Source organism: Oncorhynchus kisutch, linkage group LG14 (assembly GCF_002021735.2).
Source record: "Oncorhynchus kisutch isolate 150728-3 linkage group LG14, Okis_V2, whole genome shotgun sequence".
In the NCBI taxonomy this organism is placed as follows: Eukaryota; Metazoa; Chordata; class Actinopteri; order Salmoniformes; family Salmonidae; genus Oncorhynchus; species Oncorhynchus kisutch.
In genome coordinates, this window is record NC_034187.2 from 61,441,676 (window position 1) to 61,513,764 (window position 72,089).

Here is a 72,089-nt window from a genome sequence, read left to right on the forward strand (position 1 = left end):
ACCTCAGACTGGGGCGAAGGTTCACCTTCCAACAGGACAACAACCCTAAGCACACAACCAACACAACGCAAGAGTGACTTCGGGGACAATTCTTTGAATGTCCTTGAGTGGCCCAGATGGAGCCCGGACTTGAACCCAATCGAACATCTCTGGAGAGACCTGAAAATAGCTGTGCAGCGACACTCCCCATCCAACCTGACATAGCTTGAGAGGATCTGTAGAGAGGAATGGGAGAAACTCCCCAAATACTGGTGTGCCAAGCTTGTAGAGTCATACCCAAGAAGACTCAAGGCTGTAATTGCTGCCAAAGGTGCTTCAACAAAGTACTGAGTAAAGGGTCTGAATACTTATGTAAATGTGATTTGTATTTCATTTTTAATAAACTTGCAAAAATGTCTAAACCTGTTTTTGCTTTGTCATTATGGGGTATTGTGTGTAAATTGATGAACAAAACAAACTATTTAATCAATTTTAGAATATGCCTAATGTGGAAAAAACGGTCTGATACATTCCGAATGCACTAACTGAAAATGTAGCATTGTTTTAAATACTTTTAAAAGTTTTAAAAGTACACATTTAAAATGTTTCCATGATCCTGTGGTTGAATTGTATTTTCCACATTGGGCCAGTAACTGAAAGGTTGCTAGATCGAATCCCAGAGCTGACAAGGTAAAAATCTGTCGTTCTGCCCCTGAACAAACATCAAAATCATGTTGAAACAACGTTGATTCAACCAGCTTGAGCCCAGTGGGAATGTATTGCTTTTTAATTCTTGAGGTCTGTGTTTCTTAACTGAACCCTGTCTACTTGTTGTGAACATATGTGTCCATTGTCCTGAACTTGTCCACATTCAGATTCTGCCCACATTTTTAGACGGGTGTAGACGATTATAACTGATCATCTTCCTGACCACTTCTGGAGGTAGTCGGGGACGAATTGATTGGTTTGATGAAAGTTGTGGGAAAACTTAGTGACAGGTCAGTTTGGAGTTTGCAGGTGAGAGTCAAATAATGGAATGTCTCGAAGGGTGGCAGGTTGGAGGGCATTAAACACAAGGTTGCCAGTTCGAATCACAATGCACCTTTTGATTTCCAACCTTAGCCAACATACTGAAGGGCAGCTGAACTCAACTAACTTCGCTGGTTGAAAACGGCCTGTTGCATCATTATTAGTCAGACATTGATTCTAGTGTAAAAATGTACTAAACTCAGCAAAGAACGAAACGCCCCCTCACTGTCAACTGCATTTATTTTCAGCAAACTTAACATGTGTAAATATTTGTATGAACATAAGATTCAACAACTGAGACAAACTGAACAAGTTACACAGACATGTGACTAATATTAATGGAATAATGTGTCCCTGAACAAACGGGGGGTCAAAATCAAAAGTAACAGTCAGTATCTGGTGTGGCCACCAGCTGCATTAACCTGTTGAATCTAGGGGGCACTATTTGCATTTTTGGAAAAATAACGTTCCCAAAGTAAATGGGCTATTTTGTCAGGACAAGATGCTAGAATATGCATATAATTGACAGCTTAGGATAGAAAACACTCTAAAGTTTCCAAAACTGTAAAAATATTGTCTGTGAGTATAACAGAACTGATATTGCAGGCGAAAGCCTGAGAAAAATCCAATCAGGAAGGGACTCTTTTTTTAGAAAGCTCTGCGTTCCTATGCCTCCCTATTGAGCAGTGAATGAGATATCAACCAGATTCCTTTTTATATGGCTTCCCTAATGTGTCTAGTGTCACAATACATAGTTTCAAGCTTTTATTTTGAAAAATGAGCCTGAACGTCAACATTGCGTCAGTGGTCAGCTGGAGTCTCTCAGAGTGTTTTGTGCGTAAGAGACAAATGCGGCCATTGTTTCTCTCTTTCCTACTAAGAAGCCACCTGTCCCGGTTGGTATATTATTGAATAGATATTTGAAAAACACCTTGAGGATTGATTATAAACAACGTTTGCCATGCTTCTGTCGATATTATGGAGCTACTTTGGAATATTTTTTGGCGAATTCTCAGCCAAACGTGAAAAACTAACGGAGTCATTTCGGGTACAAAAATAATATTTTGGGAAAAAAGGAACATTTGCTATCTAACTGAGAGTCTTGTGAGTGAAAACATCTGAAGCTCATCAAAGGTAAACAATTTAATTTGATTGCTTTTCTGATTTTTGTGACCAGGTTGCCTGCTGCTAGCTAGGCATAATGCTATGCTAGGCTATCGATAAACGTACACAAATGCTTGTCTTGCTTTGGCTGTAAGCATATTTTCAAAATCTGAGATGACAGAGTGATTAACAAAAGGCTAAGCTGTGTTTCAATATATTTAATTTGTGATTTCATGAATATGAATATTTTCTAGTAATATTTATGTCCGTTGCGTTATCCTAATTAGTGTCAGTTGATGACAACGCTCCCGGATCCGGGATGGGAGTTACAAGATTAAATACTGCAGTGCATCTCCTCCTCATGGACTGCACCAGATTTGCCAAGGCACCAGCAAGCTCCCGGACAATTCTGGGGGGAATGGCCCTAGCCCTCACCCTCCTATCCAACAGGTCCCAGATGTGCTCAATGGGATTGAGATCCAGGCTCTTCGCTGGCCATGGCAGAACACTGACATTCCTGTCTTGCAGGGAATCAAGTACAGAACGAGCAGTATGGCTGGTGGCATTGTCATGCTGGAGGGTCATCTCAGGATGAGCCTGCAGGAAGGGTACCACATGAGGGTGGAGGATGTCTTCCCTGTAACGCACAGCGTTGAGATTGCCTGCAATGACAACAAGGTCAGTCCGATGATGCTGTGACACACCGCCCCAGACCATGACGGATGCTCCACCTCCAAATCGATCCTGGTCCAGAGTACAGGCCTCGGGGTAACGCTCATTCCTTCGATGATAAACGCGAATCCGACCATCACCACAGGTGAGACAAAACCACGACTTGTCAGTGAAGAGCACTCTTTGCCAGTCCTGTTTGGTCCAGCGACGGTGGGTTTGTGCCCATAGGTGAAGTTGTTGCCGGTGATGTCTGGTGAGGACCTGCTACAACAGGCCTAAAGTCCTCAGTCCAGCCTCTCTCAGCCTATTGCGGACAGTCTGAGCACTGATGGAGGGATTGTGCGTTCCTGGTGTAACTCGGGCAGTTGTTGTTGCCATCCTGTACCTGTCCCGCAGGTGTGATGTTCAGATGTACCGATCCTGTGCAGGTGTTGTTACAAGTGGTCTGCCACTGCGAGGACGATCAGCTGTCCGTCCTGTCTCCCTGTAGCGCTGTCTTAGGTGTCTCACAGTACGGACATTGCAATTTATTGCCCTGGCCACATCTGCAGTCCTCATGCCTCCTTGCAGCATGCCTAAGGCACGTTCACGCAGATGAGCAGGGACCCTGGGCATCTTTCTTTTGGTGTTTGTCAGAGTCAGTAGAAAGGCCTCTTTAGTGTGCTAAGTTTTCATAACTGTGACCTTAATTGCCTACCGTCTGTAAGCTGTTAGTGTCTTAACGACCGTTCCACAGGTGCATGTTCATTAATTGTTTATGGTTCATTGAACAAGTTTGGGAAACAGGGTTTAAACCTTTTACAATGAAGATCTGCGAAGTTATCTGGATTTTTATGAATTATCTTTGAAAGACAGGGTCCTAAAAATGGGCCATTTCTTTTTTTGCTGAGTTTATAAAGTGTACATTTTCATAAAGTCAGTATCTTCCAAAACTGAGATTTGAGAGACATGGGGAAGCGGTTACATCCCTACATCCATTGGCTATTTGAGCGTTGGGTTTTGATTTCACATTTGCCCACCAACACAGGATGGTAACGCCTAGCTCTTAAACTCTAGAAGGCATTCTGCCTTCTCCCTACAGTTTCTAGCCATTAGCTTCGCCCACGACTGGCTCATGTGAACTACAATTCCGACACAGTGTTTTAACGTTTAGAAACGTCAATAATCATCGCTTGCGATACAGATTTCAAAACATATGGCCCTGATCTTTCACCAGCGAGCAAAAATATCCATTTACTGTAGCAGTTTTGCACAGATCCATACAGCTATGGGTGCCTCCATCCAATGAAACCACTTCCGCTACGCTTCCCAAGTTACGCTTACACACACCAGTGTTTGCCGCATGATAGACAGCTAACAAAACTGCCCTATCCATCCAATGACTCTTGCGTGTAATGTAACCATGCCTGAAAGCAGAACCATTCAGAGGAGATGTGCAACTGGAGGGAAACGTAACAGAATCATGGGCTGAAATTCATTGAATAAAGTTGAGTAGAAACATACATTACATCAGCCGAGGTCATAGTTTCCTTACATTTATTAAAATATGCAGATCCTGAGTCTAGATAGAAGCAAACTAAGCATTCAGAAATCTGTACAATGTGTTTATAGTCAATCTTTCTTATTGCACTTATCTTATTGCAATCCTTCTTATCCTAAATATATACCAACATTATAATATTTTAATCAAAGGTGTTTTTCCACTAAAATAATATCTTTACCATACTGAATATTTGTGAGAGAGAAGCTTTCTCCCCATGCTGTGTTGAAGGGCTATACTCCTGTGTTGTAGGGCTATACTCCTGTGTTGTAGGGCTATACTCCTGTGTTGTAGGGCTATACTCCTGTGTTGTAGGGCTTCTATACTCCTGTGTTGTAGGGCTTCTATACTCCTGTGTTGTAGGGCTATACTCCTGTGTTGTAGGACTATACTCCTGTGTTGTAAGGCTTCTATACTCCTGTGTTGTAGGGCTATTCTCCTGTGTTGTAGGGCTTCTATACTCCTATGTTGTAGGGCTACTCTCCTGTGTTGTAGGGCTATATTCCTGTGTTGTAGGGCTATATTCCTGTGTTGTAGGGCTTCTATACTTCCGTGTTGTAGGGCTTCTATACTCCTGTGTTGTAGGGCTATTCTCCTGTGTTGTAGGGCTATACTCCTGTGTTGTAGGGCTATACTCCTGTGTTGTACGGCTATACTCCTGTGTTGTAGGGCTATTATCCTGTGTTGTAGGGCTATACCCCTGAGTTGTAGGGCTTCTATACTCCTGTGTTGTAGGGCTATACTCCTGTGTTGTAGGGCTATACTCCTGTGTTGTAGGGCTATAATCCTATGTTGTAGGGCTATTCTCCTGTGTTGTAGTGCTACACTCCTGAGTTGTAGGCCTACTCTCCTATGTTGTAGGCCTACTCTCCTATGTTGTAGGCCTACTCTCCTATGTTGTAGGCCTACTCTCCTGTGTTGTAGGGCTACTCTCCTGTGTTGTAGGGCTACTCTCCTGTGTTGTAGGGCTACTCTCCTGTGTTGTAGGGCTACTCTCCTGTGTTGTAGGGCTACTCTCCTGTGTTGTAGGGCTATTCTTCTGTGTTGTAGGGCTATTCTCCTGTGTTGTAGGGCTATTCTCCTGTGTTGTAGGGCTACTCTCCTGTGTTGTGGGGCTATTCTCCTGTGTTGTAGGGCTATTCTCCTCTGTTGTAGGGCTTCTATACTCCTGTGTTGTAGGGCTATACTCCTATGTTGTAGGGCTATACTCCTATGTTGTAGGGCTATACTCCTATGTTGTAGGGCTACACTCCTGTGTTGTAAGGCTATTCTCCTGAGTTGTAGGGCTACTCTCCTGTGTTGTAGGGCTACTCTCCTGTGTTGTAGGGCTACTCTCCTGTGTTGTAGGGCTACTCTCCTGTGTTGTAGGGCTACTCTCCTGTGTTGTAGGGCTACTCTCCTGTGTTGTAGGGCTACTCTCCTGTGTTGTAGGGGTACTCTCCTGTGTTGTAAGGCTATTCTCCTGAGTTGTAGGGCTACTCTCCTGTGTTGTAGGGCTACTCTCCTGTGTTGTAGGGCTACTCTCCTGTGTTGTAGGGCTACTCTCCTGTGTTGTAGGCCTACTCTCCTGTGTTGTAGGGCTACTCTCCTGTGTTGTAGGGCTACTCTCCTGTGTTGTAGGGCTACTCTCCTGTGTTGTAGGGCTACTCTCCTGTGTTGTAGGGCTACTCTCCTGTGTTGTAGGGCTATTCTTCTGTGTTGTAGGGCTATTCTCCTGTGTTGTAGGGCTATTCTCCTGTGTTGTAGGGCTACTCTCCTGTGTTGTGGGGCTATTCTCCTGTGTTGTAGGGCTATTCTCCTCTGTTGTAGGGCTTCTATACTCCTGTGTTGTAGGGCTATACTCCTATGTTGTAGGGCTATACTCCTATGTTGTAGGGCTATACTCCTATGTTGTAGGGCTACACTCCTGTGTTGTAAGGCTATTCTCCTGAGTTGTAGGGCTACTCTCCTGTGTTGTAGGGCTACTCTCCTGTGTTGTAGGGCTACTCTCCTGTGTTGTAGGGCTACTCTCCTGTGTTGTAGGGCTACTCTCCTGTGTTGTAGGGCTACTCTCCTGTGTTGTAGGGCTACTCTCCTGTGTTGTAGGGGTACTCTCCTGTGTTGTAAGGCTATTCTCCTGAGTTGTAGGGCTACTCTCCTGTGTTGTAGGGCTACTCTCCTGTGTTGTAGGGCTACTCTCCTGTGTTGTAGGGCTACTCTCCTGTGTTGTAGGGCTACTCTCCTGTGTTGTAGGGCTACTCTCCTGTGTTGTAGGGCTACTCTCCTGTGTTGTAGTGCTACTCTCCTGTGTTGTAGGGCTACTCTCCTGTGTTGTAGGGCTACTCTCCTGTGTTGTAGGGCTACTCTCCTGTGTTGTAGGTGTACTCTCCTGTGTTGTAGGGGTACTCTCCTGTGTTGTAGGGCTACTCTCCTGTGTTGTAGGGGTACTCTCCTGTGTTGTAGGGGTACTCTCCTGTGTTGTAGGGGTACTCTCCTGTGTTGTAGGGGTACTCTCCTGTGTTGTAGGGGTACTCTCCTGGGTGAAATGTCCTTTGACCACAGAGAACTTGTCTTTTTATCTTCTGGTCAGCTCTTCACCAATAATGTCAGCAAAAATACTTTTGCAGCTGTCTTATAAAATCTTAGAAACTCTATTGAAGTCTGATGGACAGAGCTATGAGGATCACAAACATCAGAGCTCCTTTTCTTCTTAAGCTTGAGAAAAACGTCCAATCCCTGTTTAGTAGTCCTCTAGCTTTAGTAGAGCACTGCACAACCTCAGGCTCTCACATTGCACACACACACACTCAGTCTTGAGACTGCATGGCCCTCCTCTGTGACGCAATGGCGATGGACTTCTTGCGTAATGCGGAGGCGGCGGCCTCAGTGATGCCATGATAACTGTCGGTCTCGGCCGAGTCCTCGCTGTTCTGAGACTTGGTGGAGTCCTGGAAGTCTGGTTTCTGTCTCAGCGTTCTGTTCTGCTCCTCCTTCAGCTCCAGGTAGGACCGAGAGAATGTGTGGAAGATGGAGGTGACGGGGAACGCCATCAGGAGGATCCCACTGAGGATGCTACTGAGTGCCACCACCTGACCCGGGATGCTCCGCGGCACCATATCCCCGTACCCCACCGTTGTCATGGAGATCACCGCCCACCAGTAGGTGCCAGGGATGCTGGTGAAGTCATACTTGGCGCCCATCTCGCTCTCCGCCAGGAACACCAGAGGGGAGAAAAGTGCCATGGCAACACACAGGAAGAGGAGGAGCAGGCCGAACTCACGGGTGCAGCGTCGGACCGTCAGACCTAAGGTCTGCAGCCCCAGGGAGTGGCGCGCCAGACGCATCACGTAGAAGATCCTCAGGGCCCGGAGTACCCGCAGCACCAGGCCCACCTTCTCCAGGTAGTTGTTCCCGCCGCTGGGCTTCTCCCCTCCCTCAGACAGAGAGTCTACGATCAGGGTAATGTAGTAGGGCAGGATGGCCACCACGTCGATGATGTTGAGGGGCGTCTTCAGGAACACACACTTGCTCGGCGTCTGGATGAAGCGCAGCAGGAACTCCAGAGAGAACCAGGCCACACACACCGTCTCCAGGACAAATATATTGTAGCACCTCTGAGAACACTCACCCTGGAAGACAGAGGGAACCGTGTTAAGAAAAACACAGTGGAAGAGAGAGAACAGTGTTAAGGGTTTTAAAAGTGTTGTTGAAAAAGTTAAGGGGTAAAAGTGTGAAAGTGAGCAACAATTATAATGCAAGACATTGTTAGGAAAGGACAATACATTCACTATTATAAAACACTATGGACAACTGTCTCCTAAATCACACAAGTCAGTTGTTCCTATCTGGCTTGAAGGGCCAGTTCAAGAGCCACCAAGTGGTGCCAAACTCCTCTACACCAGCGTGGGGGGGCTGGGGAGAAGAGGAGAGAGAGGGTGCCAGACTCCTCTACACCAGCATGGGGGGGGGGGGTGGAGGGTGCCAGAGCAGTGATTGAGGGAGAGCGTTTTGTACTCTGATGGAGCAGCACACAAAAAAATCTGAATGTTCCTGCTAGTTGATTGGGATCAACAGGAAAAGAGATCCGTTTCTTTGATCAAACAGCCAGAGGGAGATGTCAATTTGTCTTCCTTTGTATTATAAAATAGGCAGGCTGTCTGTCGGCAGTACTTTACATGATTTATAAAGGTAAGAGGAGAGGCTTCATTGAGGTTGAACACTGACTGAGGAAACACTATTCCCTTCCTTTAATTGACAAGACAGTTGGGCTATGCAGTACAGTGTACAACTCTTTTAGACAAACCACCCTGGTAGCAATATCTGGTCATACATACAGAATCTTTGTACCCAAGATATAAATTACTGGTGTCCATCCACACCAGTAATCTCTCTCTCTCCATTAAGTGAAAATGATTTCCTTCCTGGGATCAGCAGGTAGAAAGCTAAAGCCAACTGTGACTACATTATAAATATATTATAAATACATTTACTTCTGACATGCTGAAACATCCTTACTTCCTGTAGGGTAATACATTTTACGTCTGCTCTAAATTGGTCCATAAATATTATAGAACTGTAATTACATGTGATTATGAAAACAGGCCCAGAAGGAGAACTGTGAGGAAGGGGGAGAAGGGGGTGGAGAAGGGGGTGGATGCGTAAAGCCATCTATAATTATTTATTTGTATAAAAGAAATAACCCAAGCTGTTGGTCCACCTTTCATTGCACTCTTACTCTGGGAAACCTAGCTACGCTTCAACATGTTTAAGAACAAGTGAGCATAAAATGTCTTAATTACTTTTGCCAACTTTTTGTGACTTGCCTTCCTTCCGTTTCATTATACATTCTACCCAATTACTCCTTAAATGTTATTAGGGAACATGTGTCTTTGAGCAGCTATTGCGCTCTAACCTGTTAGAGAATCATCCCTTGTGAATAAGAGGTGCTTAAAAACCAATCCAGTGTATCCTTGGAAACATACAACATCGCATAGTGAGGAGGGAGAGTGAGAACAGAGCTGGGGGACAATTTAGATTCTCATTATTGTAGTAAATATAATTTAATCAAAGCAGATCTGTGTATCTGAAAGGCTTAGAAGGCAGAACAGAAATAAACATTTCAGAAAACAACCTTTCTTCCATGTTTACTAATTCAGACAACATGCAACCACGTCACTATGCTTGGTTATTCACAGAGCACAACGATAAACCCACTGGCACAGACGTCTGGTTGAGTTATCAACTAACGTGAATTCAACATGAAGTTAACAAAAGATGCCACCATGACATTGGATTTAGGTTCAAAGTTGGGTAAAAAAAAAAAAGAGGAAATTCCCTTGAATTGATGACTTTTGTAAATCCAATCAGTTTTCCACGTTGATTCAATGTCATGACATAGATTTTTTTGTTTGTTGTTAAAATGACATGGAAACGATGTTGATTCAATCAGGTTTTTTTGTGTGCACCTGTAAAACATATTTACAATTTGGCCAGTTGTTGTTGTAGTAACGTTGTCCTTTGATGGGAATCTTTCTAGTGGAGTAGGCTACATGCACCGCAGGCCCCCTTCCCCCCTTCCCCATGCCATACAGTGCTCTGTGATACACAGACACAGTGGATCAAATTAAAAACACACAATTATCCAATTCAGCAAACATGCTACTCTGACCGTATCAGAGCTCCAGACAGGCGTGTACCAGCCATGAAGTGTGTTAACCAAACTTTCCCCACTCAGGCCCCCCTGCGCACGCCACATCTATTTCTATGGGAACAAGCACTGTTCATGAAACAATCTGTTCACACCCCTCTTGTTGGCGGAGAGAAAATGTTGCAGGTTTAAAGCGGGTTGAGGACAGGACTGTTAACATAGCAGCTATGAACATGGCGAACATTTTTGAATTTCAAGACTTCCTCATCTGAGAACACACATTTCTTGGGTCTAGATTCTCCAACTTCTGTTTTGACCCCTGGGTTGAATTGAAACAATAGCTGTTGATGACTTTGCAAATGCTTTAAAAGGCCTAACTAGTACAATTGATGATAATAATGTATTAAGTATGGTTACATTTAATTTGCTGTGTTAAACCTACCCTTTGGAATGACTTTGATAGCAACAGTGAATGTATCTAGTTTTAAGTGGGGATCTCATTAATTATTCTCATGATAGCACAGTTAGTGACAAAATCATATCTATGCAGGGCTGGGCTTGGTTAAAACCCTGGATGGGAGACCAAAGGTAGATGTAGTTAGATCAATTCTCCAGTAGGTGGTGCTGCCCAGCCTATTGTTATTTTTTCTGATACTGGATATAATATTGAAGATCTGATGTTGTTTTAAAGGTACAAGTGCAACAGAGAAACCTTGTATAAAATATGTTGACATTTCAAAATGGGAAAGCTGTTCTGAATGTGGCAGTGGTATCTAGTGGAAATCGCTCTGTCTTTTCCCTTGTTGCAAAAATGTTACACTGTTCGCTCAATTTCAGACTGGAGACTGACACTTGGTAGTACATGTAGACTGTGGGCTGACACTTGGTAGTACATGTAGACTGTGGACTGACACTTGGTAGTACATGTAGACTGTAGGCTGACACTTGGTAGTACATGTAGACTGTGGGCTGACACTTGGCAGTACATGTAGACTGTGGACTGACACTTGGTAGTACATGTAGACTGTAGGCTGACACTTGGTAGTACATGTAGACTGTAGACTGACACTTGGTAGTACATGTAGACTGTAGGCTGACACTTGGTAGTACATGTAGACTGTAGGCTGACACTTGGTAGTACATGTAGACTGTAGGCTGACACTTGGTAGTACATGTAGACTGTAGGCTGACACTTGGTAGTACATGTACACTGTAGGCTGACACTTGGTAGTACATGTAGACTGTGGGCTGACACTTGGTAGTACATGTAGACTGTAGGCTGACACTTGGTAGTACATGTACACTGTAGGCTGACACTTGGTAGTACATGTAGACTGTGGGCTGACACTTGGTAGTACATGTAGACTGTGGGCTGACACTTGGTAGTACATGTAGACTGTGGGCTGACACTTGGTAGTACATGTACACTGTAGGCTGACACTTGGTAGTACATGTAGACTGTAGGCTGACACTTGGTAGTACATGTAGACTGTGGGCGACACTTGGTAGTACATGTAGACTGTGGGCTGACACTTGGTAGTACATGTAGACTGTGGGCTGACACACCTAGTCGTATACAGTGCCTTCGTATACAGTATTAACATCCCTAGACCTTCCCACACGTGTTACAGCCTGAATTTAAAATGGATTACATTTATATTTTGTCACTGGCCTACACACAATACTCCATGTTTTTTGTTGTCGACATTTTTACAAAATAATAAATGAAAAGCTGAAATGTCTTGAGTCAGTAAGTTGAATGCTCATTTGTTATAGCAAGCATAATTAACTTCACAATTTAAAAGTGCGCTTAACAAGTCACATACCTTGCATGGACTCACTCTGTGTGCAATAATAGGGTTTAACATGATTGAATGACTACTTTGTCTCTGTATCCCACACATACAATACTCTGTAAGGTAAATAATGACTCAACCACAAAGACCAGGGAGGTTTTGCAATGCCTCACAAAGAAGGGCACCTATTGATAAGGTAAACAAACAAAGCAATATTTGGATGGTGTAACAATACACCCAGTCACTACAAAGATACAGGCATCATTCCTAACTCAGTTGTCGGAAAGGAAGGGAACATCTCAGGGATTTCACCACAAGGCCAACGGTGACTTTAAAACAGTTACAGAGTTTAATGGCTGTGGAAAACTGAGGATGGATCAACAACATTGTAGTTACTCCACAATACTAACCTAAATGACAGAGTGAATAGAAGGAAACCTGAATAGAATAAAACTACTCCAAAACATGCATCCTGTTTGCAAAAAGGCACTAAAGTAATACTGCAAAAAATATGGCAAAGCAAATAACTTTTGGTCCTGAATACAAAGTGTTATGTTTGGGGCAAATCCAACACATTACTGAGCACCACTATCCATATTTTCAAGCATAGTGGTGATGGCATCATGTTATGGTTATGCTTGTAATTCGTTAAAGACTGGGGAGTTTTTTAGAATAACAAAGAAAGGGAATGGATGTCACATTCGTCATAATGATGAGACCAAGGCGCAGCGTGAGTAGAGTTCCACATAATTTTAATAAACTGAAACTCACCTAACAAAACAACATGCTACTGCTGTGCACTAAGGAAACTATACATAGATAAGATCCCACAACACAAATGAGGAAAATGGCTACCTAAATATGATCCCCAATCAGAGACAACGATAAACAGCTGTCTCTGATTGGGAACCATATCAGGCCAACATAGACATACAAAAAACCCTAGACATACAAAAACTAGAGTACCCACCCTAGTCACACCCTGACCTAACCAAAATATATAGAAAAAACAGAGATATCTAAGGTCAGGGCGTGACAATGGAGCTCAGCACAGACAAAATCCTAGAGGAAAACCTGGTTCAGTTTGCTCTCCATCAGACACTGGGAGATGAATTCACCTTTCAGCAAGACAATAACCTAAAACACAAGGCAAAATCTACACTGGAGTTGCTTACCAAGATGACAGTGAATGTTGGCAGAGTTACAGTTTTGACTTAAATCTACTTGAAAATCTATGGCAAGACCTGAAATTTGTCATTATGGGGTATTGTGTGTAGATGGGTGAGAAAGAAAAATGTGTTTAATCCATCTTGAATTCAGGCTGTAACAACAAAATGTGGAATAAGTCAAGGGGTATGAATACTTTCTGAAGGCACTGTATGTTAATACTGATTTTAGATTTAAATAGCAGAGAAGACAAACCTGGTAGTATATGTAGACTGTTGGCTGACACACCTGGTAGCATTTGTACTGTGGGCTGACACACCTGGTAGTATTTGTACTGTGGGCTGACACACCTGGTAGTATTTGTACTGTGGGCTGACACACCTGGTAGTATTTGTAGACTGTGGGCTGACACACCTGGTAGTATTTGTAGACTGTGGGCTGGTATAGGGGCAGCTGCCGAAGGAGAAACAACAGGGGCACTCTGAACTCAGGGAGCTGCTGTCTCTCTAACAGAGGATCAAGGTGCTGCCCGCCAGCCATGCTGTGTGCGTGTGTGAGAGTATTTGCTTGAGGCTAGATGGCCTCAGGATCCTGTTGTATGATTAGAGCAGAGAGAGGTAGTAGCCGTCTCACTGCAGCGTTTGGTTTTCGCCAGACATAAATAGGACCCATCTCGTCCAAAAAGTTGACTCAAGTTTGCCAAAAAGCACCTGGATAATCATCAAGACTCTTGGGAGAATGTTCCATGGACAGATGAGTCAAAAGTATAACTTTTTGGATGACATGGGTCCCATTATGCCTGGAGAAAACCAAACACTGCATTCCATAATATGAACCTTATACGAACGGTCAAGCATGGTGGTGGTAGTGTGATGATTTGGGGATGTTTTGCTGCCTCAGGACCTGGACGACTTGCCTTAATAGAAGGAACCATGAATTCTGCTCTGTATCAGAATTCTACAGGAGAATGTCAGGCCATCCGTCTGAGCTGAAGCGCAGCTGGATCATGCAGCAAGACAATGATACAAAACACACAATCAAGTTTACATGAAAATGGCTAAAAAGCAATACATTTGATGTTTTGGAATGGCCTAGTCAAAGTCCAGACCTAATCCCAATTGAGATGTAGAAGGACTTGAAACGAGCAGTTCATGCTTGAAAACCAACCAATGTTGCTGAGTTAAAGCAGTTCTGCATGAAAGTGTGGGCAAAATAATTCCTTCACAGTGAAGTGAGAGACTGATCAACAACTACAGGAAGTGTTTGGTTGGAGTCATTGCAGCTAAAGGTGGCACAACCAGATGAGTGTAAGGGGGGGCAATTACTTTATCACACAGGGGCATTGGGTGTTGCATACCTTTTTTAATGAAATAAGGATGTAATTCTTGTGTCATTTGTTCATGCAGGTTCCTTTTATCTAATATTAGGTTTTGGTTTGAAGATCCGATAACATTTAGTATAAAAAAATATGCATAAATAGAGAATCTGAAAGGGGGCAAATCATTTTTCTTCACGGCACTGTATACTGTATGCAAGAGAGGAGACAGAGTAGCTGAGTGAGGGAACAAGCAAGAATTGTATTCATTCAAGACTAAAGTATCCCAAAGTCTCATGAGGAGGATTCAGAGTAAAGAATATGAGTTATTAGTATTCAGAAAAGCAACAATTCAAGGCAGAACAATTTAAAGATTTAAAGTCATTTCCCCTTGTTCTCTTTCACCTGTAAAAGATGGTATCCTGAAAGCTCAGCTCTCCATTAAATCAGCCAGAGATCTCCCCAGTCATTTATCAGAGAGATCAAAACGGATAAAACAAGTCCTACATTTCCACAGACGTTACAGGGGGAGAAATAAGCCATTTTGACATGGATGAAATTGACATCCCAATTCTACTACTCTGAGGAGATAACTCTGAAGACACATTACATAGAGGACACACAGTTCTTAATCTTCTATTCATCCAGATAGAGACAATAAGCAGACCCATAAAACTGTGTGTGTGTGTGTGTGTTTATGTGCATGCATGCAGCGGTTATGTGGCCCCGAATCGCTCTCAGAGCTATATCAGAACAGACAAGCTAAGTGCTTTAAAATCACCATCATCACATTGGATTTGTCCTCTGACACTTTTACACAAACCACAACATTGTTTCTGTTTTAATGGATCCACACCTGCACACAGGCAAAGGGATGTGAAAGTTAGAGCCTAACTGGAGTCAGGAAGACAAGGGTTGTCAGAACATCTCTGAGCAGGTGAGATAAGCCTGTCCTCTGGACGGAGGAACAAGCTAAATTCCTGAACAGAATGTACGATTTAACATGGTTGAGGACGCCAGCTCTTAGTGTAAGACTACAAATGTACAGTTGAAGTCAAAAGTTCACATACACCGTAACCAAATACATTTAAATTCAGGTTTTCACAACTCCTGACATTTAATCCTAATAAAAATCAGTTAGGATCACCACTTTATTTTAAGAATGTGAAATGTCAGAATAATAGCCGAGAGAATGATTTATTTCAGCTTTTATTTCGTTCATCACATTCTCAGTGGGTCAGAAGTTTACGTACACTCAATTAGTATTTGGTAGCATTGCCTTTAAATTGTTTAACTTGGGATAAACGTTTCGGATAGCCTTCCACAAGCTTCCCACAATAAGTTGGGTAAATTTTGTCCCATTCCTCCTGACAGAGCTGGTGTAACTGAGTCAGGATTATAGGCCTCCTTGCTGCGCACACTTTTTCAGTTCTAACCACAAATTTTCTATACGATTGAGGTCAGGGCTTTGTGATGGCCACTCCAATACCTTGACTTTGTTGTCCTTAAGCCATTTTGCCACAACTTTGGAAGTATGCTTGGGGTCATTGTCCATTTGGCAGACCCATTTGCAACAAAGCTTTAACTTCCTGATTGATGTCTTGAGATGTTGCTTCAATATATCCACATCATTTTCCTTCCTCATGTTGCCATCTATTTTGTGAAGTGCACCAGTCCCTCCTGCAGCAAAGCACTCCCACAACATGATGCTGCCACCCCCGTGCTTCACAGTTGGGATGATGTTCTTTGGCTTGCAAGCCTCCCCATTTTTCCTCCAAACATAACGATGGTAATTATGGCCAAACAGTTCTATTTTTGTTTCATCAGACCAGAGAACATTTCTCCAAAAAGTACGATCTTTGTCCCCATGTGCAGCTGCAAACCGTAGTCTGGATTTTTTTATGGCGGTTTTGGAGCAGTGGCTTCTTCCTTGCCGAGCGGCCTTTCAGGTTATGTTAATATAGGACTCGTTTTACTGTGGATAGAGAGTGGGGAGAACAAGTATTTGATACACTGCCGATTTTGCAAGTTTTCCTACTTACAAAGCATGTAGAGGTCTGTAATTTTTTATCATAGGTACACTTCAACTGTGAGAGACGGAATCGAAAACAAAAATCCAGAAAATCACATTGTATGATTTTTAAGTAATTAATTTGCATTTTATTGCATGACATAAGTATTTGATACATCAGAAAAACAGAACTTAATATTTGGTATTGTTTGCAATTACAGAGATCATACGTTTCCTGTAGTTCTTGACCAGGTTTGCACACACTGCAGCAGGGATTTTGGCCCACTCCTCCATACAGACCTTCTCCAGATCCTTCAGGTTTCGGGGCTGTCGCTGGGCAATACAGACATTCAGCTCCCTCCAAAGATTTTCTATTGGGTTCAGGTCTGGAGACTGGCTAGGCCATTCCAGGACCTTGAGATGCTTCTTACGGAGCCACTCCTTAGTTGCACTGGCTGTGTGTTTCGGGTCGTTGTCATGCTGGAAGACCCAGCCACGACCCATCTTCAATGCTCTTACTGAGGGAAGGAGGTTGTTGGCCAAGATGTCGCGATACATGGCCCCATCCATCCTCCCCTCACTACGGTGCAGTCGTCCTGTCCCCTTTGCAGAAAAGCATCCCCAAAGAATGATGTTTCCACCTCCATGCTTCACGGTTAGGATGGTGTTCTTGGGGTTGTACTCATTCTTCTTCCTCCAAACACGGCGAGTGGAGTTTAGACCAAAAAGCTCTATTTTTGTCTCATCAGAGCACATGACCTTCTCCCATTCCTCCTCTGAATCATCCAGTTGGTCATTGGCAATCTTCAGACGGGCCTGGACATGCGCTGGCTTGAGCAGGGGGACCTTGCGTGCGCTGCAGGATTTTAATCCATCACGGCGTAGTTTGTTACTAATGGTTTTCTTTGAGACTGTGGTCACAGCTCTCTTCAGGTCATTGACCAGGTCCTGCCGTGTAGTTCTGGGCTGATCCCTCACCTTCCTCATGATCATTGATGCCCCACGAGGTGAGATCTTGCATGGAGCCCCAGACCGAGGGTGATTGACCGTCATCTTGAACTTCTACCATTTTCTAATAATTGCGCCAACAGTTGTTGCCTTCTCACCAAGCTGCTTGCCTATTGTCCTGTAGCCCATCCCAGCCGTGTGCAGGTCTACAATTGTATCCCTGATGTCCTTACACCCTCTCTGGTCTTGGCCATTGTGGAGAGGTTGGAGTCTGTTTGATTGAGTGTGGGGACAGGTCTTTTATACAGGTAAAACAGGTGCAGTTAATACAGGTAGTGAGTGGAGAACAGGAGGGCTTCTTAAAGAAAAACTAACAAGTCTGTGAGAACCGGAATTCTTACTGGTTGGTAGGTGATCAAATACTTATGTCATGCAATAAAATGCAAATTAATTACTTAAAAATCATACAATGTGATTTTCTGAATTTTTGTTTTAGATTCCGTCTCTCACAGTTGAAGTGTACCTATGATAAAAATTACAGACCTCTACATGCTTTGTAAGTAGGAAAACCTGCAAAATCGGCAGTGTATGAATAACTTGCTCTCCCCACTGTAGATACTTTTGTACCTGTTTCCTCCAGAATCTTCACAAGGTCCTTTGCTGTTGTTCTGGGATTGATTTGCACTTTTAGCACCAAAGTACGTTCATCTCTAGGAGACAGAACGCGTCTCCTTCCTGAGCGGTGGCTGCATGGTCCCATGGTGTTTATACTTGCGTGCTATTGTTTGTACAGATGAACGTGGTACCTTCAGGCATTTGGAAATCTTGGCTGATTTCTTTAGATTTTCCCATGATGTCAAGCAAAGAGGCACTGAGTTTGAAGGTAGGCCTTGAAATACATCCACAGGTACACCTCCAATTGACTCAAATGATGTCAAGTAGCCTATCAGAAGCTTCTAAAGCCATGACATCATTTTCTGGAATTTTCCAAGCTGTTTAAAAGGCACAGTCAACTTGGCGTATGTAAACTTCTGACCCACTGGAATTGTGATACAGTGAATTATAAGTGAAATAATCTGTCTGTAAACAATTGTTGGAAAAATTATGTGTGTTATGCACAAAGTAGATGTCCTAACCGACTTGCCAAAACGATAGTCTGTTAACAAGAAATTTGTGGAGTGGTTGAAAAAGTAGTTTTAATGACTCCAACCTAAGTGTATGTAAACTTCAGACTTCAACTGTAGTAGATTTTTATCCTGCTGGTCTAGTTGTTCATGCGTTTAGCCTATAGCTGAAACATGATAAACTGATTCTGAATCTACATCTCAATAAAGAAGGCGTTCTGGGGATTTAATTTCATTAGTTTCATTTGCAGCCATAGTGGGAAGATCTGTGCCATCAGAAGCCTCCTGTTAATGGATATTAGCTAAATGGAAGAGGAATGGTGGGTGGACTCCGTTCCAAAAAGGTTATTAGCTCTGGCTAATGAAGCTAGTTGATCTGGATTTCACTGAAGTGTTTAGTCACAATATTGTTCTGCCTAACATTAACACATGAACATACAGCCCACAGCATAACCTACACACCTACAGCATGGGGCTACACAACTCTCCTTGAACCCCCCTTACGAAAAAAGACAGCAGTCAGAGTGCAGTATAACTGCACCGTTGTCTTTTACTGCAGTAATTATGCAGTGTAACTGCAGTTCAACTGCCGTACACTGCAGTTATTATACAATTACTGCGTTCAAAATACCAGTCGACTGCAGTTACTGCACTTTTACAGCAGTTTCAAAACGGCAATACATTTTTTGTAAGGGTCCAAACATTGAGATGGGAATACATAGAAAACATTCCATAATACTGCTCCCTATCACCAAATACAGAGTATTCTTGTTTGTTTGTCAAGTCTCTCTCATTGTAACACAGCAGTATATATCCTTGCCTGACCTCGGTCTCCCTCACTCACTTACAGTATTTACTCTTTTAAAAGCTCATCCAGTAACCTCCCCTCCACTAATAGGAAATGAGCACTCCAAGAGAAGGTCTTGGTTTGGGGAGTTAGCTCGATAACGCTATCCCTCTTTGTACTGTAACTAACCCTCCATGTAGCAACTGCAACTAGGGACTACAGACAATCAGACTACAAAAGGAAAACCAGCCACGTCACCGAGACCGACGTCTTGCTTCCGGACAGGTAAACACATTCTTCGCACGCTTTGAGGATAACACAGTGCCACCGACGCAGCCCGCTACCAAGGACTGTGGGTTCTCCTTCTCTGTGGCCGGCGTGAGTAAAACATTTAAACGTGTTAAAACTCCCAAGGCTGCCGGCCCAGACGGCATCCCTAGCCGCGTCATCAGAGCATGTGCAGACCAGCTGGCTGGTGTGTTTACGGGCATATTCAATCTTTCCCTATCCCAGTCTGTTGTCCCCACATGCTTCAAGATGGTCACCATTGTTCCTGTACCCAAGAATGCAAAGGTAACTGAACTTAATGACTATCGCCTCGTAGCACTCACCTCTGCTATCATGAAGTGCTTTGAGAAACTAGTCAAGGATCATATCACCTCTACCTTACCTGCCACCCTAGACCCACTTAAATTTGCTTACCGCCCCAATAGATCCACAGATGATGCAATCGCCATCACTCTGCCCTATCCCATCTGGACAAGAGGAATACCTATGTAAGAATACTGTTTATCGACTATAGCACAGCATTCAACACCATAGTACCGTACCCTCCAAGCTCATCATTAAGCTCAAGGCCCTGGGTCTGAATCCCACCCTGTGCAACTGGGTCCTGGACTTCCTGACAGGCCGCCCCCAGGTGGTGGGGAACATCACCGTCACTCCACTGATCCTCAACACTGGGGCCCTACAAGGGTACGTGCTCAGCCCCCTCCTGTACTCCCCGTTCAACCACGACAGCGTGGCCAAGCACGCCTCCAACGCAATCAAGTTTGCAAATGATACAACAGTAGTAGGCTTGATTACCAACAATGATGAGAGCCTACAGGGAGGAGGTGAGGGCTCTGGGAGTGTGGTGCCTGGAAAACAACCTCTCACTCAACATCAACAAAACAAAGTAGATGATTGTGGACTTCAGGAAACATCAGAGGGTGCACCCCCCCTATCTACGTCGACGGGACTGCAGTGGAGAAGGTGGAAAGCTTCAAGTTCCTTGGCATACACATCACTGACAAACTGAAATGGACCACCCACACAGACAGTGTGGTGAAGAAGGCGCAACAGAGCCTCATCAACCTCAGGAGGCTAAAGAAATTTGGCTTGTCAACTAAAACGGCAACTGCAACGCCCGCAAACTCATGGCTCTCCAGATGGTGGTGCGGTCTGCCCAACGCATTACCGGGAGCAAACTACCCACCCTCCAGGACACCTACAGCACCCGATGTCACAGGAAGGTCAAAAAGATCCTCAAGAACATCAACCACCCAAGCCACTCCCTGTTCACCCCGCTATCATCCAGAAGGTGAGGTCAGTACAGGTGCATCAAAGCTGGGACCGAGAGACTGAAAAACAGCTTCTATCTCAAGGCCAGACTGTTAAACAGTCATCACTAACACAGAGAGGCTGCTGGCTATAGGCATAGACTAGGAATCACTGGCCACTTTAAGGAATGGAACACTAGTCACTTTAATAATGTTTACATATCTTGTATTACTCATCTCTTATGTATATACTGTATTCTACACTATTCTACTGTATCTTAGTCCGTTCTGCTCTGACATGGCTCATCCATATATGTATGTAGTCTTAATTCATTCCTACTTAGATTTGTGTGTATTGGGTATATGTTGTGTAATTGGTTAGATATTACTTGTTAGATATTGCTGCACTGTCTGCTAGAAGCACAAGCATTTCGCTACACCCGCAATAACATCGGATAAAATTGGATTTGAACTAGCTAACCCTCCTTGTAGTTTTTTTTTGTAAGGGTAACATTCCTTGTAGCTACTGTAACTAGCTAACCCTCCATGTCGCTAGCTCACTAATCCTCCTTGTAGCTACTGTAGCTTGCAATCCCTCCTTGTAGTTACTGTAACTAGCTAACCCTTCTTGTAGTTAGCTCTAACCCTCCTGGTAATTACTGTAGCGCGATAACCCTCATAGTTACTGTAACTAGCTAACCCTCCTTGTAGTTAGCTCTCTAACCCACCTGGCAATTACTGTAGCGCGATAACCCTCAGTTACTGTAACTAGCTAACCCTCCTTGTAGTTAGCTCTCTAACCCTCCTGGTAATTACTGTAGCGCGATAACCCTCATAGTTACTGTAACTAGCTAACCCTCCTTGTAGTTATCTCTCTAACCCTCCTGGTAATTACTGTAGCTCGATAACCCTCATTGTTACTGTAACTAGCTGACCCTCCTTGTAGTTAGCTCTCTAACCCTCCTGGCAATTACTGTAGCATGATAACCCTCATAGTTAATGTAGCTCTCTAACCCTCCTGGTAATTACTGTAGTGCGATAACCCTCATAGTTACTGTAGCTCTCTAACCCTCCTGGTAATTACTGTAGCGCGATAACCCTCATAGTTACTGTAACTAGCGAACCCTCCTTGTAGTTAGCTCTCTAACCCTCCTGGCAATTACTGTAGCACGATAACCCTCATAGTTACTGTAGCTCGCTAACCCTCCTGGTAATTACTGTAGTGCGATAACCCTCATCGTTACTGTAACTAGCTAACCCTCCTTGTAGTTAGCTCTCTAACCCTCCTGGCAATTACTGTAGCTCTCTAACCCTCCTGGTAATTACTGTAGCTCGCTAACCCTCCTGGTAATTACTGTAGTGCGATAACCCTCATAGTTACTGTAGCTCTCTAACCCTCCTGGTAATTACTGTAGCGCGATAACCCTCATAGTTACTGTAGCTCTCTAACCATCCTGGTAATTACTGTAGCGTGATAACCCTCATAGTTACTGTAGCTCTCTAACCATCCTGGTAATTACTGTAGCTCGCTAACCCTCCTGGTAATTACTGTAGCGCGATAACCTCATAGGTACTGTAGCTCGCTAACCCTCCTTGCACTCAGATTGATTTCCCCTTTGAAGATACAGCACTTCCTCAGTCCCCTCACCCCCCTCTCCATCGTTCTTTCACCCCGACATGGAGGTCTCTTTGATAGTGGGAGAAGCCTGCAGAGGTTCTCTTTAATCATTTTAAAGCTTTTTTGATGTCAATAGGGAGGTTGTCAGTTTATTCCACCACAAAGACACTCCAGCAGGAACCCTGAGGTCTCAGAGGCACAACTACTAGTTCTGAAACACCCAGAAAAGATTATGATATAATTACTTCATATAGTTACTTATCCCTCAGGCCGTCAGGGGAATTAATGCAGTAAGTGGCCAATGCCCAATTTCTAACCGCTATGAGACCCCCAAGAGGACAATATCTGGCTCAATGTGCCTTCAGAAAGTATTCACATCCCTTGGACTCTCGTCACTGGCCTACACATAATACCCCATCATTTCAAAGTGGAATTATGTTTTTAGAAAGTTTTACAAGTTAATTAAAAATGATAAGATGAAATGTCTCGAGTCAATAAGTATTCAACCCCTTTGTTATGGAAAACCTAAGTACTGGAGTAAAAATGTGCTTAACAAGTCACAAATTGCATGGAATTCAATAATAGTGTTTAACATGATTTTTGAATGACACATACAATTATCTATGAATTTCGAACAGAAACACAAGACCAGGTTTTCCAAACCCTCGCAAAGAATGGCACCTATTCGCAATAATTATGTGAATTCTGCCATCTACTGTGCAGGTGGACAATAAAGATCCCCAAAATTAAATAATGCAAGGTAAAAAAAAAAGATAGATATACACATTGCAGAATAATAGTGAAGACATCAAAACTATGAAATAACACATATGCAATCATGTAGTAACCAAAAAGTGTTAATCAAATCTAAATATATTTTATATTTGAGATTATTCAAAGTAACCACCCTTTGCCTTGATGACAACGTATTAAAAAAATAAAAAATAAATGGAAATATCACATTTACATAAGTATTCAGACCCTTTACTCAGTACTTTGTTGAAGCACCTTTGGCAGCAATTACAGCCTCGAGTCTTCTTGAGTATGATGCTACAAGCTTGGCACACCTGTATTTGAGGAGTTTCAAGCTCTGTCAGGTTGGATGGGGAGTGTCGCTGCACAGATATTTTCAGGTCTCTCCAGAGATGTTCAATTGGGTTCAAGTCCGGGCTCTGGCTGGGCCACTCAAGGACATTCAGAGAATTGTCCCGAAGCCACTCCTGAAAAAGAATCCAGCACCTTCTTCACCATCCTCGTGACTTCAAAAGGGTTTCTCAAATCAAATGTTATTTGTCACTTGCACCAAATACAATCCTTAACTAAATTTTCTTAACTGCATTGTTGGTTAAGAAAATATTTAAGGAAAACATAACTTTTTTTCAAAGTAAGAATAATAATAACAACAACAACAATAATAATAATAATAATAATAGAGGCTACATTATATACAGGGGGTACTGGTACCAAGTACCAAGTCAATGTGCGGGGGTACAGGTTAGTCAAGGTCATTTGTACATGTAGGTAGGGGTAAAGTGACTATGCATAGATAATAAACAGTGAGTAGCAAAAGTGTAAAAACAAAGGGGCACAGTCTGGTTGGCCATTTGATTTATTGTTCAGCAGTTTTATGGCTTGGTGGTAGAAGCTGTTAAGAAGCCTCTTGGACCTACATTTGGCGCTCCGGTACCACTTGCCGTGTGGTAGCAGAGAGAACAGTCTATGACTTGGGTGAGTAGAGTCTTTGACAATCTTTTGGGCCTTCCTCTGACACCGCCTAGTATATAGGTCCTGGATGGCAGGAAGCTTGGCCCCAGTGATGTACTGGGCTGTATGCACTACCCTCTGTACCGCCTTATGGTCGGATGCTGAGCAGTTGCCATACCAGGCGGTGATGCAACTGGTCAGGATGCTCTCGATGGTGCAGCTGTAGAACTTTGAGGATATTTTTATTTAACTTGGCAAGTCAGTTAAGAACAAATTCTTATTAAGAATAACGGTCTACCAAAAGGCCTCCTGCGGGGACGGGGGATGGGTTTAAAAAACAATATATATATATATATATATATATATAGGACAAAAACACACATCACGACGAGACACCACAACACTACATAAGAGACCCAAGACAACATAGCATGACAAAAACACATGACAACACAGCATGGTAGCAACACAACAACAACATGGTAGAAACACAACATGGTAGCAGCACAATACATGGTACAAACATTACTGGGCACAGATAACAGCACAAAGGGCAAGAAGGAAGAGACAACAATACATCACGCGAAGCAGCCACAACTGTCAGTAAGAGTGTCCATGATTGAGTCTTTGAATGAAGAGATGGAGATGACAGTTTTTTTCTGCAGCTCGTTCCAGTCGCTAGCTGCAGCGAACTGAAAAGAGGAGCAACCCAGGGATGTATGTGGGATCTGAGGACACATGCCAAATCTTTTCAGTCTCCTGATGGGGAAAAGGCGTTGTCGTGCCCTCTTCATGACTTTGTTGGTGTGTTTGGACTAGAGGTCGACCGATTAATTAGGGCCGATTTCAAGTTTTCATAACAATCGGAAATTGGTATTTTTTTTTATATATATTTTTTTCCACCTTTATTTAACTAAGGCAAGTCAGTTAAGAACACATTCTTATTTTCAATTAAGGCCTAGGAATGGTGGGTTAACTGCCTTGTTCAGGGGCAGAACGACAGATTTTTACCTTGTCAGCTTAGGGATTTGTTTTTGCAACCTTCCAACGCTCTAACCACCTGCCTTACATTGTACTTCACGAGGAGCCTGCATGGCAGGCAAACTACCTGTTACATGAGGGCAGCAAGAGGCCAAGGTAAGTTGCTAGCTAGCATTAAACTTATCTTATAAAAAACAATCTTAACATAATCACTAGTTAACTACACATGGTTGATATTACTAGTTTATCTAGCATGTCCTGCGTTGCATATAAATCGATGCGGTGCCTGTTAATTTCACATCGAATCCCAGCCTACTTCGCCAAACGGGTGATGATTTAGCACTGTCGTTGCACCAAACCTAACCATAAACATCAATGCCTTTCTTTATAATCAATACACAAGCATATATTTTTAAACCTGCATATTTAGTTAATATTTTCTGCTAACATGAATTTGTTATAATTATGGAAATTGTGTCACTTCTCTTGCGTTCCGTGCAAGCAGCCAGGGTATATGCAGCAGTTTGGGCCGCCTGGCTCATTGCGAACTGTGTGTAGTCCATTTATACCTAACAAAGACCGTAATTAATTTGCCAGAATTGTACATAATTATGACATAACATTGAAGGTTGTACAATGTAACAGCAATATTTAGACTTAGGGATGCCACCCGTTAGATAAAATACGGAACGGTTCCGTATTTCACTGAAAGAATAAACGTTTTGTTTTCTAAATGATAGTTTCCGGATTTGACCATATCAATGACCAAAGGCTCATATTTCTGTGTGTTATTATGTTACAATTAAGTCTATGATTTGATATTTGATAGAGCAGTCTGACTGAGTGATGGTAGGCAGCAGCAGGCTTATAAGCATTCATTCAAACAGCTCTTTGGTGCATTTACCAGCAGCTCTTCGCTGTGCTTCACGGATTGAGCTGTTTATGACTTCAAGCCTATCAACTCCAAAGATTAGGCTGGTGTAACCAATGTGAAATGGCTAGCTAGTTAGCGGGGTGCACGCTAATAGCGTTTCAAACGTCACTCGCTCTGAGACTTGGAGTAGTTGTTTCCCTTGCTCTGCAAGGGCCGCGGCTTTTGTGGAGCGATGGGTAACGATGCTTCGAGGGTGGCTGTTGTCGATGTGTTCCTGGTTCGAGCCCAGGTAGGGACGAGGAGAAGGACGGAAGCTATACTGTTACACTGGCAATAAAGTGCCTATAAGAACATCCAATAGTCAAAGGTATATGAAATACAAATGATAGAGAGAAATTGTCCTATAATTCCTACAACCTAAAAATTCTTACCTGGGAATATTGAAGACTCATGTTAAAAGCAACCACCAGCTTTCATATGTTCTCATGTTACTTTCTTCTCCAACACTGTTTTTGCATTATTTAAACCAAATTGAACATGTTTCATTATTTATTCGAGGCTAAATGGATTTTATTTATGTATTATATTAAGCTAAAAGAAAAGTGTTAATTCAGTATTGTTGTAATTGTCATTATTACAAATACAAATAAAACAAAAAAAATATTATTTTAAATCGTCCGATCAATCGGTGGTAGCTTTTTTTGGTCCTCCAGTAATCGGAATTGGCGTTGAAAAAACATAATCGGTCGACCTCTAGTTTGGACCATGATTGTTTGTTGGTGATGTGGACACCAAGGAACTTGAAACTCTCGACTCGCTCCACTACAGCCCTGTCATTGTAAATGGGGGTGTGTTCGGCCCTCCTTTTCCTGTAGGCAATGATCATCTCCTTTGTCTTGTTTACATTGAGGGAACAAGGTCACTGCCAGGTCTCTGACCTCTTCTCTATAGGCTGTCTCATCGTTGTCGGTGATCAGGCCTACCACCGTTGTGTCATCAGCAAACTTAATGATGGTGTTGGAGTCATGCTTGTCCACGCAGTTGTGGGTGAACAGGGAGTACAGAAGTGGACTAAGCACGCACCCCTGAGGGGCCCCCGTGTTGAGAATCAACGTGGCAGATGTGTTGTTGCCTACCCATACCACCTGGGGGTTGGCCCGTCAGGAAGTCCAGTATCCAGTTGCAGAGGAAGGTGTTAAGTCCTAGGGTCCTTAGCTTAGGGCTTATCCTTATCCAAAAACGCATTTCAACAAGCAACGACTCATTTTCAACAACAATTTTTTGCCCTTTTTGTTCAATTCTTGGGCTTCACTGTTATCTACTCATCTTTTTTACTAACTGTGCTTGACTCACTTTCAGCTTCAAACACTTCTGCTTCAGCCATCTCAACCTCTCCTCCATCGAAGATTCATCTCCACAGAGAACGTGCCACCCTGCCCAAACTCATTTCCCCACAGCTGTAATCGCTGCCAAAGGTGATTCTAACATGTATTGACTCAAGGGTGTGAATACTTATGTAAATTATATTTCTGTATTTCATTTTCAATGCATTTGCTAAATGTTCTAAAAATATATGTCTTCACTTTGTCATTATGGGGTATTGTGTGTATATGGGTGAGAAAAGCCCCATCTCTATTTCATCCATTTTGAATTCAGGCTGTAACAACAAAATTTGGAATAAGTGAAGAGGTATGAATACTTTCTGAAGGCAATGTTAATTACTAAGACCATGTGGACAAATAAGATTCCTTTAATGCATGAATAAGAGCAAGACCAGAGTGCAGCAGCAGTTACCTGGCAAAGGCAATAATCTGGTATTCATGTAATTGAAGTTGTAGCGTGTAGTGTAGCAGTCGTCCATGACAACATCCCTGAGCCATCACACTACCTCGGTGATGATGAGTTACTATCAGAGGGAAGACTCACTATGCGGAGGTTGTCTCTCAAACATCATCCGACTAACAGCAGAATGCAGATATGGATGTACCCAGAGTTTTTCCAGGTCTGTAACTCAGTCAGGTGAAACTCCTGGCCCAATATATAACCCAACTGAGTGTGACCCGGAAGTAAAGCCTGTAAGCAGAGAATAAACAGGAAGTGAACTCACCCTCTCCTCCTCCTCCCTGAGGTCAGGCATGGTACTGATGCAGAGTGTTACAGCGGTGATGGCCACAAACACCACCGACAGAAAGGCAAAGATCTTCCCAGGAAGTCCAGATTGAGGGTTCTCCACCATGTCATGGAGACTGCGCATACACCCCGCCATGCGGCTCTCCTCCTCCTCCTCCTCCCCCCCCGCCCCGGGGGGCCCAAGCCCATCCTCACAGCTCTGGGGGGTCAGGGTGGTGGTGAGCTCTGCTTCCTCTTCCTCCATCCTAAGCTGCTCCTTGAGCTCCTCCTGTCTTATGCGTAGCTTCCTGAGGCAGCACCACTCCAACCTGGTGTCCTCCAGGCCCCAGTAGACAAGCTCCTCCTGGAAGGACAGGGCACACATCTCCCTCAGCAGTCGGAGCCGCCCTGCCGCCAGGAACGTCACAATGGTGCGGAACGCAGATGGGCTGCGGTCGAAGAAGAACTCCTGGCGCCCGTCGTCGTAGTCGTCACACACCTCCATGATCTCGTCCAATGAGCTGCAGCTCCTCAGCCGGCCCAGCCGCGTCAGAGGGAACTCCTCCAGAACGGACCAGGGGATACGGTACCTGGTGGGAGAGGAAAACATATGTTTCTGTGCCCGGTTTATATGCCTTTTAAACCTTGCACCAGAGGCCTCCCGAGTAGCGCAGCGGTCTAAGGCACTGCATCGCATTGATTATCGAGTTGAACACGACAACTCCTGATTCTGTGGGTACGGTACCTGATCCCGCCTACATTGATAACGGCTGACAGGTCGTTCTCCTCCTGCGCCTCATTGGGCCTCCGCAGCAGTCGCTGCCGTTTAAAGAACACACCCTTCTTAGTGACCACCTCCTGCTGGTTCTCCAGGGGGAAGTGGAAGGGCGTGAACTCTTTTTCTGTGCTGCCCGCTAGGAAGGCCACCTCCTGGTACATCCCTGCTGCTCCTCTGGGGGACCCTGGTTGGGAGGAAAGGGGTGGGGGGGGGGGGGGGGGGGGGGGGGTGTTTCACTGGCCGACTGGGTTGGCAGGGACCTCACCCATCCAGGAGCAGGGCTGGTCTCTGTGGAAACAAAGCAGAGGAAAGAAAGTTCTGCTTTTTTTCGAGAAGAACTCCACAGGTTTATTGGGACAAATTTGGTCAGAATCAAGGTTAAGCCGTTTCTAAAATCACTCTTCATACTCACTCTCTCATCACACCACAACAAGTCTTACATCAGCAGAAACCCTGATGCAGAGAGAGGAATTGGTTAAGTTGTGGTATTTAACATTGCTGAGGCCCTAAATGAGGTGCTTCTCTTTAAAGTATTGTTTATCAAGGTTCACTAAATTACAATAAATACAGACCAATTAACTGTGGAATTTCAACAAAGAAAATAAGTAACAGGTTGGATATACCAGAGTAAAACTTCCTGTGATTCATCTTTCATGGGCCATTGACTTAGTTTACAACAGAAAAAGGGCAATTCATTCTGCAGCATTAATGTCTTGTTTTAATCTTCTTCTTCCAATATATATTTTTTAGTTAGTATAACCATAGCTTCAACCAAAGAAACAAACCCCTAAGATGTGGCACTTTCTAATGGCACCTTCCAGTCTTAATACTGACAGAATGCAGCTCTGCGTAGTGAGGGTTAAATGATTCATACCAAGCCAAATGAGATCACAGTGAACTACTATCAGCCACAATACTCCTCTTCATGATTCAGCATTACACTAAAACTTGTCAGCTTCAATTAAGAGTAGTCATTCACGAGAGTGATCCGAACCTCAAAACCCCCGAGTGGCACAGTGGTCTAATGGTCTGCATCTTAGTGCAAGAGGCGTCACTACAGTCCCTGGTTCGAATTCAGTATGTATCCCATCCGGCCGTGATTGGGAGACCCATAGGGCGGCACACAAGTGCCCCAGCGTCGTCCGGGTTTGGCTGGGGTAGGCCGTCATTGTAAATAAGAATTTGTTCTTAACTGACTTCCCTTGTTAAATAAAATTAAAAATAGGACACTGACTGTTGGTGGATAAGAGGAAAACATTTCGAAATCTTTGAGAATGTATGTGTCCTTCATCAAACCCTAATCTCTCGTGTCCAATAATACAAGTCCACTCCAAAGTCTCCAGAGACCAGAGTGCTTTGATGAGGTATTGATTTATTGTGATGTATTTTACATTATATTTCTGCAGATGGGTGAAAATGTTTCAGTCAGGTCTACTGCAACTAAAGTAGAGCGCTGAAAGATGCTAGCCTAATGATAGAGATGACAGCCTAATGAGCTAGGGAGGAGACCTCAAACAGACTACAATGATTTTACCTACCTGTTACTCGTATGCATGAAAGACAACTGCAGATTTAGGAAACCCCAAAAAAGCCAGGTTGAGGAGTATCCATCGCCCGCTGATTAAACACAGTAAAATGTGTCAGTGCGCTCCAGTGCCTGGCTCGAGGGGAAGATAAGCTCCAGATAATATGTCACATCTTCTGCTGAAGCCTTGTGTTCTAATGTATTTACCACTTGGTTTACCACATTCTCTTTGGTTCATTTTACAATGTACAAAAGGGGGCACAAAAATGGGGATGGATCCATGGTCAAGTGCAGATAAATTAGTGTGTTTTTCCTATGGTGCGCATGTCCAGGGTTGGGTAGGTTACTTTCTAAATGTAATCCGATACTATACCAAACAAAAATATAAACGCAACATTTAACGATTTTAGTTACAGTTCATAAGGAAATCAGTCAATTGAAATAAATAAATTAGGCCCTAATCTATGCATTTCACATGACTGGGCAGGGGCGGAGCCAGGCCCAGCCAATCAGAATGAGTTTTGCCACAAAAAGGCTTTATTACAGACAGAAATACTTTTCAGTTTCGTCAGCTGTCCGGGTGGCTGATCTCAGACGATCCCGCAGGTGAAGAAGCAGGATGTGGAGGTCCTGGGCAGAAGTGGTTACACATGGTCTGCGGCTGTGAGGGTTGTTGGACATAGTGCCAAATTATCTAAAATGAAGTTTGAAGTGGCTTATGGTAGAGAAATGAACATTAAATTCCCTGGCAACAGCTCTGGTGGACATGCTACCTCAAAACACAATGCCATAAGTGTCTCAAGTTGTGACGAAACTGCACATTTTAGAGTGGCCTTTTATTGTCCCCAGTACAAGATGCACCTGTGTAATGATCATGCTGTTTAATCAGCTTCTTGATATTCCACACCTGTCAGGTGGATAGATTGTTATTGAGCATTTCTCCTTTATCTTGACAATGTGTGCACAAAATTTGAGAGAAATAAGCTTTTTGCACATATGAAACATTTCTGGGATCTCTAATTTCAGATCATAAAACCAACACTTTATTAAAAAGATTGGTGTTTCCAATGACAATCTGTGTGCATTGTGTGATTTTGACCAATTGTGAGTAGGCATTGCCTACTAATTGGTTGATGATGTCTTTGGAAATGCTTATCTTCATCTTTTTTACTACAAAACATAGAAATGCACCATTTTCACATATGTTCATGATTGGGTGGTGCTGGAGATTATGAATATGAAGTTGAACAATTTGGAAATTTCCCTTTAGAAGAATTAGAAGTGTTAGAAGAAAACAACCCATCAAGCACATTTGGTGTCATAGTGGTCTCTGACTTGTGGTCTGACTCACTCAAGTGGAACAAACACTCATTTACACCTTTTTTCAATGCTGAATTGAATGTCATCGACAAAACAGAAAAGGTGTCAATGTATTTTTTTTCTGCAAACATCCTACACATCAGATGTCATTGGTTAGCATGACATCTGTCTCTGGGGGCTCAGGTCCATAAATGCACAGAAAACCACCCCTGAGAGGAGGAGGTTATGAACTGTGACATAACACCCACAGACCATACAGTGCCATCATTTACAATCACAGGTGTAGGATCTTATATTTGATCACTTTTTGTGCTGAGAATTTTCCAGCTCCACAGGAAATGCAGATGAGCTTTGTGATTTACATAAATTCACTGAAAACCCACACGATTATATTAACAGTATTGCACTTTTCATGTAGCCTACTTTTGACCAGCTAATAGCCTAACCACTGATCAAACAACATTATGGACTAAACGTTCAAATGCCGTTGATGCAGGATTATTTTGCTACGACAATACTGGTCAAATGAAGATCCTACATCTGTATGATGGCAATAACGTAATCATACATATAGGGCCTTTGACTAGTCGTCAACATAATGAATGCTGAGACAGTAGCCTGGTCCCAGATCCGTTTGTGCCGTCTTGCTGGAAAACGAAGGATAGTACAATGCTTGGTCCTACATACAGGACTGCTGAGAGAGATGACTTTAAACTATAGGTAGCCTCTCTCCAGTTGTGCTCACCAGTGGTGACCGCTGGAGGGTCTACACTATCCTTCAACAACAAAATAGGTCCTGTGTAGTCTCTGTAGTACGATATTGTATCATAGCATTATGTCTACTCTACATATCCTGCCATACTGGAGTGACGTGGGCTTCCAGCTTAATCTGCGATGTCTAACAGTGCACGGATGGTTTGGGGAAGAAGATAATATCCATATTTGAACGAGTAAACTTTTATCGGCTGAGAACAGAGCATGGCTGCTGCGCTGACGACTTTCATAAATACACGTCATTACCATAAACATTCTGAAAGCCCAAAGAAGGGGTCATGAAAATCATCCGGCCTTTATTTAACTAGGCACGTCAGTTAAAAACAAATTCTTATTTTCAACAGCTAGGTAATTGTGACCTATTTATTCAGCCCTTTAATGAAAGCAATTATAAAATACACCAGGGAAAAGTAACAACGAAAAGGCAGATGAAGGTAGCCCTAATCTAGAGGGATTCTAAAAACATTTGCATCAGATTTGAGCCATCTAGTGGACCAATACTCGGAACAGTCCTGACCAACAGTCCTGACCCTTGCCAAGGTCCCGCATCTGCTATATCCCATGCGTCAAGCTGCATGTGGAGCTGGAGTACGTGGCTGTAAAAAGCATAGGAGAGTTCATCCTTACAGTCGTAGATGGGAGATGTACTTTCAAGGTGGAGAGGAGGATGACAACATCAAAATAGGACATTGTAACAGAAAATAGCCATTTTGGGAGGGATTCATACCCCACGAGGAAGACAAAACAGCTCCTGTAAAAAGAGCTTGATGGTCTATTCAAACAGAAAGGCATGAAATCTTTATTTGATTTGATTAAAAGTGCTGTACTTTGTTCATTTGCAAAAGGGCTTTAGAGAGAATGCAAAGTACAGTATCAGATACATAGTCTCAAGGTAGAGACTTAGAGGTTGTTTGATGCCTACTGAAATGTACAGTAGAGCACTTGTTTCTGTACAAGCATCGGTATGAGAAGTCCATCCACAATAACACTCTATTCTTCCATACATCGTTACACAACCACACAAAGGAGTGGCTGCTTTCCTACTGTTAGAACGTGATTTATGCAATGTGTGTGGTCTATAGTGGCTGTATCACGTCCTTCATGTAGTTTGGAAATAGTGCAGCTACAATGTCCAAGACACATTTCCCCCTTGAGGGCAATAATGTTTCTATCGCCTTTAGAATTAGTCTTGAAGGTAATTATTTATCTCTGCATGTACTCAGATATTACATGGACTGTCTGTGTGTGGTTCCAGGACATATAGGAAAAAAATGGGAGAGTACTGTCATGTGTAACATCATTAACCTCCCCAACCCCCTGTCCAGTCCACACATCAACAAGTGAATGAAATGTGGGAGGAATGCATAGACCTATATATAGATCCCATACAGGCAGTACAATGAGAGCCATTTGACAGGGTAGGAGCTGTTTTAAAAGGGTGTACAACCCATTGACTTGTATGAAACTCAATCACAGTTCATGATAGGTTCTAAAAAGGCTTAGCTGAGAGGGTGGAATTCAGTAGACTATAGAAATATTTTGTTTATTAATACAATTATAGCCCCATTTGTTTTGGGGTTATACAATTATTGATTATTGTCAATCAGAACGCTTGCACTGAGCCAAGACGGCCAAAAATCCAATATTCAAAGGCCTATATTTTAAATAAATCACCTATAGATTAATCTTATCTCGGAGACAACTTTAAACCTGGCTCTGTCAGATTTTGCACATCTTGCAAAAAAGAACCCGCTGCCATAGCCTACGGTGCTTTGGGATATGAGAGAGACACACCGTTGGACAAGTCGTTCATAGTAAGGAAAGGTTTCAAATGCATCCCAATTTCTTCCACACTGCATACATCGTGAATCAACATTCGCCTAGCCAGTTAATATGGATAGACATTAGATCATAGACACATTTGTGACCATAGCCGTCTAACCTAAGTGCGCCGCGCACTCCAACATTTAGAAAAATGGTATGGCTACAATGTAATAGATGCTGAATAAATATTGTTCAAAGTGTCTGTACAAACATTGAAATACCATTCATGATTACCACACCTACCCGCTGTGTTCGGTTTGTGTCCATCCGCAGAGAACTTCCCCACATTTCGATATCAATTATGAAAGCGCATATTGGTCAACATGAAATACATGCTCCAGTCGACTCCGTCCTCCGTATAAATGATCCTAACATGGTAATTGACTTTATACCAGGTGCACTCAATCCCAGGTAACGTCACGTGCTTTACTTCCGAATCATATGGAGCAAGTTTGAAGGTTCGGTAAACTTGCTGCACACCCGCATTAGCAAGATCAAGGGGAGAATAAAAAAGACTGAAAACTACTTTGATTGTTTTAAGTCGAATGAACTACAATAATTGCAAAAGAATCCGTCCAAATTCAACAAAATCACGAGAGAACAGTTGGAAAAAGACACCGCGGATTTGAGAAGAGCCCAGCGTGAATGATTGGGTGTTGCCGCTTTGTGATAACTCCAATTTGAGGGCTCTGCTCTGACTGTCTAGGATGCCGACAGAGACTACTCCGCTCACGCGCAAAATCGCGCTGCGCGGCTTGTGCCATGCTCTGCTTCTTCCCCGAATTGAATCCTGCTTCCAACAGCCATTTCAAGAAGCTCACACTGTGATTGCAGAAGAAAAAAATCATGAGGCATACACATGTTTAAATGCGCACAAATGAATGTATGCGCAGAAATAAAAAAATATAGGTTATACATAATTTGAGTTTGGAAAAAGATCGACGGGATAAACACAGCTAGGACTACTACAATGACGCTACTGTATTATTACATGGTTATAGGCTCCTCACGTTTTCCTATAATGGTGTAGGGCCTACCATAGGCTGTGGTGTAGGCCTATGAAATAAATGATTTCAGAGTGATTGTGCATACAATTTATGGAAAGTGAAAGATGAGGGGAAGTGAAGGAAGACTAGGCAGTTGGTCCTTCTTGATTGACTGGTGTGATGATAGGTGTCTCATTTACAAAGCAGGTAGCAGCCAGGCACAGCAATGCATCATTTGTCTGTTCATTTCAGTGCTAGTGTCTGTCACAACATATATCAGTACCATAGGACCCATCTGCGTCACAAGGCTGTAATTGCTTCATGTGTTTGAATGAAGAAACAATGCAAACGTGGTAATGATAACATCACTAATGAAGGTCTGATGGATGGACCTCTCTAGATGAACAGCCTAGTAACAGATGAGGGTCGACACAGGGCAGGTGATGACACTGGCTTACATTAGGCCTATTACAATTCTAATGTTTACATTGAGACTGTTATTCACCAGCACATCATTGACTGGAATGAACAATTGCCACAGTCAGTTGGTGACTGGATTGAGTTCGCCTCTCAAGTAATATTACGGTAAATACAAATATAGAAACAGAGAGTTGGGGCCAGGAGTTTTCCTAACCAGGTGACCCAGGTAAAAACTCTGGACCCTAGTTATGATGAGGTCTAACTATGAGAGCCTGAGCATTGGTACCATTCACTGTAAAGTCACCAGTCAGCAGCTGACAGGTCCTAGACCCTCACCTCTAGAGGAGGAGTCTGTCCTACCATTCAGTGATGATTAAAAGGGCCAACTAGCTGTCATCGCTATGCCATATCAATGAAACAAAAGCCTTTTGTGAGTGAAGGATGCCTCAGGTTATGATGTGATTCAGCTTCACCTGATGTTGTGAGCCCCAGTGGAATAATTTGTTGTGGAAAAAGTGAATTCGACTTTCTACATTGTGAGGGACATCTCAAAGTCTCATCCCAAAGAAAACACCCCTCAGAAGTCTCCAGCAAGAGATCATATGTATTTAGAAAAGATCTGGAGCAAATGACTCCTGTTGTCTAGGCTAAAGGTCATTAATCTCCATTCCTTCTCTCATAATGTCCCTCAGACATTAAAATGTCTGTTTAACTTCATGGTGATAGAGAAAGAAAGTTCCAGAGATTGTTCCCTAAAATAAAAGTTTGTTCGGTTTTACCTTGGCTCGAATTGCTGAGAGAGAGCTGACTGGTGGATGAGATTAGCCTTGAACTGTATGAAGTGGGAAGAGTGGAAGTTGTGTTAAAAAGAGCTATAGTCTATTGATTGATTGTCAATCACTTCTAAATGCTTTTATGTCCTCAGGAGGTTTTCTGAGTGCACATTACAGGTTTACCTCTTCCTACCACACTGTACGAGAAAGCAACAAATCAGCAGAAACTAGATTACACTGTCTAAGATGAGTAAACGTGAATTACATTACAGCGCTATTAAACGGCCGCTATGGTTTGTGACATTGATGAATTACCGTGTTCAGAATGTCCAACATCAACTGATTCCACTGTCTCTGTCTCCAGTCCTCCTATACAACCAACCCCTCGGAGGGAGAATCTACTGACTTCATCAGGGTCGTGAGTAATGAGTTTATAAACCCATGATTATGTTTACACACTCTCCGGGTTGTGCCGTAGGTTTAGGATAGAGTGATGGAGGAGGATGAACAGGGAAACCCATAGATATAAAGTATAGAAGAGAGGAAGACTGTCGGAACTCTGACAAACAGGACCTGTGAGTCTGTTGTGAGTCCCAAATGGCACCCTATTCCCTATGCAGTGTACTACCAGAGGGCCGGTCAAAAGAAGTGCACGATTGGGAATAGGGTGCCATTTAAACCAGTGTGTTTCCACTGAGGTTAAAAATGCAGCTCTGTTTGCTCTGAGCTAATGATTCATAGTGATGCCGCTGTCTGTATCAGGTATTGAGTAAGAAGACTAGGATGCTCCCAGCCATTAGGGATCAGTGATACACAGGAGGAGGGTGGTTTAAACCTTTAGAATGGGACTACCTTCTCCTACAATGGCATGCTTTCTAACCACACTGGAATCATCACCAGATTAGGAATAATAAAGGAAAATACTAAAGCCAAATCATTAAATTGGGTAGATAATGTCAGTATTCAGGTCACGGGAAAGGTTGAGCAGCATAAAAGCTTTGTCCACTGAACCACCACACTCACTTGCTGTTTGGACTAATCTCGGTTAACCCAGAACTAAAATCTTGCGTAATTTCATCAGACGTTTACGAAGTCCGTCCACAAGATATTACGTTTGGAGAAACCATTCCTACTAAGTAGACAAAACATTATGAACACCTGCTCTTTCAATGACAGACTGACAAGGTGAATCCAGGCGAAAGCTATGACCCCTTATTGATGACACCTGTTAAATCCACTTCAATCAGTGTAGATGAAAGGGAGGAGACAGGTCAAAGAAGGATTTTGAAGCCTTGAGATATGGATTGTGTATGTGTGCCATCCAGAGGGTGAATGGGTAAGACAAAATATTTAAGTGCCTTTGAACAGGGTATGGTAGTAGGTGTCAGGCACACCGGTCAAGAACTGCAATGCTCAACAGTTTCCCGTGTGTATCAAGAATGGTCCACCACTCAAAGGACATCCAGCCAATTTGTGGGAAGCATTGGAGCCAACATGGGCCAGCATCCCTGTGGAATGCTTTCGACACCTTGTAGAGTCCATGCCCTGACGAATTGAGACTGTTCTGAGGGGGGGTGTTCCTAATGTTTGGTATACTCAGTGTACGTTCCCTCATTAGTAGGGCACATACTTCTTCAGTTCTGTTCTGTGGAAGTAAAGAGAGAGACATAAACACTATGAGCACATATCAGTGTAATTATGGTGCTCTTGACCCATATTAAAATGGCCACAATCACAATTATCTCCAGAGTAGTGCTGACACGGGGCAGCTCTGCTCCTAAGCTTTTACAAGCATTTCGCTACATCAGCAATAACATCTGCTAAACATGTGGATGTGACAAATAAAATTTGATTTGATTTCACAGTGGACCAGACGCCATATTAATCAAAACAGTTTATTGTCTACGTACACACACACACACACACACACACACACACACACACACACACACACACACACACACACACACACACACACACACACACACACACACACACACACACACACACACACACACACACATAGTCTATCTTTCACAAATGCATTTCATGGTCACACATAATAATAAGAATTATTCATACATATAAACCAACACCCACACAAACATAAAAAGTACAAATCTCTACTCTAAATACCATTTATTCCCAAATCAGCCTTTTATTCTGGCTAAGCTTTCAAGCTTATTGCCTTCTCCCTTCATTAAAATAATAATATTTCCTCTGGAGAAGCATGGAGAGAAACTATCACTTAAATGCAGCATTCAACTTAATCATTACAAGATAATTACCCATAATAGTCACATCCATTTGTATAAAGTGCCCATTTGGATAATGGAAGTCGGAATCATAAAACATTTCTCCTTTTCAATCGTTCTCCTTTGAAATGTTGCCTCTGTGATGACTTGGAGCTGGGAGTGGATTCAGCAGGGATCATTCATAGACAGGCCTTGGAGGAGAGAGCGCTGAGTGGAGCGGAGCAGAGGCGAGAAATTTTCATCCCTGCTCTTTACTCAAGGTCTCTGTCCATCAGAGAAAAATGTAAGGGTGCTGAAAGAACAAGTCATGTGATTGACAGGCTCTGAGTCAGCTGTATTAGTCATATTAACCTTCTCCTCTCCACAGCAGAGAAGAGAAAAGAGAAGAGAGAGATGTATACATGAAAGTATGTCTTTCCTTCCATTGCCTGCTGTGAGGTTGTAGCTCAACTAGGATCTAATCCAAAGACATACTGTAGGTCTATAGATGAAGCAGGGTTGTCACTCCTTGTACTCTGTCACATGACACGGAGTACAAGCAGTGGAATGTTAGCTAAACAGAGACTGGCAACCAGGCTACTAAATATCTCACTTCTCCTCTTCCTCTCTGGTTATATTGATAAAGACCCAACAGGGACCAACCACTAACAGAGACCAGCTTTGCATATAAATCCATGACCGTCGCAAAAATGAACTTCATCCAATTCCATGAAATTTGACTTGATCCGATTAAATTCTATTAGTAGGTGAAGTTGTTCAAAAACACTTTCACTAACATGGCACCATGTATAGATTCCATATGGTCAAACCTGAGAATAGAAGAGCAAATGTATAGTAGAAATGACTAGTGAGACGCTACGGAGTGTGTGTTTGTTTTACTGTGTGAGGCTCAGTATTATGGGTTGGAGAGCAAGAGAAGAGAAGATGAGAGAAAGGGAGAGATGAGAAGGGGAGTACGGCATGTCTCAGGGAGGTGTGCGTGTGTGTAGTTTTGTAGCACATCTCAGAGAGAAGTGTGTGTGTAGTTTATAAAGTAAACATGAAGGTGCAAGAGAAATTCAATAAGGCAGCATCAATAAGGCAGTATCTGTGTGATGTTAGAACACTTTATCTCCTGATTGGTCCTGTCTGACAGGGAGACGTGTTGTGTCATACTGAAGAGCATTGTCTACACTGAGGGACGACTGTCACGTAGGAGTGATGCCATCTGAAGTAAGACAATGACTGAAAAGAGGAGAGAGAAGGTAGGCCTATATGGGAAGGACCAAGAGACTGAAAAACAGCTTCTATCTCAAGGCCATCAGACTGTTAAATAGCCATCACTAGCCGGCTTCCACCCGGTTATGCAACCCTGCACCTTAGAGGCTGCTGCCCTATATGCATAGACTTGGAATTAATGGCCACTTTAATAATGGAACACTAGTCACTATAATAATGTTTATATACTGCATTACTCATCTCACATGTATTCTATTCTATTGTATTGTAGTCAATGCCACTCCGACATTGCTCGATCTAATATTTATATATTTCTTAATTCCATACTTTTACTATTAGATTTGTGTGTATTGTTGTGAATTGTTGGATACTACTGCACTGTTGGAGCTAGGACACAAGTGTCACGACTTTCGCCAAAGTCTGTCCCACTCCTTGTTCGGGCGGTGTTCGGCGGTCGACGTCACCGACCTTCTAGCCATCACTGATCCATTTTTTATTTTCCATTGGTTTTGTCTTGTCTTCCTTCACACCTGGTTCCAATCCCATCAATTCCATGTTGTGTATTTAACCCTCTGTTTCCCCTCATGTCCTTGTCGGAGAATGTTTGATTGTATGTGATGTGCAAGTTATGTTTTGGTGTGCGACGGGTTTTGTACCCACTTTTGTTATTTTGTATATTTTGGTTTTTGGAGTTTTGTCAGCACTTATTAAACAACTCTGTTTATACTGACTTCCCTGCCACCAACACGCACCCTTTACAACAAGCATTTCGTCACACCTGCAATAACATGTGTATGTGACTGATAACATGTGACCGATATACCCAAGAAGACTCGAGGCTGTAATCGCTGCCAAAGGCGCTTCAACAAAGTTCTGAGTAAAGGGTCTGAATACTTATGTAAATGTTATATTTTCTTTTTTTTGTATATATTTGCAACAATTCCTAAAAACCTGTTTTTGCTTTGTCTTTATGATGTATTGTGTGTAGATTGATGAGACACTTTAATTTTGTTTTTTTAATAATAGAATAAGACTGTAACGTTACAAAATGTGGAAAAAAGTCAAGGGGTCTGAATACTTTCCAAATGCACTGTGCTGTCTGGCTATCATTATAGTAGATCCTTTGATGGACTTTGACATCGCATCAAGATATTTCTGTGGCTGGCAAATCAATGATATTGCTGAGCGGAATCACAACTCACTTCCAGCTAAAAAAGGAAAGATAGTAATTCACTCACCCAACTTTATTTACAGTCAAGTATTTACAATGAAATAAATCCACTATTTACTCATGACTGCTGCTTAGAGGGAGTTTTGACGAGAGGCAGTTTTGACACTTTTGACACCTTCTACAAAAAGACAAAGTCACAGGAAAGGTCCCAGCCTGTTTGGTAGGCTGCTGCTGTGGGCGACTTCCCCCTCCTCCTTCTCCTCTTCCTCCCATGTCCTTAACAATCATAATGGTTAATGTGCCCCACATTCAATTGCAAATCATTGAACATCAATGGGGAAAACATCCATAAAATAGAGAATTGCATGTGGGGGCGATAGGTAGCCTAGCGGTTAGACTGTTGAGCCAGTGACCGAAAGGTTGCTGGATTGAATCCCTGAGCTGACAAGGTAAAAATCTGTTGTTCTGAACAAGGCAGTTAACCCACTGTTCCCCGGTAGGCTGTCATTGTAAATAAGAATTTGTTCTTAACTGACTTGCCTAGTTAAATAAAAATGCAACTGGTTTTAAATGTGCTGCATGGCTGAGGCGTCTGTCCATAGATGAACTGTATACTACACCTTCCGCCATGATTATTACGACACGTCTTATAAACAAACAGAGCAGGCTGCAGATGTTAGAGAAGTCTGTCTTTCTTTCTCTTCCGCATGACTTCCTGTCAGCAGCCCATCCGCCATAAGGTTCTGTACTGTATGGCGTGTTGTTGTTATGAAGTGTCAAAGTGTCACAACAGCAGCGTCCTAGACGTCAGCACTGCGAACTGCTAGTTTTTCAGTGAGGCTCAAGAATGAAAAACATACACTTTGTGAGTTTCCAAGAAGTTGGGGAAGCCAACATTAATTAAGAGGCTGCAGCACATGAAAAGGAACATCTTAAGTCATGATGATCTGTATGTCCAAACATTAAAGCCTCGCAGTTTCTCAAAATATCTCCAGGCGCAACACTACCCAAGGAGCTGCTCTGCGATTGAGCCTGTCTGGAGTGGTTTTCACTTTGGGTATCACTATCACGTTGGTTCCATTTCACCAGGAAAGCTAAAACAAGCCCAGCTAAAGAATTTGAAAGAAAACCAAATACTTTTTTAACACAGTTCTGCAAAATTATATCTTCCCCCTAACTTCCACTTATGCAGTAATTGTTATAATTTCCTATAGTAGCTAAATGTTATCATGTCCTATAGTAGCTAAATGTTATCATGTCCTATAGTAGCTAAATGTTATCATGTCCTATAGTAGTTAAATGTTATCATGTCCTATAGTAGCTAAATGTTATCATGTCCTATAGTAGCTAAATGTTATCATGTCCTATAGTAGCTAAATGTTATCATGTCCTATAGTAGCTAAATGTTATCATGTCCTATAGTAGCTAAATGTTATCATGTCCTATAGTAGCTAAATATTATCATGTCCTATAGTAGCTAAATGTTATAATTTCATATAGTAGCTAAATGTTATCATGTCCTATAGTAGCTAAATGTTATGTCCTATAGTAGCTAAATGTTATCATGTCCTATAGCAGTTAAATGTTATAATTTCCTATAGTAGATAAATGTTATAATTTCATATAGTAGCTAAATGTGATCATGTCCTATAGCAGTTAAATGTTATAATTTCCTATAGTAGCTAAATGTTATCATTTCCTATAGTAGTTCAATGTTATCATGTCCTATAGCAGCTAAATGTTATAATTTCCTATAGTAGCTAAATGCTATAATTTCCTATAGTAGCTAAATGTTATCATGTCCTATAGTAGCTAAATGTTATCATGTCCTATAGCAGTTAAATGTTATAATTTCCTATAGTAGCTAAATGTTATAATTTCACATAGTAGCTAAATGTTATCACGTCCTATATTAGCTAAATGTTATAATTTCATATAGTAGCTAAATATTATCACGTCCTATATTAGCTAAATGTTATAATTTCATATAGTAGCTAAATGTTATCATGTCCTATATTAGCTAAATGTTATCATGTCCTCTCAACACTGGAAACAAAGAGCAAACAAAGACAAACCGGCCGCAGTAAGGCTCGGGGCCCTGTGAGAGGTCTTATGACTGTAATAAATCATGCAACCACAGATAGGTGGGCTAGAGTTGTAATCTTCTCTTCTCTTCATGAAATTGACATAACCTTAGTTCACATTGCAATGAGGGGAAGACAGATAGAGAGAAGGAAAGAGGAAGACAGATATAGAGAAGGAAAGAGGGGAGGACAGATAGAGAGAAGGAAAGAGAGGAAGACAGACAGAGAGAAGGAAAGAGGGGAGGACAGATAGAGGGAAGGAAAGAGAGGAAGACAGACAGAGAGGAATAAGTTTCACCTTAACTTCTTACATCAGCTGATGTCACAAAGTGCCCAGCCTAAAACCCCAAACAGCAAGCAATGCAGATGTAGAAGCACAGTGGCTAGGAAAAACTCCCTAGAAAGGCTGGAACCTAGGAAGAAACTTAGAGAGGAACCAAGCTATGAGGGATGACCAGTCCTCTTCTGGCGGTGCTGGGTGGAGATTATAACAGTACATGGCCAAGATGTTCAAGCATTCATAGATGACCAGCAGGGTCTTTCCACCTCTTCGTGAGCTCTGCTAGCATTATTTTATTTTAAAACTCCATTACACTGTAAATTCACATTGGTGGATTTATAAAGTCACATACGTAGGTGCATGGTGCCATAATGTACTCTCAGCAAAAACCGCTGAGTAGTTCCACTTTAATATTTCAAATAAGCAGCAGCCTAAACTCTATTGTGCCCTTGGACAAAAATACCCACAGCATTAACAACCGACCGCTATATGACTGGAGGAGTGGGTAATTGGCTGCTGAGGTCTGGGATTCTGAACTGTATGGCCCATCACTACGGGTGACACAAGGGACAGAGTCACGGCTTGACAGACAAAGGGGGATATGTTATAAGCATGTGAGAGGGACATGATTGAGTTAGAGTATTTATTCACTTTGACAGTAGCACCCTGGCACCCAATAGTTGTTCCTGAACCAGCACTTTAAAATGAGTGTTGAGAAGCGTACAAATTCAACATGGCACCTAAAGATACCAGAATTATAAGGAAGGCACGCAGGCGTGCACACACACACACACACACACACACACACACACACACACACACACACACACACACACACACACACACACACACACACACACACACACACACACACACACACACACACACACACACACACACACACACACACACACCAGAGGAGGAGCTATCTTGTCTTGTTGAACTGACCCAGTTATTACCAGCAGCATTAAACACATGATCAGATTTACACTGCAGCTATTGAAATACAAACACAAGCTATTTTCGGAACCTAAGACTGGAATGCGCTCAATAGCTTCAAAACCCTTATTTTTAAAGTTGGCTTTACTATGTCTGTAAACAAAACAACCAGGACACAGGCTATATCTCCAATGGCACCACCTCTACTGTTGATCAAGTCCCATAGGGGTGCCAGAGGGGATGGCGCCGGAGGTGATGGCTGCCGTTTTACGGGCTCCTAACCAATTGCGCTATTTTGTGTGTTTTTTCACATTGACCTAAAAGAGCTTCTGGATATCAGAACAGCGATTACTCACCTCAAACTGGACGAAGATTTTTTATTTAATGAGTCTGACGTGAAGGATATAATGTTGCTCCCAGACAAGGCCCAAATCCCTGTCATTCACATGAAGAAAAGAAGGAAATACAGGGGGCAAAGATCAGGGTGCCTCGTGAGAATTCGTCCGAGTGGGTAACCCGCCTCTACCATCCGTTCTATTGGCCAACGTGCAATCACTGTAGAATAAACTGGATGAGCTCCGTTCGAGACTATCCTACCATCGGGACAATAAAAACTGTAATATTTTATGTTTCACTGAGTCGTGGCATGAACGATGACAAGGATAATATTCAGCTGGTTTTTCCGTAAACCGGCAGGACAGAACAGCTACGTCCGGTAACACGAGGGGTGGGGGTGTGTGTCTATTTGTCATTAACAGCTGGTGCGCGATGTCTAATATTAAGGTAGTCTCGAGGTATTGCCCACCTGAGGTAGAACACCTCATGATAAGCTGTAGACCACACTATTTATTTAAGAGAGTTTTCATCTATATTTTTTGTAGGTGTCTATTTACCCCCACAAACCGATGCTGGCACTAAGACTGCACACAACAAGCTGTATAAGACCATAAGCAAACAAGAACATGCTCATCCAGAAGTGGCGATCTAGTGGCCAGGGATTTTAATGCAGGCAAACTTAAATCTGTTTTACCTAATTTCTACCAGCATGTCACATGTGCAACCAGAGGGAAAAAAATCTAGACCACCTTCACTCCACACACAGAGATGCGTACAAAGCTCTCCCTCCATTTGGCAAATCTGACCATAATTATATCCTCCTGATTCCTGCTTACATGCAAAAATTAAAGCAGGAAGTACCAGTGAGTCATTCCATACGGAAGTGGTCAGATGACGTGGATGCTATGCTATAGGACTGTTTTGCACAGACTGGAATATGTTCCGGGATTCATCAAATGGCATTGAGGAGTTTACCACCTCAGCCCCCGACTTCATCAACGACGTCATCCACACAGTTACCGTACGTACATATCCCAACCAGAAGCCATGGATTACAGGCAACATCCGCACTGAGCTGAAGGAAAGAGCTGTCACTTTCAAGGAGCGGGACACTAATCTGGACGCTTATAAGAGATCCCGCTATGCCGTTAGATGAACCATCAAACAGGCAAAGTGTCAAAGCAGGACTAAGATTGAATCCTACTACACTGGCTCTGACACTCGTCGCATGTGGCAGGGCTTGCAAACTATTATGGACAACAAAGGGAAACCCAGCCACGAGCTGTCCAGTGACGCGGGCCTACCAGACGGGCTAAATACCTTTTATGCTTGCTTCGAGGCAAGCAACACTGAACCATGCATGAGAGCACCAGCTGTTCCAGACTACCGTGTGATCACACTCTCCATAGCCGATGTGAACAAGACCTTTAAACAGGTCAACATTCACAAGGCCGCGGTGCCAGACGGATTACCAGAATGTGTACTCAGAACTTTCCCCGGACCAACTGGCAAGTGGCTTCACTGACATTTTCAACCTTTCCCTGACCGAGTCTGTAATGCCTACATGTTTCAAGCAGACCACCATAGTCCCTGTGCCCAATAAAGTGAAGGTAACCTGCCTAAATGACTACCGCCCTGTAGCTCTCACATTGGTAGCTATGAAGTGCTTTGAAAGGCTGGTCATGCCTCACATCAACACCATCATCCCAGAAACCCTCTACCCACTCCTATTCGCATACCGCCCCAACAGATCCACAAATGACGCAATCTCAATCGCACTCCACACTGCCCTTTCCCACTTGGACAAAAGGACACCTATGTGAGAATGTGGTCCATTGACTACAGCTTAGCTTTCAACACCATAGTGCCCAAAAAGCTCATCACTAAGCTAAGGACCCTGGGACAAAGCACCTCCCTCAACTTTATCCTGGACTTCCTGTCCACATCATCAACAAACTATCATGGACCAAACACATCAAGAAAATCATGAAGAGGACATGACAACGCCTTTTCCCCCTCAGGAGACTGAAAGGATTTGGCATGGGTCCCCGGATCCTCAAAAGGTTCTACTGCTGCACCATCGAAGGGCATCCTGACCGGTTGCATCCGACCGTAAGGCACTACAGAGGGTAGTGCGTACGGCCCAGTACAATACTGGGGCCAAGCTGCCTGCCATCCAGGACCTATATCCTAGGTGGTGTCAGAGGAAGGCCCCAAAAAGTGTCAAAGACTCCAGTCGCCCAAGTCATAGACTGTCCTCTCTGCTACCACACGGCAAGCGGTACAGGAGTGCCATGTCTAGGTCCAAAAGGCTCCTTAACAGCTTCTACCCCCAAACCATAAGACTGCTGAACAATTAATCAAAAGGCCACCTGGACTATTTACATTTACATCACTCCCCTTTGTTTTTACACTGCTGCTACTCGCTGTTTATTATCTATGCATAGTCACTTTACCCCTACCTACATGCACAAATGACCTCGACTAACTTGTATCCCCGCACATTGACTTGGTACCGGTACCCCTTGTATTTAGCCTCATTCTTGTTATTTTCTTGTTACTCTTTTTAACTTTAGTTTATTTAGTAAATATTTTCTTAACTCTATTTTATTAAAACTGCGTTGTTGGTCAAGGGCTTGTAACCTGTTGTATTTGGCACATGTGACAAATACAATTTGATTAGACTATATAGGGAATAGGGTTCCATTTGGGACACACAGACAGTACCCTGGGAGGCAGCTGGAGGTTCACTCAGAAACCAGTCTAATCCTGAAGTTAACTTGAGAAATCAGAAATTGAGAAACTTGCATGGCAGCAGTATATTACTGATCTATGACAGTAAAGCCGGGCAGTTTGAACAATATCGCATGATGATTGAATGTGTTCTGTCATGCGTTTGAACAGCATCCCACCATCATCTGCTGTGTTAAGGGAACAACACTCATAGTTGATTTACGGTAGGTCCCTCACTTACCCCTGCCAATCCCCTGCTGACGCCCGCACTGGGAATGGATCCTGAAGACGCTGCAAATATTCCAAACTCAAACTTTCTACAGACACACTTTAGGATCGAACGAATGGTTGACATAGAGAGTTACTGAAGTGAGTATCTGAAGACATGGTTGAGTTTCTCTCTGTCTCAGGAAGTGATCGCACCGTGAAGCGAAACGCCTGTTTCTTCTCACTGGGTCATCAATTCCACGTAAAGTCGTGCACTTTTTGATAATTGACAGTAAAGAAGAATGATGCTTCAATCAGAAGTATATGTCACACAAGCCACATTGATTTGAACGGATTCAAGCAATAACTTTGATGCTCCTGCTGCTACATTGGTGAACTCGGGACGATTTGTCTTCCTCAATTTCCCGTTAACAGAAACTTTCTGTTTGAAGACCTTTCCGCTAACAGCCAGTTCAGCCTCCTCTTGCTGGCCTACATACAGAAGAGCAAAGCCTGACATACTAACATCCCTGTGTCAGGGTGGTCAAACGTTTTGGGTAGCCTTCCACAAGCTTACCCCAATAAGTTGGGTGAATTTTGGCCCATTCCTCCTGACAGAGCTGATGTATCTGAGTCAGGTTTGTAGGCTCCTTGCTTGCCCACGCTTTTTCAGTTCTGCCCACAAATGTTTTATAGGATTGAGGTCAGTACTTTGTGATGGCCACTCTAATACCTTGTCCTTAAGCCATTTTGCCACAACATTGGAAGTATGGTTGGGGTCATTGTCCATTTGGATGACCCATTTGCGACCAAGCTTTACCTTCCTGACTGATGTCTTGAGATGTTGCTTCAATATATCCACATACATTTCCTGCCTCATGATGCCATCTATTTTGTGAAGTGCACCAGTCCCTCCTGCAGCAAAGCACCCCCACAACATGATGCTGCCACCCCTGTGCTTCACGGTTGGGATGGTGTCCTTCAGCTTGCAGGCCTCCCCCTTTTTCCTCCAATCATAACGATGGTCACACAATGTGCCATTGGAACACAGTTGCTGATAATGGGCCTCTGTAGACCTATATAGATATTCCCATAAAAATATGCTGTTTCCAGCTTCAATAGTCATTTACAACATTAACAATGTCTACCCTGTATTTCTGATCAATTTGATGTTATTTTTATTTTTACCCCTTTTTCGTGGTATCCAATTGTTAGTAGTTACTATCTTGTCTCATCGCTACAACTCCCGTACGGGCTCGGGAGAGACGAAGGTTGAAAGTCATGCGTCCTCCGATACACAACCCAACCAAGCCGCACTGCTTCTTAACACAGCGCGCATCCAACCTGGAAGCCGCACCAATGTGTCGGAGGAAACACTGTGCACCCGGCAACCATGGCTAGCGTGCACTGCGCCCAGCTTGCCACAGGAGTCGCTGGTGCGCGATAAGACAAGGATATCCCTACCGGTCAAACCCTCCCTAACCCGGATGACTCTAGGCCAATTGTGCGTCGCCCCACAGACCTCCCGGTCGCGGCCGGTTACGACAGAGCCTGGGCGCGAACCCAGGGTCTCTGGTGGCATAGCTGGCTCTGTAGTACAGCGCCCTTAACCACTGATGTTATTTTAATGGACAAAAAATGTGCTTTTCTTTAAAAAAACAAGGACATTTCTAAGTGACCCCAAACTTTTGAAAGGTAGTGTATATAGGGAATAGGGTGCCATTAGGGACAAACACGATACAATACACTCCATTCGTTACACATTATTACACAAGTATCAATTATAAGTTCTGTGAGAGGGTTGTCTGGCACAGGGCCTAAAGGTGGCCGGGATTGGGTTTCTTCAGTCACAATACATTTTCCATTGATCAATGTCATAGGTGCTATTAAAATCATGTGACTATAGTTCTACTAGTGAGTAAGCATCTCGGAGACTGATGGAAGTATATTACTCATGAAAAATTTCCCAAATCAATTCTTATAGTCAGCCGAACCAGAATAATGGAGGAAAAGTCATTTTCTGTCTAGGCATTTTTCAGTACCATGGATAGGTAGATAGATGTCTGTCTAATGGAAATGTATAAACTCACTCTTATGATCGTATGTTGAAGTAATCATTTTTAACATGGTGGTGGGGAAATGAGGTCCAGAGATGTGTGTGTGATGAATATAGTGTGTATGGTGTGTGTGTGTGTGTGTGTGATGAATATAGTGTGTATGGTGTGTGTGATGAATATAGTGTGTGTGGTGTGTGTGTGATGAATATAGTGTGTGTGGTGTGTGTGTGTGATGAATATAGTGTGTATGGTGTGTGTGTGTGTGTGTGTGATGAATATAGTGTGTATGGTGTGTGTGTGTGTGTGTGATGAATATAGTGTGTATGGTGTGTGATGAATATAGTGTGTATGGTGTGTGTGTGTGATGAATATAGTGTGTATGGTGTGTGTGTGTGTGATGAATACAGTGTGTATGGTGTGTGTGTGATGAATATAGTGTGTATGGTATGTGTGTGATGAATATAGCGTGTATGATGTGTGTGTGATGAATATAGTGTGTATGGTATGTGTGTGATGAATATAGCGTGTATGGTGTGTGTGTGTGATGAAAGTCACATGGCTCACTGCCAGTTTATAAACTCACTCTTATGATCGTATGTTGAAGTAATAATTTTGAGGTCCAGAGATGTGTGTGTGATGAATATAGTGTGTATGGTGTGTGTGTGTGTGTGATGAATATAGTGTGTGTGGTGTGTGTGTGATGAATATAGTGTGTGTGGTGTGTGTGTGTGATGAATATAGTGTGTATGGTGTGTGTGTGTGATGAATATAGTGTGTATGGTGTGTGTGTGTGATGAATATAGTGTGTATGGTGTGTGATAAATATAGTGTGTATGGTGTGTGTGTGATGAATATAGTGTGTATGGTGTGTGATAAATATAGTGTGTATGGTGTGTGTGTGATGAATATAGTGTGTATGGTATGTGATAAATATAGTGTGTATGGTGTGTGTGTGATGAATATAGTGTGTATGGTGTGTGTGTGATGAATATAGTGTGTATGGTGTGTGTGTGATGAATATAGTGTGCATGGTGTGTGTGTGATGAATATAGTGTGCATGGTGTGTGTGTGATGAATATAGTGTTTATGGTGTGTGTGAAGAATATAGTGTGTATGGTGTGTGTGTGATGAATATAGTGTGTATGGTGTGTGTGTGATGAATATAGTGTTTATGGTGTGTGTGAAGAATATAGTGTGTATGGTGTGTGTGTGATGAATATACTGTGTATGGTGTGTGTGTGATGAATATAGTGTGTATGGTGTGTGTGTGTGATGAATATAGTGTGTATGGTGTGTGTGATGAATATAGTGTGTATGGTGTGTGTGTGATGAATATAGTGTGTATGGTGTGTGTGTGTGTGTGTGAGCGCACACTCCATGTCTGGGCCAGCAGCAGTTCATCCAGAGGTAACGGACGGTCGGCTGTCCCTCCAACAGAGACATTGTTTGTAAATTTGTTGTTCGTCTGACTGGCTGAACAAATCTCTATCGACTGCTGCTAAATGCCACCACTGAGCTGGAGAGCAACCAGCTTTTCTGGGAACTCGTTACTTGTTCTTCTTCTCAACACACAGACACACCGAGAGAGAAAGAGAGACAGTCATTTCAAAGACAAATTAATAAACAAATCTTTATTCAATGAAAAGTATTTTCTGTCAGGTCAAGTATGAAATAGAATATATAAATACTTTAAATAGTCTTTTCATTGAAAATAAAAACACAGCAAACAAAAATTGAATAGAGAAAACCAAGCGTGGGAGACACTGTACAGTGGCAGTTCATGTTCTGGGTGAGGACCCAGCATCACAGTGGCACAGCATTTTAACTCCTGACACATGACCTCTCACCCCTGACCAATCGCAGCCCTGGATTCCGACACTACCTAAGAGTAGGCGGGGAAAACCCGTTTTGGTGATTTCTGGTATATCATCAAAATAAATAAATCACAGCACGTTTTTGGACTCATTCAGCAGTTTTTACCTTAAGTGCAATTGGAAATGAACGTTCAAAGTTCAATTGAAAATGATGCTGTCACTGCTTTCTCTTGACAAGACATTTGAATAAATAGCCCAATGTCAAAACAGAGTTTTAAAGTGCCCAAATCAATAACCAATATACACAAACAGTTTGAAAACCAAAGCATCTACACATGCATGTGCAGCAATAGTGATCATATATATATGATATATACACCGAAAAAACTGGGGGGGGGGGGGGAGCGGAGAAATGTTTCGATCACTGACAACCAGAACACAGTCAGCTACAGAGACGCAACAATGTTTTATCAATCACTCATATTATCATGTTGAAAACAATCGCGTGAGATGAAATAACCATTTACATAAGTATTCACACCCCTGAGTCAATACTTCGTAGAAGCACCAATTACATCCGTGAGTCTTTCTGGGTAAGTCTAACAGCTTTCCACACCTGGATTGTGCAACATTTGCCCATTATTATTTTCAAAATACTTCAACCTCTGTCAAATTGGTTGTTGATCAACCATTTTCAGATCTTGCCATACATTTTTCCAGTAGATTGACTTAAAACTGTAATTCAACCACTCAGGAACATTCACTGTCTTCTTGGAAAGCAACTTTAGTGTAGATTTGGCCTTGTGTTCTAGATTATAGTCCTGCTGAAAGGTGAATTTACCTCACAGTGTCTGATGTAAAGCAGAATGAACCAGATTTTCCTCTAGGATTTTGTCTGTGCTTAGCTCCATTTTTTTTTTATCCTGAAAAACTCCCCAGTCCTTAATGATTACAAGCATACTCATAACATGATGCAGCCACCACTATGCTTGAAAATAAGGAGTGGTACTTACCTGCTAGATTTGGCCAAAAAATTACACTTTGTATTCATTGCTTTGTCTTATTTTTGCAGTATTACTTTAGTGCCTTGTTGCAAACAGGATGAATGTTTTGGAATATTTTTTATCTGGTACAGGTTTCCTTCTATTCACTCTTTCATTTAGGTTAGTATTGTGGAGTTACTACAACGTTGTTGAGCCATCCTCAGTTCTCTTTCTTTTCTCTCTGGCAGCGGAGTTAGGAAGGACGCCTGCATCTTTGTAATGAATGGGTGTATTGATAGACCATCCAAATTGTAATTAGTAACTTCACCATGCTCAAAGGGATATTCAATGTCTGTTTTTTTACCGATCTACCAATAGGTGCCCTTCTTTGCGAGTAATTGGAAAACCTCTCTGGTCTTTGTGATTGAATCTGTGTTTGAAATTCACTGCTTGACTGAGGGACCTTAATTGTATGTGTGAGGTACAGAGATGAGGTAGTCATTCAAAAATCATGTTATACACTATTATTGTAACTTATGTGCAACTTATGTGACTTGTTAAGCACATTTTTACTCCTGAACTTTAGGCTTGCCATAACAAAGAACTTGAACTCTTATTGACACGAGACATTTCAGCTTTTCATTTTTAATACATTTCCACTTTGACATGATGGGGTACTGTGTGTAGACCAGTGACAAAAACAATCTCAATTCAATCCATTTTAAATTCAGGCTGAAACACAGCATGTGGAACAAGTCCAGAGGTGTGGATATTTTCTCAAGGACCTGTACATATTTGGTAAACATGAAAACTGGCATAAGGCTTACATCTATACCTTGGAATATAGGGTGTTCATTTCAGGAGGCTGCCATCAAGGAAAAGGCAGAAAACCACTTTTTGCTGATTCACGACGCGTTATAGGAAATATCAACAGTGACAACGGTTGGATGCGATTTAAGTGATACTTTGACTGTCAAATCCATGTATTGGTGTGTGGCCAGCTACTTTTATAGAGAGACTGACCCAATCTGGCATTTTAGAATTTGAAAATTAACTCTGCATTGTAAGTCCTGCACTCGGCAGTGCGTGTGATAAAATCAACAGTATGAAATCAAAGAGATTTATTTGTTTTAAGCAATTTATCTTACGTCATCGTGATGACTATAAACCTTTATACTAACATCACCAATCTGATGTAAAAAGGACGTGCAATTCCACAACATGTTATGGAGTGAAAATGCAAGCTTGTGCAAAGTAGCAACACAAACTGTCCACATTAGGGAAATTTGCTCAGTGTAAAATAATTGCATGTGTCAAAATAATTCAACATGTCAATGTTATATGTTGCCCACTCAAACTATTGAACAATGACATCTATTTCTCACTCATTTAACCAATTAAGAGTTTAAAAATGCTCTCAAACACAATTTAACTGGGCGCTCTAAACTAGAGCCTCCACAGTGTCTGGGCAGCTGCCTGAACGTTTTGACATTCCTACTAAGAGCAGTTGAGACTGGGACACTTGCTGACCCTGGCTGAAATGTTAGTAAATCAATGCCTCTGCAAGTGGCTAAAACATAAATCACCGGCTAGAAGTAGCTATAACACCTAAGAAGAATGGTAATAAAGCTAAACAAAATAGCTCCACCAATCACAGGCTCCAGTGAGTGGTTGAGACAGTGACCTGGTTGGTGGGTCTTGAACCTAACCCTTTGACAGGTGAATTAGTCTCGACAATAGACATGGCATCATTGCATCTGGCCCATTATAGCGTCTGTGAGAGCATGGGCAGCACCAATGAGGTCATCTCCATTTTGAAGTAGTCAATTTTCTTCTTCTACTTCTATGAGTTAGAAAACAAACTGAAAGGGTGCACACTGCCACCAGGAGTGTGTTGTTTTAACAGGTATAAAGCCAAAGTTGACGATTTACTACCACCTGCAGTTATGGAATGTTTGCTCACGAGTGTAATTCATTGGATGATCCCTACTGATGAGTTGGATGGAATTATGTCATCCTTCCTTAACCCATAGGAAGTCCCACCCAGCTAAGTACTTTAAAATGGTGATTGTCAGAATGGCCTTTTGGGTACTAGCATTCTCTCTCTCGACCAGGTAACTTTCAAAGTTGGTGTTGGAAAGGTTGAATTGTTGGAGCCAGGAGGGCAGGCACTGCTCATTGGTGGAGCCAGGAAGACCGGCACCGCTCATTGGTGGAGCCAGGAGGACCAGCACAGCTCATTGGTAGAGCCAGGACTGCCGCCACAGTGCTGCTTATATACTTCTTGCTTTGAGCTTTCAGCCAGGTCAGTCAGAAGATAAACTGGTGATAACCAATGATTGTATAATGAAGATGTTGATATTGCAGTGCATCCTGGGTGTTTGTCTCAGATAGCTCAGTTGACTTCCTAAAGGTACCAACCAGAGTCATATATAAATATCGATCTCTATATATGTCTCTGGTACCAACGCCACGGTAAAGAAGAACAGAGGAAAAGATCCAATGGGACACATTCAGGCGTCTTAGTCGTTCTGCTGGTAACAATGTTTTAATGATTAACCCCTAAAAAACAACAGGAAATAGGAACACAGGATGTGATGTCAGAGTAAAATCATTAGCTGCAGGCTCTGATTGGCCTAGTTCAAACTCTTTGGCATCATACGACCAATGAATTAAGTAATTTGTTGAATTTATATAAAAGTCTTAATGTGAAGAAAAAAAATATCAAGTAATACTAAATTAGCCAAAATCTCTCCTATTTTTTAAATCTTACAATAAAACTGTCCAAAGTTTCTACATTAACCCTAAAAATGATCTACAACTACACTGCTCAAAAAAATAAAGGGAACACTTAAACAACACAATGTAACTCCAAGTCAATCACACTTCTGTGAAATCAAACTGTCCACTTAGGAAGCAACACTGATTGACAATAAATGTCACATGCTGTTGTGCAAATGGAATAGACAACAGGTGGAAATTATAGGCAATTAGCAAGACACCCCCAATTCTGCAGGTGGTGACCACAGACCACTTCTCAGTTCCTATGCTTCCTGGCTGATGTTTTGGTAACTTTTGAATGCTGGCGGTGCTTTCACTCTAGTGGTAGCATGAGACGGAGTCTACAACCCACACAAGTGGCTCAGGTAGTGCAGCTCATCCAGGATGGCACATCAATGCGAGCTGTGGCAAGAAGATTTGCTGTGTCTGTCAGCGTAGTGTCCAGAGCATGGAGGCGCTACCAGGAGACAGGCCAGTACATCAGGAGGCGTGGAGGAGGCCGTAGGAGGGCAACAACTCAGCAGCAGGACCGCTACCTCCGCCTTTGTGCAAGGAGGAGCAGGAGGAGCACTGCCAGAGCCCTGCAAAATGACCTCCAGCAGGCCACAAATGTGCATGTGTCTGCTCAAACGGTCAGAAACAGACTCCATGAGGGTGGTATGAGGGCCCGACGTCCACAGGTGGGGGTTGTGCTTACATCCCAACCGAGCAGTACGTTTGGCATTTGCCAGAGAACAACAAGATCGGCAAATTCGCCACTGGCGCCCTGTGCTCTTCACAGATGAAAGCAGGTTCACACTGAGCACGTGACAGACATGACAGAGTCTGGAGACACCATGGAGAACGTTCTGCTGCCTGCAACATCCTCCAGCATGACCGGTTTGGCGGTGGGTCAGTCATGGTGTGGGGTGGCATTTCTTTGGGGGGCCGCACAACCCTCCATGTGCTCGCCAGAGGTAGCCTGACTGCCATTAGGTACCGAGATGAGATCCTCAGACCCCTTGTGAGACCATATGCTGGTGCGGTTGGCCCTGAGTTCCTCCTAATGCAAGACAATGCTAGACCTCATGTGGCTGGAGTGTGTCAGCAGTTCCTGCAAGAGGAAGGCATTGATGCTATGGACTGGCCCGCCCGTTCCCCAGACCTGAATCCAATTGAGCACATCTGGGACATCATGTTTCGCTCCATCCACCAACGCCACGTTGCACCACAGACTGTCCAGGAGTTGGTGGATGCTTTAGTCCAGGTCTGGGAGGAGATCCCTCAGGAGACCATCCGCCACCTCATCAGGAGCATGCCCAGGCGTTGTAGGGAGGTCATACAGGCACGTGGAGGCCACACACACTACTGAGCCTCATTTTGACTTGTTTTAAGGACACTACATCAAAGTTGAGTGTGACTCCAAATCCAGACCTCCATGGGTTGATAAATTTGATTTCCAATGATAATTTTTGTGTGATTTTGTTGCCAGCACATTCAACTATGTAAAGAAAAAAGTATTTAATAAGAATATTTCATTCATTCAGATCTAGGATGTGTTATTTTAGTGTTCCCTTTATTTTTTTGAGCGTATATTTACACACCGACGTTTTCCTACTGTACTAACCTACCTTTTCATTCTGTACAACACATTCAACCTCGTTAAAACACATCCACACACACACACGGCACAGCGTAGAGACAAAGATTCAGGCACCACCTGGACGTAAATCTGCTGGGGTAATTTAGAGTGTTTCTGTGAGGCATCGTTCACAAACGTCCAATCAAACGCCCCAGTTCTTTTGTCCAATCAAATTCATCCTTGTCAAATGAAGTCGTTGAGCTCCGCATCCAGGGCAGCGGCCATCTCATCAGCCTCTGAGCTGCTTCCTTCCTCTTCCTCATTAGAATCCTTGGTGGACTCGTCCGCCGACTCCCCCTCTTCCTCCTCCTTGGCCTCAGCAAGCTTGCGCTTCTGTCCCCTGGAGAGAGAGGGAGAGAATGGTTGATGAGTAAAACCTTTTTGTCTTGACACTTACTGCTATTGACACAAACAGAATGATCTCCTAATATGATGTTACATCGTGTGTATAGATCATACTGAAGGCAGGTCACTTAGGCATTACCAGCAGCACAACACAACAGCAACAATATTTGAGTAAACAACCAGACATGAAATCTGAACAGTATTACAGCCATGTGGGGGTCTTTGGTAACTATCACAACGCTATTCAGACAGAACAGGGGGTTACTGATGTACCAAATCTCCTATATCCCTATCCAACATGAAAAGGACTCACCACTATATTGAAGATTCATAATTTGCCTTGTTCCACACAAGACTGCTCTAACAGTAACACCCCTGAGAACAGTCTGATGTAATGAGAGAGTAGGACTCTTCTCTTCTCCACAGAGCTGCAGCAAGTCTTATTCTACTGGAGCTGTCTAGTTACTGCCGCTGTACCTCTATTCTCCCCCAGCCGACGCCATTCACAGCCGACGCCATTCACAAAAGGGCTGACGGATCACACGCCGTGTGATACATCCGCCTTTCCTTTCTATTCCAGTTAAAGGAGAGCGACAGACACAGACAGACAGAGCGAGAGACTGATGCAGCCCCAGCACCTCACATAGGAGCAACGTACACCCTGCCCAGACCAGCGAGACCCCCCCCCCCCGAAGGACTAGCACCAAGAGAACCCATGGCAAGAGAGCCTACACCCAGACCACAGTGTCACCAGCCACGCCCCAACCAGCTGAGACCACCCCAAACAATCCCTGGCCACACCCTATACAGGCCCCCCCAGATTAGGCCTATGCCCCTTCTGGCCCCACGCCCCTGCATCAAGGACCTCAATATGACAGCAGGACATACGCCCAGGCCGTGAGCAGAGCAACAGGCCCAACCTCCACTAATACACTGCCCAAGCAATGTATTATCCGTTATTATCAATTATTTTACCAGGTAAGTTGACTGAGAACACGTTCTCATTTGCAGCAACGACCTGGGGAATAGTTACAGGGGAGAGGAGGGGGATGAATAAGCCAATTGTAAACTGGGGATTATTAGGTGACCGTGATGGTTTGAGGGTCAGATTGGGCATTTAGCCAGGACACCGGGGTTAGCACCCCTACTCTTACGATAAGTGCCATGGGATCTTTTAATGACCTCAGAGTCTCAGGACACCTGTTTAACATACCACCCGAAAGACAGCACCCTACACGGGGCAATGTCCCCAATCACTGCCCTGGGGCAGTCACTGCCTTAGACCAGAGGAAAGAGTGCCTCCTACTGGCCCTCCAACACCACTTCCAGCAGCATCTGGTCTCCCATCCAGGGACTGACCAGGACCAACCCTGCTTAGCTTCAGAAGCAAGCCAGCAGTGGTATGCTGCTGGCATCCTGCAACCTAAGAGCTATGTATTCGATTCTCAACATGCTCTGCTCACACCTACTGTAATAGTCGTGGCCTAAACCACACGAAAACAGCACTAGACACTATGGAACACAAAGCTTTTACTATCTCATCCTGGAATATACAAGGTCTGCGGATATCTGCCTTTGGCCTAAAGAACAGGAACCAAGACTTCAAAGAAATTGGAAATACAGACAGTGTCATCCTGCAAGAAACATGGTATAGAGGAGACAGTATTGCATCGCAAATATGCCCCCCTAGATACAACTAAGACAAAACAACCAAAAAAATGGGTCACAACTCATGCAGCTTTGTCGCACGCTGTGTCTGTACATAGTCAATGATAGGCTTCGAGGAGACTCCTATGGTAGGTACACCCACAGCTCTTCTCTTGGCAGTAGTACTGTAGATTACTTTATCACTGACAACCCAGAATCGCTCAGAGCATTCACAGTCATCCCACTGACACCCTTATCAGATCACAATATAATCACAGTCTACTTGAACAGAGCAATACTCAATCATGAGGCATCCAAACCAAAGGAACTGAATAATATAAAGAAATGGTATAGATGGAAGGAAAGTAGTGTAAAAACCAACCAAAAAACTATTATGCAACAATAAACTTCCTGGACAAAACATTTCACTGTAATAGTTGGTGTAAACTTGGCAGTAGAAAGCCTAAACAGTATATTTGACCTTCCAGCTTCCCTACCAAATCAAAATATGTCAAGCAGACAACCTAAGAAAATGTACAACAATGACAAATGGTTTGATGAAGAATGCAAAAACTTAAGAAAGAAATTGAGAAACCTGTCCAAACAAAAACATAGAGACCCAGAAAACCTGAGTCTACGCCTTCACTATGGTGAATTACTACAATACAGAAATACAATACGGAAAAAGAAGGAACAGGACGTCAGAAATCAGCTCAAGGTAATTGAAGAATCCATAGAATCTAACCACTTCTGGGAAAATTGGAACACACTAAACAAACAACACAAAGAGTTATCTATCAAGCTGGTCCTGGGGCTCTGTTCACAAACAAACACCACAGAGCCCCAGGACAACAACCCAATTCGACCCAAACAAATGAGAAAACCAAAATATAATTACTTGACACATTGGAAAGAATGAACAAAAAACTGAGCAAACTAGAATGCTATTTGGCCCAACACAGAGAGTACACAGTGGCAGAATACCGGACCCCTGTGACTGACCCAAAACAATGTACAGAGTCAGTGAGCATAGCCTTGTAATTGAGAAAGATTGCCGTAGGCAGACCTGGCTCTCAAGAGAAGACAGGCTGTGCGTACACTGCCCACAAAATGAGGTGGAAACTGAGCTGGATTTCACAACCTCCTAACAAATATATGATATATTAGAGACACATATTTCCTTCAGATTACACAGTCCCACAAAGAATTCAAAAACAATTCCAATTTTGATAAACTCCCATATCTATTGGGTGAAATACCACAGTGTGCATCACAGCAGCAAGATTTGTGACCTGTTGCCACAAGAAAAAGGCCAACCAGTGTAAATTTGAACTATTTGCACATTGTTACAACACTGTATACAGACAGAATATGACATTTGAAAGTAATATTTGTGTGTGAGTAATATTTACGGTTAACTTTTTATTGTTTATTTCACTTTTGTTTATCCCTTTCACTTGCTTTGGTGTAACGGATGTGAAACGGCTAGTTAGCGTTTCAATCGGTGACGTCACTTGCTCTGAGACCTTGAAGTAGTAGTTCCCCTTGCTCTGCAAGGGCCGCGGCTTTTGTGGAGCGATGGGTAACGATGCTTCGTGGGTGACTGTTGTTGATGTGTGCAGAGGGTCCCTGGTTCGCGCCCGGGTATGGGCGAGGGGACGGTCTAAAGTTATACTGTTACATTGGCAATGTTAAAATAGGTTCCCCATGCCAATAAAGCCCCTTGAATTGAATTGAGAGAGGTGAAACCAAATGGAGACAGGATAGGACATGTATTCAAGAGACCAAGGGACTCCCCCCAGGGGAGTGAAGGGTTAAACATACCCACCTCTCCCCTCCTCCACCCCTGGCTCTGTGACATCTCCCCTCTCCCCCCAGTGACACCTCCGCAGCAGAGGGCTCGTTAGCATGATGCTAATGAGGCAGGTAGGGGAGCATGTACAGTAGGATTACATCACACACACACACACACCTCCACAGAGAGAGAAGGGGGCTTTCTCATTAGTGGTCTTCTGTCAGTTTGTCCCCCTAACCCTCTCACCAACCCCCACACACACAGAGCAGCAACACTCTTGATTAGTGTGTTCATTAAAACTAGAACCGCTGAAGGCCGACGCCCACTGCCGTTTGATTTTGTGGTGCACCATATGAACCACAAGTGGTGGCGCTTATGTTCACGGCAAATCATTTGACCACACGCCTTGTGTGTTGACGAAACTCTTTTCCTTTGAATTCATCAACAAAAAAGATGTTACTGGACTTTATTACTTACTTGTGGTTGGGTAGGTTACTTTCTAAATATAATCTGTCCAAAATTGTAATCAGTAAGGTAACTTTTGGATGACCTAAACTCAATAATGTAATCTGATTACCTTCTCCCCTTTAAGAGGCATTAGAAAACGACAAAAATGATCCATCAAACATTTGACTTCTGGTCAGACACGCTCAGGTGGAACAAATTTAGATTCATCCTGCCAGCCACTTTTACCCCTGTTAACAATCCCTCCAGTACCGCTGCACACTGGAATAAAAGTACTGGCACTGACCTACCTGTATATAACACCTGTATATAACTGCTCCTTTTCTCTTCCCTCACAGGTTTGATTTATTATCTATATTACTACCATTATTGCGCATTATCCGGAAAGAGCCCACAAGTTACGCATTTCAACTGTACTCCTTTACACCTGCTGTATCCTGTGCATGAGACAAATCTGGAGATGAGAAACTTCAAAAGAAACAGCTACTGGACTGTATTACTTACTACTACTACTACTACTACTACTACTACTACTCGAGAACTAATCTAATCTAACATTATTATTTTTTTAGAATAAAATGTATGACATTGTGGTGTTTTCAATGAGTTTCAGGCCTGTAGAGTAGGCAAATACAAAACCTATCCGTAGCCTACAGGTATCAACAAATCACTTTTGTACGGTCCAGCTTTACTTGATGTGCATCTTATGGAGACTTCCTAAAGCCATCATATATGCTTCATAAGCACTACATAAATGAGCCACAAATCTATAAAACATATTTCATGCTCCATATAGGTTTAATAAATGTGAACAAATAAATTTATGTTATGTCACACAGTTATGACACATTATGAATCTTTAGAGAGCATGATATATGGTGATTTGTAAAGCATCTAAGTAGTGCTAATGAAGCCCATAAGATACTCTTCAAATAAAGCGGGAATGACTCTTCTTTCTATATCATTTCAATGATATATTTCCACAAAGGTTTCTTAATGCAATTCATCTTTTATATTTGTGTTTTGAATTATTTATCAAGCATTGGTGCTTATGTTTACGGCAAATCATTTGACCGTTCGCGCTTGCGGGTTGATATCCTTTTACCTTTGTGAAATGATCTGTAGGCTCCTGGGAAGCCCAGCGGTTCTACTGTTAAAGGTCAGAGGTCATCTAACTTTAGTTTAGGAAAAACTCCTAAAATGGCAGCCCAGGTCTAGTACAGTAGCCTGCTGTGTGAAACGTTACTGTCTCTCTAAACTGAACCTTCAGGTGTCGCCCTAACTATGGAATAGTCTTGTCATGCTTGCAACTGAATGACCTACTGGCATCAGGCTGTTTGGTTTGTAAACATAGAGCACATATTAGGAGGTAATAGCAAGGTCATGTGGTGGCTAAGAGCAGAGTTGAATTATATCTAGTATTGTATTTGTGTTATCACAGCAGTTACATTACGTTTTTATTATGGTTGTCTTTTCAAAACAGGACCATCTCAGCAGGCTGTCATCTGAGAAGTGGAGTCAAACTGATCAAACTGATCTCATCAGTGAAGACTGGCTGCTGACAGCGAAGAACGTGTGTGTGTTTATCTGTGTGTGTGTGTGTTTATCTGTGTGTGTTTATTTGTGTGTTTATCTGTGTTTATATATGTGTGTGTGTGTGTTTATCTGTGTGTGTGTGTCTGTGTGTGTTTATTTGTGTGTGTGTGTGTGTGTTTATCTGTGTGTGTGTGTCTGTGTGTGTTTATTTGTGTGTGTGTGTGTGTTTATCTGTGTTTATATGTGTGTGTGTGTGTGTGTATTTATTTGTGTGTATGTGTTTGTGTGCGTGTGTATTTATTTGTGTGTATGTGTTTGTGTGCGTGTGTATTTATTTTTGTGTGTGTGTAACAGCTCTACATTAATAGTCAGACTCAGGGGGAGGCTGTGTGTGTGTGTGTGTGTGTGTAACAGCTCTACATTAATAATCAGACTCAGGGGAGGCTGTGTGTGTAACAGCTCTACATTAATAGTCAGACTCAGGGGGAGGCTGTGTGTGTGTGTGTGTGTGTGTGTAACAGCTCTACATTAATAATCAGACTCAGGGGAGGCTGTGTGTGTAACAGTTCTACATTAATAGTCAGACTCAGGGGGAGGTCTAGTCCCAGTCTGCTGTGCTACAGCAGGGTTAGCTAACCCTCTAAACAGAGACTTTCCCAAGATTCCGCTCAGACCCTGCTAGACTCCGCTAGAACATGGAGATGACGGAACCTTCTGAAACAGCTCCTTCATTTGCATTTTCTCATTAGAACCTCTGAGATCAGCCAATAACAGAAAACAACTGGTCTGATGTGTTTCTGAAATCACTCAGTTCGGGGAGGAAGAGACTCAGAGAGAAACACCTACATCAAAGTTATTCTAAACAACATCTGGCCTAACACTATCGAACACCTAGAAATCACTATGTAATGTAGTAGCAGCAGGGGCCAAATCGGCCACAAGTGGATTCTTTACATTTCCTCGAAGCACTTACTCTCAGAGCACCAACTCTATCGAATTCAACGTTTTTATCCAGGGAGAGAAATGCTGTATTCTAGCAGTCCCGCTGCAGGTCTGTGGTGAACGCTGAAAGGAGCACGCCTGGCTAAAAGGCTAAACTATTGATTGGCTCTCAGCCCAGAGAGAGAGAGAGAGAGAAGTTAAGACATATGAAGCGTTCTGTAATGGCCTTAGAGAGACCACAAGACGAGACTGTCAAATGAACGAATAGAAATAGCTTGCTATTATCATGGTCATTTACAGAACTGTTAACTCATTCCGCATGACATGCATCTTTAAATTACCACTGTTAGAAAGACTGCTTTCTCGACCCAAGTCATCAAAACATCAGTCATCTTTAAAAGGAGATTGAAGCATTCAACTGAATGTAATCGGCTGAACCCGTGTCTGTCCCACATGTCAATATCATTATGGTCTGGTTGATTTAATTAACATACTGTCAGACACTGCTTCATGCATGGATGATTCAGAACAGAAGACAAATCAACTTTGTCTAATTACCTGGTGTTAGGGACACAAGGCACATCCGAAATCACTTCCTAATGCAATCATCTGTGGGCTGTGATGAGGCGGTGTCCCGTCTGAGGCAGTTTGTGTGTGTGTGTGTGTGTTGTGATTATATCCAGGGCGTCAATAGGACATGCTCCCCAGCCCTCTGCCATTGTGACGGTGAACTAACAGCTGTAGGCCACACCAGGCCATTCCAGCTCCACACACTGGTGTTAGTGTGATGGTAACTGATATGAATGGCACACAATGAGAAGAGAAAACAGGATTGGGAGGATAAAGATGACCTGAAGTGCTCCGTCTGGTCTCAGAGCTGTGTATTTTAGTCACACAGACAGTCCAGACAACACCAACACAGCCTACATGTTGCAGATAAGACTAGATGAGCTGGGGAAGGTATTGCAGAAGCTGGCGTGTTGTAGCAGTACACAACCCAGTGTTTCTGTTTTGGGTATCCCACCCCCCCACAGATAAGGGCAGGGCAGTCAGTAGTTAGGAAGCAGGCAGCAGAAACAGCTCTGTGAGAGACGCTACGGGGAAACACCAGCAGAGATGAAAGGGGATAAGAGGAGATGAGAAAGGGGGAGAAGATGAGAGATGGGTAGTGCAGAGAAGAGGTGGGTCCCCCCCCCAAAAGACTAGATACAACTCCATTTTCCCTGTCTGTGAATCGGTCTCTTCAATGTATATGCAGTTTACACAATACAGAGGAAGAGATGGTGATGTTGCAGAAGGAGAGAGCAGGGTGTGTGTGTCTGAGTGAGTAAGTGAGGAGGGAGAGCATCAGAGAGCGAGACGAGGGAATAGAGAAAGAAAGAGAGCGAAAGAGTAAAAGGAAGTCTGGGGGAAGCCCCGACACGACAGCAGACTTCAAGCAGCTCCGAGCTGTTCTTGAGAACACATCTGACAGCTCAGAGTTTGACACTGCTTAAAGAGAGAGAGAGAGAGCGCGCGCGAGAGAGAGAGAGAGAGAGAGAGAGCGAGAGAGAGAGAGAGCGAGAGAGAGAGAGCGAGAGAGAGAGCAAGAGAGAGAGAGAGAGAGAGAGAGAGAGAGAGAGAGAGAGAGAGAGAGAGAGAGAGAGAGAGAGAGATCCAGGGAATGAGAAAGGAGAACAAAGACATGTGTGTGGTGTGTTTGAGGGAGAGAGAGTGAGAAAAAGGGGAGAAAGAGGGAAGACAATACAGAGAGGAAGGGAGAAAGAGACAAATGGAATCTTTTCAAGGACACCAGAGTCTAAAGAGAAAATGGAGGCTCTTCATCTGCTAAGATGTATTGCCAGTGCAAATGGAGAATGCAGAACTTATCACAGTGCACCAGCAGTTCCTCTAACTAGTCACCACATTAACAGCGGATTAAACACTAATACCATGCAGGAAGTAGTTCTATCAACACTGGGTCCCAAATGGCACCGTATTCCCTTCATAGTGCACTACTTTTCCTCAAGCCCATAGGGCCTGGCTCTTTCTGTAACCTAATTAAAGAGCCACACAGAGGAAGATGAAAGAAGGTAATTTGGCGAGGAGAAGGAGGGGACAAGTTGTGAGGGATGTGTTGGGGATCTTTGCTTAGCCATATGCTGAAACCACAATCACTGTTTCAATACAGGAGCAGGGGAATGAAAAACACAGAAATTCAAAACAGCACAACAACACGCACCCACATAATAAAAACATTCATCCCAGACATTTTTTTTTTACCCAAGTGCTTTCTCTTCCCCCACAAAGTTGTTTCATCGATGACCATCACAGAACGAACTCAGTGAAAACCTGCTGAAGGTGCCAAAGCAAAGGCATCTCAGTCTCAGCTGAACGTGAGAGATGTGTGTGGAGTCACCCGTGTGTCCTCACATGAGTGTCACTATCTCCTGCCCCTCTGTCCCTCCAGTCCCTTAGCCCTCCCCCGTCCCCGTCACAACCAGATTAAAGGCTCTGGGCTTCCTTTCATAAGTCTGTTTTTTCCTCTCTGTTCCCTCTGAAGACACAGACATCTCTGGCAGGACTGTCACAGTTCTGTCGCTAACAGACGTGGTGGTTTCTCCTCACTGGGTTGTGTCCAAAATGCAACTGGCCAAAAGTAGTGCACTAGGGAATAGGGTACCATTGTGATGTACCCTGGGAGCTGAGCCCAGAGGTTTGCACTATACCTGATGCAGGTCTAACACGGTTCAGTACCAGGGTCAAGTCAGCTCCTTATCTTTAATGACTCATTATTTATTCATTGAGTTTGACCGGGTCAAACCCTGTTCATTGATTTATCAGCTCAGCCCCTTGACGTTCTCCTAACCCTGGCCACTCTCATTACTACTAGTGTAGTGTCTAACCCTGGCCACTCTCATTACTACTAGTGTAGTGTCTAACCCTGGCCACTCTCATTACTACTAGTGTAGTGTCTAACCCTGGCCACTCTCATTACTACTAGTGTAGTGTCTAACCCTGGCCACTCTCATTACTACTAGTGTAGTGTCTAACCCTGGCCACTCTCATTACTACTAGTGTAGTGTCTAACCCGGGCCACTCTCATTACTACTAGTGTAGTGTCTAACCCGGGCCACTCTCATTACTACTAGTGTAGTGTCTAACCCTGGCCACTCTCATTACTACTAGTGTAGTGTCTAACTCTGGCCTTACTGCCTATTTAAGCGAACATGTGTAGCTTTGTGCAGCTTTCAGATTAGCGTCCATTGATACACAGAACAGGAGTCTAAAATCTGCAGTGTGCTCAGTCCTCATCATTATAAAGGAAGATGCAGCGTTCAAGGCTAGATGCAGGCCACATACAATCAGCATTCTAAACCAAGACCCTGTAGGGGAACGGAATCAGACTGGAACCTCAATCTGTGCTCACACAACCGCTTTCATTATTATTTTATAGGCATGGTAAAGACATCCAAGCATTAAGCTGTGACTTTTATGAGCGACATCACTGACGACAGCTTAGGACACAAAGTCATCCGTTTCAATGCAACACGTGCCGCCTGCTTTCAAGTCGTTTGTTTTCAATAGCATAGATGTTTCACTTCACACTCGACTCCGCTGGCTTCCATGACGACTGAATAATCAGAGGTTTCCCTGAGGACCAATCACAGCTGCAAGATGGAGGGTAATTAAACTAATACTTATTTATTGTCTCCTGTCTAACTCAATATTTAAGCTGTGGCTGTTTGACTCTGCTCTGTAATGATGCTATTAACATGGCTGTACCGAGTTTAGACTGGCCACAACATCAGGTCAGAATGTTAGGCCTGGTAATGGAAACAGGCTTCCATGTGAAGCATGTGGACAAATAAAATACCCTAAAATAACAGAGGTAAAAAACAAGATGGAACAGTTGTAACATTTGATTGGTCCATCATCCATATTGCCATGTCTTCAAAGCTTTCGCGCTGGACTTCTCATTCACCCCCCCCAAGAATATGCAGTTGGTCCCCCCCTTTGCTGCTATAATAGCCTCCACTCTTCTAGGAATGCTTTCCACTAGATGTTGGAACATTGCTGAGGGGACTTGCCTCCATTCAGCCATAAGAGCATTAGTGAGGTTGGGCACTGATGTTGGGCGATTACCCTGGCTTGCAGTCGGTGTTCCAATTCACCCCCAAGGTGTTTGATGGGGTTTAGGTCAGGGCTCTGTGCAAGCCAGTCAAGTTCTTTCATAACCGATCTCGACAATCCATTTCTGTATGGACCTCACTTTGTGCAAGGGGGCATTTTCATACTGAAACAGGAAAGGTCTTCCCCAAACTGTTGCCACAAAGTTGGAAGCACAGGATTGTCTAGAATGTCATTGTATGCTGTAGCGTTAAGATCTCCCTTCACTGGAACTAAGGGGCCTAGCCCAAACCATGAAAAACTGCCCCAGACCATTATTCTTTCTCCACCAAACTTTACAGTTGGCACAATGCAGTCGGGCAGGTAGCTTTCACCTGGCATCCGTCAAACCCATCCGTTGGAATGCCAGATGGTAAAGCTTGATTCATCACTCCAGAGAACGCGTTTCCACAGGTCCAGAGTCCAATGGCCGCGAGCTTTACACCACTCCAGCCGACGCTTGGCATTGTGCATGGTGATCTTAAGTGTGTGTGCGGCTGCTCAGCCATGTCATGAAGCTCCTGTGCTGACAGTTCTTGTCGCTTCCAGAGCCAGTTTGGAACTCGGTTGTGAGTGTTGCAACTGAGGACAGACAATTTTTTACGCGCTACAGCACTCGCCGGTCCCGTTCTGTGAGCTTGTGTGGCCTACCACTTTACAGCTGTGCCGTTGTTCCTCCTAGACGTTTTCCACTTCACAGTAACAGCACTTACAGTTGACCGGGGCAGCTCTAGCAGGGCAGAAATTTAACAGACTGACTTGTTGGATAGGTGGCATCCTATGACTGTGCAACGTTTAAAGTCACTGAGCTCTTCAGTAAGGTCCTTCTACTGGCAATGTTCATCTATGGAGATTGCATGGCTGTGCGGTTGATTGTATACACCTGTCAGCAATTGGTGTGGCTGAAATAGCCGAATCTATTCATTTGAAGGGGTGTCTACATACGTGTGTGTATATAGTATATATATATATATATATATATATATATATATTCGCTGAACAAAAAATATAAAAAACGCAACATGCAACAATTTTTACAATTTTACTGAGTTACAATTCATTTGAGGAAATCAGTCAATTGAAAAAAATTCTATTAGGTTCTTATCTACGGATTTCACATGACTAGGCCCACCCACTGGGGAGCCAGGCCCATCCAATCAGAATGAGTTTTCCCCACAAAAGGGCTTTATTACAGACAGTCATCAGCTGTCCGTGTGGCTGGTCTCAGACGATCCCACAGGTGAAGAAGTCGGATGTGGAAGTGGGCTGGCGTGGTTACATGTGGACTGCGGTTGTGAGGCTGGTTGGATGTACTGCCAAATTCTCTACATCGAGGTGCTTTATGGTAGAAAAATAAACATTAAATTCTCTGGCAACAGCTCTGATGGACATTCCTGTGGCATTGTGTTGTGTGGCCTTTTATTGTCACCAGCACAAGGTGCACCTGTGTAATGATCATGCTGTTTAATCAGCTTCTTGATATGCCACACCTGTCAGGTGGATGGATTATCTCGGCAAAGGAGAAATGCTCACTAACAGGGATGTAAACACATTTGTGCACAAGACTGAGAAATAGGCATTTTGTGCTTCTGGAAATTTTCTGGGATCAGCTCATGAAATATGGACCAAGACTTTACACGTGGCGTTTACATTTTTGTTCAGTATATATTATTATATAGGAGGATACAGTACAGAGCAGGCAGCGGGCAGTTTATGCTTTTGAAACAGTCTGACCCTGTGACCTGTAGCAAACTACATGCTGGGTAGCAGAGCTAAAACTGAGACAGAAAACATTTGATACCACAAGAAACAAAATAATACTCACTACTCTCACTTTAACTGTAGGCAGAAGAGAGAAAAAGCCCAGCAAGCCAGAAGATGGAGGAAAAGCAGCAGGACTAACTGACCCTGCAGAGTTGTGTTTTCAAAATGAACCTTTCTCCTGGTGGCCAAGTTGGGAGCTGCTTCACATCAATAGCTCTGGGAGAACAGGAACCAAGATGTATACTTGGATCCAATCTCAGACGCTGACTTGAAAGAGTTTCTTTCAACTTCAGTACTCAGTATCTCACGCAGGTGGTGAAACTGACAAAATAACACCAACAGAATGCTGCTCAGATTTTTGTTTTATAACTTTATTTAACTAGACAAGTTAGTTAAGAACAAAATCTTATTTACAATGACGGCCTACTTGTAAAGGCCCTCGGCCAAACCCTCCCCTAACGACACTGGGCCAATTGTGCGCCACCCTATGGGACTCCCGATCACGGCCGGTTGTGATACAGCCCAGGTTCGAACCTGGGTCCGTAGTGACGCCTCTAGCACTGCGATGCAGTGCCTTAGACCACTGCGCCACTCCGGAGGCCAGATTACAAAGAGGACTTAACATTTTAAAAAAGTAAACATTGGAAAGAGAATGACGATGGGAAACGGTATATTCTCAGACGCAAGACTTGGCCTGTAGAGATAATGATGGTACCGTCTGAGTGGTAAACCACCCACCCTTCTACCACCAGCCTATAACACCACTCAGCCAGGAACATGCCCCCACCACCACCACCCTGCTACTTCCAACACACCCCAGCCAGGTAGTGAGCAGAGCTGGTTAAATGAGCAGCCTGGTCTCTGAGTTCTGAGGTGTCCTTCGTCAGACAGCTAATTGCCTTGTTCTGCCATGTGTGACGTGTCATTCTCTAATGAGGGCTCTGACAGACACTGTTCTACAGTCACCATGGGCTCTCTGACACTCTCCTCCACACCATGGTATCAGATAGTCCTCTCTACAGTAACCATGGCGCCACCAGTCATACTAATGGCAAGCTCCCACTGACCATGTGGGAAGGAGAAATCGCATACTGTCCTTCCTTGATATGTGGTCCAATCATGTGCATTGGAGGTGGTTCGGTGAATCACACTTGTGTAATGATTCACCTGGCCTGACACCTGAAGGTGTCTGTAGAATCAGAATGATTTGAGCTACAAACTATGAAAAGCTGAGACACGACACGTGGGGACATGTTTTGCTCTATGACGCTCACAAGCTACACAAGAGTCTCTACAAGGGTAAGGGGTTCTTCTACATAGAAGATCATAGGAAATCCCAGGACAGAGTGTCTGTCACAAACTCCACACAGTTGTCACTGACAGTTGTCAATAAAACTCGTGAACGCCACGGTTTATGTCAAATTGCTTTGTGTTCTATGTGTAGCCCTGGTCGTCCTGAAAAGAACATGGTAAAACACATTGTGAGGCTAAATATAAAGGGCTGGACATGCAGATAAATGAAAAGACGATTTTAGCAGGGGTCTCAGGAATGATAGGGTTAATTAAGAGGGGGGAAAAGGAATCTGCTTCCTGCACCCCGGCTTGGAACAGAGAGAGAAGAGAATAATACTGGAAACTAGGTCAGATTACTTGCAGTTTTCTTATTTGTGAATTTTTGTCTCTTCCTTTTTAGTATTTGTGAAAAGCCTTAGTAAGCATTCCCATTTCTCAGTCAGTCTGCCTCATCTCTCGCTCCTCCCCCGCATACAGCTCTGTTCATCCTACAGCAACACAACTCAGAAAGGAATGTGTGAATAACTTTGGACACGCTGCCTAGCGCTATACTACACCTTCCTGCTGGACTACCCTGGTCTGCTGGAGGCCTCTGGTTTGCTCTGCAGCTCTGGTGAGAAAAAGCCTGTCACGTCTCTGCTGTCTGCTCGGGGCAGCAGCACCACGCAGGGCTCAGGAGGCTCAGGTTGTGTCTCAAAATGGTACCCTCTTTCTTATAGGGCTCTAGTCAAAATAAATGCACTAAATAGGGCAGGGATGGGAACCTTTGATGGGGGTGAGGGCCACAAAACATCTGAACTCATCATGAGGGTCCGCAGTTCTCTCGTGGGGCTGCGTACACACAGAGCAAGGCTGTGTGTTACCTGCTAAATCATCCCCAGGGAAAATGCTCCCCTTCTCTCATCTTCACAGGATCCATTAGTACACGAGACATGTTCTGTTCAAAGCAGTGCTTGAGCAACAACAGGCTTACACAAGCTTTCTCCCGCACGCGCACACACTTCCTGTACAAAGATCATTCTCATCTTAGCTGCCTCTCCCAGAACACTCTATTTGACAGCTGACCTTCTAACTACCCGTATACATTCCTCCACACCTTTCCTTTCCTCTTCCATCTGAACAGCAGCTCTGGGCAGTAAAAGCACTAGAAAGGGAGGGAGTGGGAGGGTTGCTCAGTGACCACCAGCGGTAATGAAACAACCGTAGCAGTAAAGGCAGACAGAGAATATTTGTACCTAACACATCACAGCAGAGCCCAGAACAGCACACTGGGTGTACCTACAGTACACATAGAACACATAGGATTCAATTAAATCAACTGCACAACAATGTGAGCATTTGGTATTGCG

At 43.3% G+C, this 72,089-nt stretch overlaps 2 protein-coding genes across 2 annotated transcripts in view; both read right to left on the bottom strand.

The window, feature by feature from the left end:
* Positions 1 to 4,303: 4,303 nt before the first annotated feature.
* kcng2 (potassium voltage-gated channel, subfamily G, member 2) lies at positions 4,304 to 34,949 on the bottom strand. The gene is made up of 4 exons (XM_031788703.1): positions 34,390 to 34,949; positions 28,671 to 28,991; positions 27,924 to 28,515; positions 4,304 to 7,932 (listed from the first exon to the last, which is right to left on the bottom strand). Exons 2-4 carry the CDS (start codon positions 28,862 to 28,864, stop codon positions 7,111 to 7,113), a joined length of 1,608 nt encoding a protein of 535 aa, XP_031644563.1. The 5' UTR covers positions 28,865 to 28,991; positions 34,390 to 34,949; the 3' UTR covers positions 4,304 to 7,110.
* A 21,772-nt stretch (positions 34,950 to 56,721) lies between these two features.
* LOC109903527 (RNA polymerase II subunit A C-terminal domain phosphatase) overlaps positions 56,722 to 72,089 on the bottom strand; it is a 109,928-nt gene continuing 94,560 nt past the window's right edge. Inside the window, exon 14 of the mRNA XM_031788704.1 lies at positions 56,722 to 57,144. Within this exon, the coding sequence (XP_031644564.1) occupies positions 56,988 to 57,144 (157 nt within the window). The 3' untranslated portion in view covers positions 56,722 to 56,987. The remainder of the gene's footprint in view (positions 57,145 to 72,089) is intronic.

Coding starts and splice junctions, on each gene's coding strand:
- kcng2 (XM_031788703.1), bottom strand. CDS start 28,864: ATGTACCAGGAGGTGGCCTTCCTAGCGGGCAGCACAGAAAAAGAGTTC. Junction 28,516..28,670: donor ATCAATGTAGGCGGGATCAG/GTACCGTACCCA, acceptor CTCTCCCACCAG/GTACCGTATCCCCTGGTCCG. Junction 7,933..27,923: donor TCAGGGAGGAGGAGGAGAGG/GTGAGTTCACTT, acceptor TCTGTCTTCCAG/GGTGAGTGTTCTCAGAGGTG.